This window comes from Jaculus jaculus, chromosome X, assembly GCF_020740685.1.
Source record: "Jaculus jaculus isolate mJacJac1 chromosome X, mJacJac1.mat.Y.cur, whole genome shotgun sequence".
Classification (NCBI taxonomy): domain Eukaryota; kingdom Metazoa; phylum Chordata; class Mammalia; order Rodentia; family Dipodidae; genus Jaculus; species Jaculus jaculus.
Genome location: NC_059125.1, coordinates 13,049,450 through 13,121,538, shown reverse-complemented (window position 1 = coordinate 13,121,538; position 72,089 = coordinate 13,049,450). Strand labels below are relative to the sequence as shown.

At 41.2% G+C, this 72,089-nt stretch overlaps 1 protein-coding gene and 1 non-coding gene across 3 annotated transcripts; both read left to right on the top strand.

Moving 5' to 3' along the window:
• Positions 1-33,019: 33,019 nt before the first annotated feature.
• Prps2 (phosphoribosyl pyrophosphate synthetase 2) lies at positions 33,020-70,657 on the top strand. 2 transcript variants are annotated; one of them, XM_004663706.3, is made up of 7 exons: positions 33,020-33,253; positions 42,703-42,895; positions 52,547-52,645; positions 53,457-53,581; positions 65,640-65,813; positions 66,776-66,935; positions 69,780-70,657. In XM_004663706.3, the coding sequence occupies exons 1-7, from the start codon at positions 33,132-33,134 to the stop codon at positions 69,870-69,872; spliced, it is 966 nt and encodes a 321-aa protein (XP_004663763.1). In that variant the 5' UTR covers positions 33,020-33,131; the 3' UTR covers positions 69,873-70,657. The 2 variants fall into 2 exon arrangements, with proteins under 2 accessions (XP_004663763.1, XP_004663764.1); XM_004663707.3 differs by having other exon boundaries at positions 33,021-33,253; positions 42,703-42,886.
• Positions 63,937-64,073, top strand: LOC123456960. The gene has a single exon (XR_006634817.1). It is a non-coding gene; the product is annotated as a small nucleolar RNA SNORA2/SNORA34 family (small nucleolar RNA).
• Positions 70,658-72,089: the final 1,432 nt, after the last annotated feature.

The following is a 72,089-nucleotide window of genomic DNA, read 5'->3' as shown; positions in this document are numbered from 1 at the left end:
TTGCAGTGGCAAGAGGCCCTTGTGTTCCCCTAGTGTCTTCCTCTCTCTCTTTGTCTCTCTCTCAAGTAAATAAATAAAATATCAAAACATAACAGGATCCTTTTGAAAATATATATAAGGATCTAAAGTCATTATCAGATATCACATGGTATTGTGATTATATGGATAAATTTTATTTGGGTTGAAAGATCATTTGAAATATCTATTTCCGGGCTGGAGAGATGGCTTAGCGGTTAAGCGCTTGCCTGTGAAGCCTAAGGACCCCAGTTCGAGGCTTGGTTCCCCAGGTCCCACGTTAGCCAGATGCACAAGGGGGCGCACGCGTCTGGAGTTCGTTTGCAGAGGCTGGAAGCCCTGGCGCGCCCATTCTCTCTCTCTCCCTCTATCTGTCTTTCTCTCTGTGTGTGTCGCTCTCAAATAAACAAATAAAAAAATTTTTAAAAAATAAAAAAAGAAATATCTATTTCCTTCTCATATATTAGCCTATAATAAACCCCCCAGTGTGTTTTCTAGGAATATGAACTTGTGAGAATTAAGTTGAAAATACACTGCTGAGGTTAAATGAATTTGTTACTTAAAAGAAGATTAAGGGCTAGAGAGATGGCTTAGTGGTTAAGGGACTTGCCTGCCAAGCCAAAGGACCCAGCTTCAATTCTCTAGGACCCACATAAGCCAGATGCAAAAGATCGCACATGTGCCTGAAGTTTGTTTGCAGCAGCAGAAGGTCCTGGTGTGCCCATTCTCTCTCTCTCTCAAAAAAAAAAAATATATATATATATATATATATATATATATATATATATATATATATATATATGTATATATATTTGGTTTTATGAGGTAGGGTCTCACTTTAGCTCAGGCTGACCTGGAATCCTCTATGTAGTCTCAGGGTGGCCTTGAACTCATGGTGATCCTCCTACCTCTGCCTCCTGAGTGCTGGGATTAAAGGCATGCGCCGCCACGCCTGGCTTTCAAAATATTTTTTTTAAAGGAGATTAAAATAGTCAAACATTTTATTGTTACACGTTCTTGGATAATTATCACCAATCCCTTCCAAGATTGGGTATTTGGATCTCAAGGAAAATCATACAAAAATGGAGATTTGGGCAAAACTTAAGAATAATTTGGATGTTTATTAAAATGTTTAAATAAAATGGAGAGCCAAGTGTGGTAGCACATATGTGTGCTCCAAGTACTGAGGAGATTGAGACAAAAGAAGTAATAAGAGTTTGAGGATAGCCTGGGCTACATAGTGAGTTTCAGGCCAGTCTAGGTGAAATAGCAAGAGACCCTGTCTTGAAAAAAATCTAACTCATTTGCTTCATATTCAAAAGATGCCAAATAAAATTTTAAACTAAATTTTCATTTTCTTTAGGCTTCTAGTCAGATACAGAAACATAAACTTAATAATCAGCACTTCCAGAAAGAAAAACATGTAATTAAAATTAACCAATCATTTTTGTTCCATTGTGCAGGCATACATGCATAAGCAGGACATAGGAGAAAAGAATATAATGACACAATGATAGAAGTAAGAAAAGAAGACAATGGGTACTGACTTGGTAGCTGAAGACAGCCAAATACTAAACTTGTGGAGTAGAAATCAAGAAGAAAATTCCAAAGAAGGTTCAGGAATGGGTGTATCCAGTTACTTGTATACCAAAAACCTAATGTTCAATCCTGGAGACTGTGACCATATCCAAGCCCTTGGAAAACTAGATAAGAGCTCTACAGATGAGCTATATCCCCAAGTTAGAGTCTTTTAAGAGATAATTAAGTTAAAATAAGTGTTTTAGATGAACCTTACTCTAGTACAGTTGCTGTCCTTACAGGAAAAGAAAATTTGGGTACATTGGTGGACAGCAGACAATTTGAAGAATTTTACCAAAAAAAGTCATCTAAAGTAAGGAGAATGACCTGTAGTGGAACTTTTTGTTATAGCACTCATCAGGAATATGTAGAGCAAGTGAGGAGCCACTACCTCAGTCTCTGGATTCCTCTCCCACCATTTGATAGATTCCATACATGCTCTTACCATTGTGTAATGCCATCCACTATGAAGTCCTAAGCAAAGCACAGCAGATACCACATGATGCCTTTGAACCTCTGGGACAATGAGCTAGATAACATTATTTTCTTTATAAAGTAACCAGGTTCAGATATTTTTCTTATATTCATACAGAACTAAGATGAGAGGAATCTTTTTTTCTTCTTCTTCAGTATATAGAGGATTTCCATGTTCCTTGGTTCAATGATCCACATCATTCCAACCTCTCTTTTCATCATTGCATCTTCTTTTACTCCTACTTTCCTGCTGCCACTTTCAAATCTAAGGACTCTTTGGGTTACACTGGGTTCATTTGAGAAATCCAGGAAGATCTCCCCATCTCAAAGTCCTTCATTTAACCACATGTGCAAAGTCCCCTTTGGGCATGTATGATAATTTTTTCATATATTTCAGGGATTATGGTGTGGGCACTCTTGAGTCATTATTTTGCCATTCACGGGGGGGGGTGCTGACTCTCCACAAGACCCCACAAATGACAAATTTCATTCACTGGCATCCTCTGGTGCTACATCCTAATCATGTGCAGACAGCTAATACACATGAGTTCAGTTTTCTCATCTGTAACAATTCCTACCACAAAGGATTACTGTTAAGATGAAATGGGTTACTATGCAGAAAGCACTTAAAATATTTTTACTTATTTGTAAGCAGATAGAGAGACAGACAGGCATACAAAGAATGGGCACACCAGGGCCTCCAGCCACTGCAAACAAACTCCAGATGCATCAGCTGCTTTGTGCATCTGGCTTTACATGCACAGGTACTAGGGAATCAAACCTGGGTCATTAGGCTTTGCCGGCAAGCACCTTAAATGCTGAGCCATCTCTTCAGAACAACAAAAAGTTCTTAAAAGAGTTTCAGGCAAATAGCAAGTGCTATGCAAATGTTTGCTGTTATTATCAGTTGAGGAAAATTTCTAATGTGAAATACAGAGAACAAAACAATTACACATGGAGATGGAAATGAGATGAAAGAATACAAGAAGATAAAAGTAGATGGAATCAAAATAGAACTTCAGAAAATAGATCATACTTTTAGAAATTAATAATATCAATCTGAAGTATATGAAATTGCCATTCTGGAGATGAAAATCTTTAAATACTGGCAATTTGATGGTCCCAACATAATATGAACCCAGAAATGTGAAGCTCAATAAAGGGCTGGAGAGATGGCTCATCAGCTAAAGGTACTTGCTTGCACAGCCTGCTGACCTGGGTTAGATTTCCTAGTACCCATGTAAAGACAGATGCAAAAAAGTGGTCCATACATTTGGAGTTTCTTTGCGGCAACAAGTGGCCCTGGCACATCCATACTCACTCTCCTCTCTTTCTCTCTCTCAAATAAATAAAAAATAAACAAAAATAAAATTCAATAGAGTTAAATTTGGAGAAAATTACTCAAATATAACAGATAAATAAAAATAGAAATAATATATGATATATTTCTCCAAGAGATACAACAACTATGTAGGAGAATTTCCAAAAAAAAGAAAGAAAGAAAGAAAAGAAAAAGAGGGATGAAAGGGTATAATCACAAATGTGATTTCAGAAACTACCCCAAAATTGAAGAGCGTAAGTAAAGCATTCCTGAGAGACTAATGTGGTGAGGAAAATAGGGCCAAGGCACATTCTATTATCAAAGAGAAGCTCACAGATGTTTCTAGAGAAGGCAATTGACAAAAAGAACAGTGTAAGATTTAAACCTCACAACAAAGACAACAGAAGATACAGTGTAAATTTTTGAAGAAAATTTCCAATCAAGAATTCTGCAATAAACCAAATTTTAAGTGAGCATATGACATTTTCAGCCTTGTTAGATCTCAAAATCAAATCTCCTGTGCACCATTTCTCCTAATGTTATTGGGTAACTAATTCCTTACAAATGAGGCAGTCCAAAACAAAGGGAAGGATGGTTTCAGAAAAAAAAAAAAATCTTTGAAGCTGGAAATAAATGTGGTACTAGTAACAGAAGTATTGGGCTCAAGTGAAAAGCAAATATTCTTCAAAATATTATTCTAAAGTATATTTTTAATAATAAATGAGAAAATATTCCGGAACATGATTCTCAAACTTTAATGAATCACCTGGAGTGCTTGTTAAACCAGAGCAAGATTTCTGGGCAGTAATTGTTCAGTGTACATATCATTAAGATACAAAGGTTAAATTGGAAAAAAAAATTAAAGAGTTGAAAGTAGTTGTAACCTGATAGGAAAATCTGGAAATACAAGGGATACATGTGGAGAGATGGAGTACAGAAAATTATTGATAGTAAACCTTAGTACAAAGGCATTTGACTTTTTACACCAAGGGTCAGTAAATTATGGCCAGTGAATCAGCTGCCTGTGTTTGTTAATCAACTTTTATTAGCATATAGCCATGCCCATTTGTTTATATCTTATCTATGCATCATAGAGAAAGCAGTGCTAGAGAATCCATGTGGCCTGAAAAATCCTTGATCCTCTCCAACTATATTGTTTTCCAAGCTAGAAGAGGTTCAGGAAGGTGAAATAGCTTCGCCATAACCAGAGATAGTGGGAACTCTAGCAGTATTACTCAGACTCTGATTATCACAGAATTTCTCATTGATCTCAATGCTGTTATTGATAACTGATCTATGACTGTATTTGAATGCCTTTCCATCCAGGAGTCATATAAAGTGATTTTAAAGTAGGATATTCCTGAATTGAAATTCACATGAACTAAGGGTCTCTGAATTCTAATCAAGAATTGGCCAATGAAACTCATGAACTAAATATATAATCAAATGAAATTCCAGAACACCGGAGTATGAAATCAAGGATACCTTTAATGTACATTTCTTCTCTCTCTCTCTCTCTCATTCTCTCTCTCTCTGTTATGTTTGTATATATGTGGATGTGTGTGCTTGCACATGTGTGTGGAGGCCAGAGATCAATGTCAGGCATCCACTTCAGTTGTTCACCTTATTTTTTGTGACCACCCAGGGCTCACCAGTTTGATTACTCTACCTCACAAGATTCCTTGAGGGACTGCCAGTCTCTGCATCCTGAGGGCTGGGGTTACAGGCATACCACCATGCTGGATGCTCACATAGGTGCTGAAGATCTGAACTCTGGTCTTCACACTTGTAAGGCAAACTCTTTCCTGAATGAGCCATCTCTCCAACCCTCTAATGTGATTTTCAATTGCTTTCAGCTATAAAATATCATGTTAATTTATTGTCAGCTATTTCATCAACCTAAGTATGTATTTAATGACCAGAAGCCTTTCATTTTCTCAAGACAGGATTCAAGGAACCAAAGACTGAGGGTTTGAATGAGTCATTCATTTCCTTTCTTATAACCTAAACTGCTGTAACAAGCCAAGCCAACAATGCAATGGCTCACATACAAAGAAGTTATTTTTGATTTGCAGGATATTTTTGAAGGAAAAGGAGAGGTGGGTGGTGCTCAAGGATGAAAGGAAAACATGGAAGGGCTGTGTTTCACTAGGTTATTCAGGAGCCTAGGCTGAAAGTGGCTCTACCATCTCCAACAGAAAGGCCATTCTACTCACTGTCATCCCGGCCAGCAGTAGGGACAAGAGTCTGTGAGGTGGAAAGCCACTTTTGCTCAAGTTTCAACAGCCACTACAAGAAAAAAAAAAAAAAAACAGCTGGTAAATATACAGGTTTCTGAAAAACAAATCAGGAAATGTAATGAACTTATTTGAAAGCAATATTTTATGTACATTTAGAGTAATATGTTCATCAGGTTTTCAGCCATTTGGAAACACTTTTTCATGGGTTTGGTCTTGTGCCTGAGGCAGGTACAGATGGATTCTGATAACCAATCACCATCCCTATGCCACCATGCCATAGAGGTTTGTAGCCCAAAATACTTTTCATCATTTTATTCCATTGTTGTCACTTCCATCTTTTCTCCACTGGCCAGAGGGAATGAGATGGATGTAGTTGCTTTTGATACTGACTTAGGTCTTGGCAAAGTGAAAATTGAAGGATGTGGATTTTAGATGAGACCTAAACACGGAGTAGTGTCCCTAAGAACTCTGGTTTATTGAGAACCTTCCTTATTCAACATATGGCTAGAAAATAATTTGAAAGGGAAACATAGAAAGCCATAGTCATCTCCAAGCACTGTCAGGTAATACTCCTTAAATGTAGGTGTTCTGAATGCTAGGTTCCCAGCTGATGGAGATTTGGGAACTAATGCCTCCAGGAGGCAGTGTATTGTTGGGGGCAGGCTTATGGGTGTTATAGCCCATTTCCCCTTGCCAGTGTCTTGCACACTCTCCTGTTGCTATTGTCCACCTGATGTTAGCCAGGCAATGATGTCCACCCTCTGCTCATGCCATCGTTTTCCCCTGACATCATGGAGCTTCCCCTCGAGTCTGTAAGCCAAAATAAACCTTTTCCCCACAATGTGCTCTTGGTCGGGTATTTTCTGGCAGCAATGTGAACCTGACTGCAACACCTTCCATCTCTGTAACGTTTCAAATTGGAGACAATTCCAGTCCCACCTGATGTGGTCTGGACACCTCATCAGTGCACCTGCTGCACTCTGGCCCTTCAGTCCTATGGCTTCCTCCGCTCACAGGTTACCTAGGCATGCATCCTTGCAGCAGCCTGCTCACCTTCCCTTCCTGGTTCCACTACTTACATTGGATTGAAGAAAAGATAAAAAATTAACTCTCCCAAGTCTTGCATAAATCAGCCTAGAATTGGCGTAATCTGTGTGCTCTTCTGTTTGATTTGCTCTCCCAGCCTTTCCTGGGCCGGGAGACAGCTGGAACTGCCAGGGAAAGATTGGAACAGGAGGGCATGCGTCATTGTGGCGTCATGTCGTCCAGATGCCAGTAGAACTACCCGACAGGGAAAAGGAAATTCTACAGGCATCAGACCAGAACTGAATTTCCCTTAAAATACTCATTTCGTCCTCACCTAGGAGCCATGTATTTAGTTCACAGTTCTAAGAATGTTTGGATTCCTTGTGGGCTTTGGGTTTATACGCATTTTAAATTTACAAAGACCTGCCATCTAGTGGCCAAATTAGTAATATCTTTTGAATGCAGAAGTGTTTTCCCAACTCAGATATCTTTTCCTTGAAATTTGAGCTTTATAATTAATTTATTTACTTATGATATAGAGCATATGGGTGCATGTGGGACTCTTGCCACTGCAAAAGAACTCCAGACACATGCGCTATTTTGTGTATGTGGCTTTATGTGGGTACTAGGGAATTGAACCCAGGACAGCAGGCTTTGCAAGCAAGCACCTTTAACCACTGAGCCATCACCTCAACACTAAAATGTGAGTTTTTGTAAATGACTAAAGCAAAGAAGCTGATCAGAAATGTTTGACGCAAAGTTGGCTTTGTTCAACCAGAAGTTTCATGATCTGGCATATGACATGTTCAAGGAAACACAAATAGAAATCTGACGGTATATATGGCTAACACCCTTTCTCAGGACAAGATGATCCGGTATGGATGTCTCCTAAGAGAAATCTTAGGAGGGTAAGTATCATGAAATTTCCTATATACATTTTCATCATCATCATTGAAGAAAAAGGGGATCAAAAACACAGGCTGTGCAAGCAAGAAGACCTGAGTTTGATCCCCAGCACCCTATAAATACCCAGGCATGGCTACACACACCTGTAACTGTAGAATGAGGGAGCAGAAAAACAGGGGTATCATTGAGCTCCCTGATCAGATGGTTGAACCGAAAAACGTAGAGTGAGTCTGTCTTAGAACGAAAGTGGACGAGTGATAGAGGAAGACACTCAAGGTCTTCTTTTGGCCTCCACATGTGTGCACACAAGGCATGTCTATGCAGACATACACATAAGCACACACGTCACACACACACACAGGCACTAGACCAGAAACAGATTTTGCTTGAGAAAAGAGGATAAATGGACTGAAGTCTAAGTTTCAAATTTTGCTGTATATTATAGTCTCCTGAGAGTCTTTGAAAGCTTCCAAAGCCCCTGCCAAATTTCACCCCAGTGCAATCACAATCTAGGGCAGTGACTGTGGCATCAGTATTTTGAAGCTTTCAGATCATTCTGATGCAGAGGAAAGAGTGTGGATCACTAGATTCTGGATATTTCACATTGCTCTCCTGCAGTGGGATCTGACAGCCGTAGGCATAGATTGCTTCAACTGATCTTGAGCAGGAAGTACAGTCCCTAGATGATAAGGGCACTTATCCCATTGCTGGCTCCTAAGTCTCTGTAGTGGTGGCAAGTTGGTGGTCAGGCAGCTTGGGTGAGTGGTCAGGCACAGGTCGGTGTGTGCATCAAGCCCTCCACTCTTCCATATGTTTTCTACTGCATTGAATTGACTGGGGTGGGGAGCTGGTGAACAATCTGGGCTGGAGAGATGGCTTAGCAGTTAAGCGCTTGCCTGTGAAGCATAAGGACCCTGGTTCGAGGCTCAATTCCCCAGGACCCACGTTAGCCAGATGCACAAGGGGCCTCACGCGTCTGGAGTTTGTTTGTAGTGGCTGGAAGCCCTGGCATGCCCATTCTCTCTCCCTCTCTCTCTTTCTCTCTCTCTCTCTCTTTCTCTCTTTGTCGCTCTCAAGAAAATAAATAAAAATAAAAAAAATAAAAGAAGATACCCCTTCTAGATTAAATAGTGCTACTTTCTAAAGGACATGGAGTGTCCTGTTTCCTTAAAGCTGCGTAGCAGCATTGCGACCTAGAATGTCCCAAGGACTCATGGCTAGTGCAAGGGAATGCACATGCATGTTCTCCTCTCAGAGTTGGAATCCACGCATTGTAACAGTGTGCATCTGAACCAAGTTGAATCAAGGAAAATTTGAGGTTTTTTCAACTTCTATTAAATGTTTACTTTGTGAAATGTGTTTTGTGTATCTGTGTGTGTATAGCATTCATTATTATACGTTTGCACATTTGTGTACATGTGTGTGTGCATTTGGAGGACAGAGGTTGACATTGGGTGTCTTCCTCAATCACTCTCCGCCTTATATTTGACATCGGGTGTCTCTCTTATTGTAGAGCTCATTAATTCAGTTAGAGTAGCAAGCCAGCAGGCCCCAGGGATCCTCCTGCCCTGCCTGCCCAGTGCTGGAATTACAGACATGCACCATCTTAGCTGACATTTTACATGGGTACAGGGGATCCCCTAAACACATTTCTTACTGAGCTATCTCCCCAGCCCTTCAAATGCATCCTTTCACATAAAAAGAAAAAAAATCACCACAATATGTCTGAGGAGTACTGATTCCTTGTCAGTTATTGTTAAGTATTCAATTCTATATTCATCGTTTTCAATAGTCATGTTGGGATTGAAGTGAAGCATGCCAAAGTATTTGTCCAAGTCTTTGGTTCTATTTTCATACTTGTCAGTAGAGCAGATAATAAATCAGGAAAGGAAATACTCCAAGATCCACAGGCGCCTCTGTTAAGACTGCTGGGTGTGTGGGCCCAGCTTGTGCAAAGCATGGGGAATGACACCCCTTCATTTGTGAAGTGAGGTGGGGCTGCTCCGAGGTTTAGTGATGTGGAAGAAACAGAGATGTCTGCCTCATCATTCTAGCTATCACTTTAAAGGTAATGTGGCTTCACACTGGTCTATCATAAATACACCCTCATATAAAGAACATTTTTCCAAGCCAGGCATGGTGGCACATGCCTTTAATCCCAGCACTCGGGAGGCAGAGGTAGGAGGATTGCCATGAGTTTGAGACCACCCTGAGACTCCATAGTGAATTCCAGGTCAGCCTAGGCTAGAGTGACACCCTGCCTCAAAAAAACAAACAAAAAAAGAACATTTTTCCTTTTCTTTATGCACATATAGATACACATAGCACTACACACATGTGAAGGTCAAAGGACAACTTCAAGCAACCTTTGCTCCACCTTCTTTGACACAGGATCTCATGCCTCTGTAAACTATCACATCACAAATGAAGAACATCAGGCTAGCTGGACCAGGAGCTATATATGGCTGCTCCTGGCTTTACCTCCCAATGTTGCAAGAATGTTGGATAACAGATGCAGAACAGCTTTTTAAGGTTTTATATGCATGCTGGGGAATGAAACCCAGGCCAGTAGACTTTGCTAGCAAATGTCTTTAACCAGAAAACCATGTTCCCAACCCAATATTTGTTTTCTTTTGAAAATACATTCCTGGGCTGGCTTAGTGATTCAAGGCACTTGCTTACAAAGCCAGCAGACCAGGGTTCAATTCCCCAGCCACTAACATAATTCAGACATGAAAAGTGACACAAGCATCTGATGTTTGCGTACAGTGGCAAGAGGTCCTGTGCACGTGTACATGTGCATACACATACACACACATGCACACACACACACATGCACATATAAATAAATAATAAATAAATGTATCCCTCTGAGAACATTTTTTTTAAATTTTTTTGTTCATTTTTATTTATTTATTTAAGAATGACAGAGAGAAAGAGGCAGATAAAGAGAGGAGATGGGCATACCAGGGCCTCCAGCCACTGAAAATGAACTCCAGACGCATGTGCCCCCTTGTGCACCTGGCTAATGTGGGTCCTGGGGAATCGAGCCTAGAACCAGGGTCTTTAGGCTTCACAGGCAAGTGCTTAACCGCTAAGCTATCTCTCCAGCCCTGAGAACATTTTCTTAAAGGATTTGTTTCCATATATTAAAAGAACCTCATGTCTTGCTTTACCCTAAACTTGAAATGTACCAGTAATAGAATGTGTTGCTTCTCACTTGAATGTGCACCATGCCCCTTAACTGACTTTCAGCACCATATGTGCCATTATTCTTAACAAAAGTTGGCTCCCAGCTGGGTGTGGTGGTGCACACCTTTAATTCCAGCACTTGGGAGGCAGAGGTAGGAGGATCACTGTGAGTTCAAGCACCCTGAGACTACATAATGAATTCCAGGTCAACCTAAGCTACAGTGAGACTCTACCTCAAAAAACCAAAAACCCCCCCAAAAAAGTTAGCTCGCTTTGTACTCAAATAAAAGCCTAACTCTTTCCTCAAATATCTGATCATCCCATGTTTTCCAGGGCTTTTACAGTGTTGGCTTGTGAGCATGAATGTTCCCTTGGGGTATGCAAAAGAAGGGGTCCAGAGGCTAGAGAGATGGCTTAGCTGTTGAGGCGCTTGCCAAAGGACCATGGTTTGATTCCCCAGTACCCATGTAAGCCAGATGCACACTGTGGAGCATGCATCTGGAGCTCGTTTGCAGTGGCTGGAAGCCCTGACACCCCATTTTCCTTCTCTCTCTCTCTCTCTCTCTCTCTCTCTCATAAATAAATAACAACATATTAAAAAAAAAAGAAGGGGCCCAATCTGGCCTCCCTGCTTGAATGGCTATTTCTACAATACAACAGAGAAGTCAGGGCTAAAGAGAGACTTAATCAGTAAGGTACTTGACTCTCAAGCATATGTTCCTGAATTCAAATCTCTAGATCCCATGTAAAAGTGTCAGGTGTCATGTCACACGCCTATAATCCCAGTGCTGGTGAGGACACAAGCAGTTTCCTGGACCTTACTGGCCAGCAAGTCTAGTCTACTTGTAAGGACAAGACAAGTGAGACAACTTGTATGAAAAAAAAAAAAAGTAGATGATGTCTGAGGAAAGACACCCAACATTGTCCTATGACTTCCACACACTCATACCTACCACATAAACAAGAACACACAAAAATCATAGAGAACTCATAAAAATGTTTATGAGAACCTGGGGCGATGGCTTAGTAGATAAAGCGCTTTCTTCATAAACATGAAGGCCTGAGTTTGGAGTCACAGAAACCACATAAATCTAACTGTGGTGAGCATTAGGAACCCCAGCAGAGCTAAAGTGAGATGGGAGGCAGAGACAGGAGAATGCCCTAGAAGTTTGCAGGCAGCTAGCTGCTTCAGTGAAACCATGAGCAATAAGAGATTGTATTCAAACAATGTGGAAGGCACCAGCCATGTTCTCTGACCTCCACAAACGCACCATGGCATGTGACACACACACCGAACAATTTTTAAATGGATATGATAAGAACACAGTAGTTGTCCTCATTAAAGCCTCCTCCTGCATGAAGGTTTGTCCTAAACCCCCTTTAGAAAGTACCAAGTCTATTAAACTACCATCATCAGGCATCATGGAAACTTCTATTTCCTTTTAGCTACCTGGGCGCTTAAAGCTGGTTGAAGTTTCAAATGTCCTCTTCTAGCACAGTTCTTCCAGATCTACTTGGTCACGTTTGAGCTTTTGTTAGTAGGTTTAGTTTGTCCATGTCTGTGCTTTTTTATCTTGCAGCTGTCCTAAATCTCTTTCGGAAGAGGAACAGAGTACACCACACACACACACACACACACACACACACACACACGAAGAGGAAATTCACAACTTCAACTTCAGGCCTTTGAGATCTGGTCAGGAAACAGGTGCTAGAAAAACTAGAGGCCAAGAGACCCCTGAGCACTGCTTCCTGCTCACGGAAATGGCAAGGGTGACTGCAAGCAGAAATATGTTGGTCTCTCCTTTTGCTTAACACAGATGAATCACAAGCTTCAAAGCCACTGGACTAAGCAGAGGCAGTGAATAATTGTGTTATGCTGATGGGCTTGGGAAATAGGAACTGTGATATTTCAAATCTCAGCTCTGTCACCTAGCTGCTGGCCACAAAGCGGCTGTCTTCTCTTTACCCTTCAGTTGATTCATCTATAAAATGGAAATGATAGCTCGTTGCTCTTTAGTCTTTATAAGAACCGCCTGAAATAATGAATAAAAATACTGTGATGCTTGGAGAATACATACTATAGACTCTTTATATTATAGCCAAATGGACTAAATATTATTAGTAATCCTTTTCCAGAAGAAAGTTGAGTGACAATATATGACTTAATATTTTATTGTGCACCATTCTAAATTAAATAATAGGCACTCCTCAAATCATTCTCTTTTATGAAAATGTTTTGGGATTATGGGAAGGAACACCTTTATTTCTCTTTTCAAAAGTTGCCCAACTTGGGATGGTGAGATGGCTTAGTGGCTAAGGCACTTGACTGCAAAGCTAAAGGACCCAGGCTCTATTCCCCAATACCCACGTAAGCCATATGAAAAAGATGGTACATGCATCTGGAATTCATTTTCAGTAGCTGAATGCCCTGGCATGCCTATTATCTCTGTCTCTCCCTCTCTCTCCCTTTCTCTCTCTCTCTACATATATATATATATAAAATAAATAAATAAAAATAAAAATTGACACAACTTAAAAAATTCATTCATATGTATATCTATTCATCTATCTATTTATTATTGATTTTTTTTGTCAAATTGACTACTCGAGAATGAACAGTTAAGTGAGGGCATTTCCAGGAAATAGTAACTGAGGGGAGAAATGCAACTCTTTCAGTGGCAGCCTATGTATATAAAGGTTCCAGGAAAGAAGGAGTGCCTGCACACCTTTGCACTTGTTGCCATCTTTCTCAGACTTTAGAAGTCAGCTTCGTCAGCCTTCCAAAGCCGATTGAAGGCCAGCAGGTTTTCAGGAATTTTCTAGGCCTAACATGTCATATTGGGATTGATGAGGTAGGCAACCTTGTGGACTGAGAAGCTACCAGGTTCTCCAAATCTCCAGGCTGGTAATAGCCATTGTTTCACATTCCAGACCATATCCTATAAGCCAATCTAATAAATCCCCTTTCTAACATAGATTCATTCTATTGGCTCTGTTCTTCTAGAGAACACTGACTAATTATCTATGATCTATCTATCTGTCTATCTATATATCTAAATTGATCTATCTTTCCTCTATATAAACACACAGCTTTGAAGAATAAATGCCCTGCAATGCTAGTTTATTAGGACAGTTGAATGTTTCATTTGCATACAGTCAATACTTAATTCAAGACTAAAACTCTTTTTGTTTGTTCCCAGAAATAAAAGTTAACAATGCATGAATTCAGCACAAATTTAATCAAATCACCAAGAGGTAATATACTCTTAAATTCCTTCACTTTTCCAAAAACAAATTCACTTGAAGTTTTATCTTGAAAGTTCATATAGTAAGTTCTAGCTCTTTCTTTTCTAAAGGCTTTAGCATAAATCCTATATACTTTCTATGCTTTAATTTTCCTAAATTTCAGAGAAAATTTTACAACAGAGATTAAAATTATACCTCATGTGATGATGATGATGGTGATGACATAGCACACTCCTTCTCTGGAAGAAAATGAAAATACAAATATGTTCTACAATAAACACTTCAATAGTTAAGGTACATCTGCAAATCCCCAGCTATATGTGGCTGTAATTCATACGAGAAGGAAAATTGCCAACCAGCAGCACTGAAATGATCAATCTAAATTTAGACAATTCCACTGTTACTTGTTTTCTTGGAGCTCTGTTATTCATTTTAAAACAGGAGTTTTCTTTGACTCTGAAAGAACAGGGCAGGCAGCAACAAATCCTTTGCCTTGAGGAGGAGCCAGTCCCGTGCCCATGTGGATCTCTTTACCCTACCTTCAACTGTACTGCCAGGCTCTGGTGAGGCTAGCTGAAATTCTGGAACTTTGACATAGCCTCAGACTTAAGGTGACAGCTACCCAGGCTTATGGTATGCTTGCACTTACTTGCTCTTTCTGTCTCTCTATCTCTCTCTTCTGTGTGTGTGTGTGCATGCGTGTATGTGTGTGTGTGTGTGTGTGTGTGTGTGTGTGTGTTTCCTTGCACAGTAAAAGTACCCTCTCCTCCAGGAGGATAATTACCTTTCTCCAGCCCCACACATGTCCCGAGCTGCACTGCAGGCCTGGGATAATTGGAGACAGGCATCTCTTTGCCCTCTAATTTAAACAGGTCCTAAGGCTTAGAGGTACACCAGCCAAAACAGAGCCTGTAAGAGCTGAGGTAGTGCCTGGTGGGATGGAAAGCACAGGCACAGTTGTGACAGAAAAGTACAAGGGACACTTGGCCTCCTTGGAGATAAAATAAAGATTTCCAAGGCACATGTCAGAGGGAAGAATGCTGTACTGGGTAAAAGTGGCTGTGTGGGAAAGTAGGATTAGGGTTGCTAGATGGTCGGGCTTTTCAATAGAAGGCACAGACCTGGCATTGCTTCCATGGTTTTAAAAGTTGTAAATGCATTCTGATTCAAGGCAACAGGGCAAATCCATCATTGCAGATGGAAGAAAAGAGAAGTGAAAAACATTTATTTCCTCTCTGGGGCTTATAGACTGGAGATTTCTTCAGGGTTGCATCGCTTCACGAAGCATACATTGAGACAAATGCTGTTCTTTCTAAAATCCTGTTTAAAAAGTCAAAGAAAAGACCTAGCCAGGTGTGGTGGTGGCACACTTTTATAATCCCAGTGATGGGAAGGTGAATGCAGGAAGTTCAAAGTCATACTTGCCTACATCGTGAGTTTGAATCCAGCCTGGGCCACATGAGACCCTGTCTCAAACAGCAATCAATCAATACATCAAGTTTACTGAACTCTAGTTGTGGTAGTGAATACCTATAACACTAGAATTTAGTCGATGGAGACAGGAAGATCAGTATTTCAAGATCATCCTCAGTTACATAGTCAGTTCAAAATCAACCTGGGCTGCATGAGACCTTGTCTCAAAAACAAAAACATCCAAACAAATGCAAACAAAAATAAACAAGCAATCTAACAGCTAAACCCCCAAATCCTAGTGTTTGGTGTCATGGCAGGATGAATTTGAGGCCATCCTGGGCTACAGAGAAAACTTGTCTCAATGACAAAACTTTCTACTAATTGCAATGTGGTATCTTGAGTTGGATTCTGGAAATGAAGAGAGCCTATAATGGTAAAATAAAAAAAAAAATCCAACTTAAGTCTGGATATGTCTAGACCCTCTCCAGTTCACTCAGATCAGCTTGTTCTCTCCAATATTGAATTGTGAACAATTATCAGGTGTTTCTATAGAAAACAGTCAAACTTAGAAGTATAAAACAGAGACGTGAGTGCAACTCCTTGCCTGCCTGTTTCTTGCTAGGTAACGTTGGATGTGTTTCTGTGTGGAGGTGTCAGTTTCCTTGCCTGTACCCCACAGTGTTGTGACTATAAGAAAGAACCTAGCACATAGTCGGAAGTCATCATTTCTTCTTAAGTTTCTAAGAGTGAATGAATGAAGGTGCAACATTTTTCTATAAGTTATTGGTAGAATTGATAGTTTTTGTATTTCATGCTGTAGTGGTATAGGTTACATGCATTTAATTAAGTTCATCCAAAGAATGTGGCATTCGGGATCCATTCAGGTATTTGATCTAAATCCCTGGTAGTGCCTGGCCAGTTCTATTCATACCTATGACAGGGTGACCTTGAAGGCATGCCAGAAAGTTAATCATTCACTAAGTATTGGCTTTTTCCCCAAAGACACTTGAGCTGAAACTTTTCAAGCTTGAATAAGGTCACATTATCCTTCTTTGAAAAGATATGAAAAAAATCACATCACGCTTTTCAGAATCAATATAGAGATAGTGGTTATCATACATTGACATTCATGGAAAAGAACATCTTTGCTATTTACAAAACTGGTTGCAAAGCTCATTCTTGCATATGATAAACCTTCAAAGAGAACATGATGAACTCCTTCACCTCCATTAAAGTTCCCTTTTGGAGGGAAAAATGTTTTTAAAAATCCACCTTCTGTTTTTAAATCAACACCAATAATTTGCACATGCAGTTACAAAAGCAAAAACACTGAGGAAGCCTTGATTTCAGTGTTTCCACACAGCATGGGCTAACTTTATTAATAGGATAAACAGTTCACATTTTTTGAGGTAGGGTCTCACAATGTAGCTTAGGCTGGCTATGAACTCCCACCTCAGCCTTCTGAGTGGTGGGATTACAAACCTGACTATAGTTGATCTCCATTCAGCTGACACCTCTGATTCCTGAGTTGCAAAATACATCAAACATGAGAGAATAAGGAGAAATAATGACAGAATCTCAGCCTTTTAAACATGTTGATGGTGGGAATAGAGAATCGTGGCCTAAACATCTAAGTCACGAATATAACATCAACAACAGGGGCTGGGATGTAGCTCACTTGATAGGGTTTCTACCTAGCATGAATAAAGCCTTGTGTTTGATCCCCAAAACCTCATAAACCAAGTATGATGTCACATGCCTTTAAGTCCATCACTAGGGAGGTGGAGGCAGGAGAAGCAGAAGTGCAAAGTCCTTCTCTGCTACATAATGAGTTTGAGGCCAGCCTGCGCTACATGAGACTATCTCAAAAAGTAAACAACGAAGAACTCACACACTGATAAATTGGGTGCTGCTCTCCAGCTCATCATTTCATCCAAAGAAATGTCCCTTAAAATTTGAGAGACGAGAAGACACTTCAATATATAAACACCTAAGGGAGAATTGGAAAGGTCGTTGCTATTATCTCACAATGGTCAGAAGGGCATGCTTTGCTGGAGTTGCTCCTCATGGCTCGTCACTCTAAGAGGCTTCTAGGGACTGTTTCTTACTAATGTGCATCCTAGAGTTACAGTACTTAATGAGACTGGTGATATCTGCACAGAATAAGGAAAGGTGGTTCTTGGGAAGATATGAAATGCTGACTTTTGAGTGCTGTCTACTTCACATCAGTTGCAAGATTTTCACTGAAACATGTGCTATGAGTTTTTCTGTAAACAGAATTAAGAGTGTCAGCTGGAGAACATTTCTAAATTTTAAGTTCTTGCCCTTTTCATTTTTTGTAATATTTACTTGCTTGCTTCCTTATTTAAAGATCAGGTCTTGCTGTGCAATTGAGGCTGCACCAAACTCATGATTCTGCTTGTCTCAGCTTCCCAAGTGCTGGGACTCTGAACATGTGCCACCATGCCCAGCTTTGCATGCCTTTGCTATTTAAAAAGAAATTACTTTATGCAAATCTGCCAAACAATGTGCTAGTTAAGAGACTGGCAAACTACTTCTGGCAGACAAATCCTGCCTGCCCCATTTCCATTCAGCCTTTAAACTCAGAATAATCATTCTCCTATCTATGTTTTTTGCATTCGCATAGTATATGTGGTGTATGCACAGTTATGTTCTGATTTGGTTCCCTGTACACATGTATGTAGAGGCCAGAGAGAATGTCAGGTATCCACCTCCACCACTCATGCACATGTTTGTATTTCCTTGAGATAATCTCTTACAGATCCTCTAGCTTGCTGAATTTCATGAACCCCAACAAGTCTCCAGTTTCTACTCCCACAGGACTGAGGTTACATGTGTGTGTGTAGGCATGGCCAGCTATTTATGTGGGTATTTGAAAATTGAACTCAGGCATCTCAGGTCCTTGCCTTAACTGGTGTTCTATCTATCAGGCCTAACAGACTGGCCTTTCCTTATGAGAGAGAGTGAGAGTAACAGCAAGAGACACAGATTGAGAGAGAGAGAAAGAGAGCGAGAGTTGGCTTGCCAGGGTCTCCAGCCACTGTACTCAAACTTCAGGCATATGTGCTACCTTGTGTGCAACCTTGAACATGCATCACCTTGTGTGTCTGGCTTATGTGGGATTTGGGGAGTTCAACATGGGTCCTTAGGTTTCACAGGCAAGTGCCTCAACCAGTAAGCTAACTCTCCAGCCCCGTTTTACATATTTTTAAGTGAATGGGTAAAAGTAACAAAAAGAATACCACTGAATAATAAAACAGGCAGAAGATTTCATGGCATATTAAAATGAAATGAAACTGAAATTTCAATAACCATAAGTAGTTTCATTTTGGAAAAACATCATATCTGTTCATTCACCTGTGCATGTGAAATAGTGGGGAGAGACTATAGCCTACAAAGTTGAGCATATCTGGCCAACCACTGTCAGAGACTCTGAAGGTAAAGCTGCGCTCTAGAGAAACTTAATCCTTTGTAGTGTTGCCTACACTCATCACAATGGGAAAGGTAGTGAGTATGTAACAAAGTCAACTAATCTTACAAGTAGATAAAAGCTTCAAAAGCAGTCAACAAAGAGAACAATAAAATAAAGAAAGGGGAATTGCATGTAGGGAGAGCAAAAGATATTTAAAAAGTAACATTCTAATATCCAAAGAACCAAGCCTGTGGTTAAAGATCCATTGAGAAGAAGGCACAGATGCCAAGGTCCCAGGACATAGAGATTTGACATGTAATTAGAAAGAGGACCAGAAAAAAAAAAAAGCTGAAGGCCAGTGGGGGGGAAGGTCACATGACATCAGAGAGTTAAACAGGACAATTTCCAAATGTAATGGGGAGCCACTGAAAGATTTGAAGTGAGAGAGTGACTCACTGGCTGTGACTTTCTGTACGTGTTTGTGGTATGTGTACATGTGTAGGCAGGTGTGTGTCCACATGTGTGAGTGTGCGTGGTGGCTACAGGCCAACAACCAGTGTCTTTCTCAACTGCTCTCAACATTAGTTTTGGAGACAGGGTATTGCAGTCAGGTTCGCATTGCTGGCAGAAATCACCCAACAAAGAGCAGCTTTTGAGGGGAAAAAAGGGGTTACTTTGGCTTAAAGACTTGATTGGAAGCTTAATGATGGCAGGGGAAAACGATGGCATGAGCAGAGGGTGGGCATCACCCCCTAGCCAACATCAGGTGGACCATAGCAACAGGAGAGTGTGCTAAACACTGTCAAGGAGACACTGGCTATAACACCCATAAGCCTGCCCCGAACAATACATGCCCTCCAGGATGCGTTAATTTTCAAATCTCCATCAGCTAGGAACCTAGCATTCAGAACACCTAAGTTTATGGGGGACACCTGAATCAAACCACCACACAGGATCTCCCAACTGAACCACGGGCTCACCAATTCAGCCAAAATAGCTGTTGCCTATCTCCATCTTCCCAACACTGAGATTACAGGTGGGCATCACTATACCTGGCACGTATATGAGTTGTGAGGATCCTAAGTTGGGTCCTCATGCTTGCAAAGCAGCACTTTCCCTGACCCATCAGTAGTTGTGATTTTGAAATCTCATCATTCTGGGATGGAGAGATGTCTCTGTGGTTAATAGTTCTTGCTTGCAAAGTCTGACAACTTGGGTTCAGTTCTCCAGTACTCACATAAAAGCCAGATGCACAAAGTGGTATATGTATCTTGAGTTCATTTTCAGTGACAGAAGACCCTGGTGTACCCATTTTTTCTCTCTCAAATAAATAAATAAATATTTAAGAATAAAATTATGGGCTACAGAGATACCTTAGTAGTTAAGGAACTTGCCTATGAGGCCTAAGGACCCATGTTTTACTCTCCAGGTACCAAGTAAGCCAGATGCACACAGTGATGCAACCCTGCAAGGCCACACATGCACTCGACGTGGCACACTCAGTTGAAGTTCGTTTGCAGTGGCTGGAAGGCCTGGTGTGTCAACTCTCTCTCTCCCTCTCTCTCTCTCGCCTCATAAAAAAATAAATAAAACTCATAATTCTTTTTTAAATGAATTTTAATTTATTTATTTGTGTGCTGTGTGGATGCACACACATATGCATGCACAAGCATGTGTGCATGTGTGTGTGGACACCCAAAAATGTCCAGCTTTATTTGGGTGGCTGGTAAATTCCAGCCTGTTTGGAAGGTTTTGCAAGCAAGCACTTTAACCACTTGATCCATCTTCCCAGCCCCCAAACTCATCATTCTGACTGTTGAATAAAAAATAGTAAAAGGATGCACTGATGTTGGGAAGGATGCCCTGAAGAAACCCATGGGGCAGATGATGGGTCAGTTGCCATGGAGATGAAGAGAGAAGGGAAGACTTAAGATCCGCACTTGTCAGACAGAATCAGCAGCCTTGGGATGGGCACAGGTAGAATCAGAGGAGGGTAAGTATCACAGTTTGGACTAACAGAATAGTTGTGACGTCATGTACTCAGGGAAAAGCAGAGTTTGGTGAGAAACATCAAGGCTTCTTACTGGAGAAACTGAGCTTCTGCTCTAAAGAGCTAAATAGTAAATATTTACATTTGGAAGGCCAAGATATCTCAAGTACAGTGTATCAGCTTTATCCTGGTGGCAAAAGTGCAGTCCCAGATGTTATATAAATGAACATGTATATAATTATGCAAAACTCAACTTACAAAATGTACTAGGGACAGGATATAGCTCTTGAGTCATAGTTTACCAACTCTTAGGGTAGAGTTGCCAGTTTAACGTTGACCCTCATGGGAGATGTCTGAGATGGATATATAAATGTTATCTGGGTTAATTCATATCCATTAGTAACATCACATAGAATATGGAGAAGAACAAAGTCAAGAGAGCAAAAGATAAGTGGCAGATAAAGTGTCTAGCACACAAAAGCACTGGGGAAAAAAGAAAGGAAGGAAGTGAGTACGGGAGAGAGAGGAAAGCAAAACACAGCAAAGCAGCATGGCATGTTTGGAGACATTCCAGCATTTCTTGGCTTGTGGGATAATCTTCATCAAAATTGCATTAACAGGATTATTTAGAACAGAATTCACTACCACAAGGAGACAGAAGAAGTCTTTATGTACCACAATACTCTAAAATTGAACTCCTTCTTCAGCTTCTTGCACTGGCATGGTGAGGTGAATTAGGAGGCAGGAGAGCCACAGCCAAGAGCTGTCTGACTCCACTACAGTTAGCTGACCTTGGGCAAGTTACCTAACTTCTTAGTTCTTCAGGTTCTCAATATCTGAGATGGGGAGGGAGGCGGGGGAGAGGCTATTAAGACTAATAACATAAGACATTTTCAAGGTCAGCCTTATAGAAAGTGCTATGTACATGTACAATCTAATTATCCCTCCTCTTCTAAAAGCATTTATTAATTTATTTTTATTTATTTATGAGACATAGAAAGAGGGAGATAGATAATGGGTACAGCAGGTCCTCTAGTCACGCAACTGAACTCCAGATGCATGTGCCACCATGTGCATCTAACATACGTGGGACCTGGAGAATGGAACCTGGGTCCTTAGGCTTTACAGGCAAGTGCTTTAACTGCTAAGTGATCTCTCCAGCCCACAATTATTCCTCCTCTTAAAAGCTACCTTATTCTGGAAATGATTGGAGGTAACTTGTTTATCTTGGTCCTTACATAACTTAAGTCCACCACTTCTCTATTCATTTGGTCCACACTAAGGTTAACCTCAGTCCAGTTTCAATGAATGTAGTTTGCACCTTTGTCATAGTCAGCTTCATGTTGCTGGGATGAACATCCAGACCAGACACAGTTATGGGAGGAAGGGAATTTATTTGAAGTTTACCAATCCAGGGGATGTTCTATAATGGCAGAAGAAGCTGGACCCCTTTCACAGGTCCATGCAGAGAGGAATACCTCCTGTAGCCCCATAGACAAGCACAACACAGAATCTCCTGAATATATTGAGGGACATCCATTCAAACTACTACAACCTCTTACTAGTACTAATTTCTAATTTCACACTCAAAATCTAATAATCTGCCCCCGTTTTCATTGCCATGCCGATATATCTAAGGACAGATAATCTTATAGGAAAAAGAGATTTATATAGATCACAATTTTCAGGCTAGAAGTCCAAACAACCTGACTCCAGCTTTGTCAAGGGCACTGTTAGCCAAATTAAGCTCATGGAAGATGGCCTAATAATGATGGGAACCCATGTAAGAAGGAGAAGTCACATTGAAAGAAGAGAAGCCAAAGAGCCTGAGGAGTGGCCAAGGTACTTTCAATTTTTTTTAAACAATTTTATCATTAGAACAAACTCAAGTTCTCAAAAGACCTATCTTACCTAACCCAAGGGCATCTCTATAATGACCTAAGGACTTCCTAATAGGTCCCACACCATCTCCCAACACTGCCACATTGAAGATCCAACTTTTAACATGTGAAATGTCAAGAACCTTTCATCTCCACTATTATAACTTCCTTATACTCCCATCTGTATCCTACTTTTGAGTCTCTTTCTCTTTTTGGTATGCATATATGTGTATGATCCCACTGTCACTAATAGCAGGATAATTGGACATGTTAGTTATTAGGTGTGATCATCGTGTTAGAGCCATAAAAATGCATGTATCTCTTCTTTTTAATAGCTTTAAGATATGGTTCACATATTATATAATTCAACCATTTAAAGTATAAAGTGCTGGCTAGGGAGATTCAGCAAGTAAAATGCATCAGTATGTGTAATTTCACACATGTGTATGTCATGTGACATATATGGAGGTAAGAGAACAGCTTTCAAGTCAGTCTTCACCTTCCACCCCATTTGAGGCAGGATCTCTCGTCCTTGTTTTTAGCCTTAGTCTCCTTTCTCATTTATGCATTCTCCAGGGGTGGTGATTTGAATGTAAAATGTCCCCCCATAGCCCCAAGTATTTGTGATTAAACTTTCTACTTATTCCTCAGCAGATAGAGCCTTTGGGCAGTGAAAGCTTTCCCAAGGGAGTATGTTTCTGGGGAAGTGTGTTTCTGGGGGGAAACCTTGGGGTTGATTAGTCCATCCTATTGGTTGTTCAGAGTGAGATAGCTCACTAAAACTGGTCTGAACTGTTGTGGATATATAAACATGTAGTCTGCTTGTCATGCTCTCTACAATGATAAGACTTTCCCTAGAAACTACAATCTTGAAATAAACACTTTCCTACAACAAGCTGCTTCTGATTGGGTGCTTTGTCCCAGAAACAAGAAGGTATCTGCTACACAAGGCTAGCTGGTCCCAGAGCTCCCAGGAAATTCTCCTGTCTCTACCTCTATTCTCACCTTTAGCATACTGGGATTACAGAAGCCCTCTATGGCTTTCACTGGATGCTGGGGATCAGAACATGGGTACTCTGCCTTGAGTGCTTTATCCACTGAACCATCAGTTCCTAATTATTTCCTAATTATTAATTACTCTACTACTTATCTTACCTGCACTTTTCTTCTTCTTGAATAATGTACATAAATATATCCAGTTATCTGAAGACACCAAAGTGCTTATATTTGGCCTAATTTTCAGAAGTGCCTGATATGACTCACATGAAATGACAGTCTCCTTAGCAACATTGAATTTTATGGAGGTACCAGAGAAATAGGTGTCACTACACCTTAACCTCACCTCTGAAGAATGGGCAATTTCATGAAAATGAATACTCATCTTCATTAGATTCAAGAAACTTTGTTCTGATATTTATTTGATTGAGTTTATTCGGATCTCATTGATTTCTATGTATTTGGTGCACTCCATTTAATTCCAAGTACATTATTTTTTTAATGTCCACATTGCCCTACCTTTTATCAATAGTAGCCAATTCAAAGAGGCACCTTTATCTTTTTGACCTATTCAGACCTATCTTTGATATACTGGAAGCAATATGTCTTGGCTCACATCCTGTCCATTCCTGCCCCAGATCTCAACTCTGCCCAACTTCCAAGGATCCATGGTTCCCTTCTGTGTTGATAGTACTTAGAGACCAGGGAATGGGGTACAATTCTTTGTCATTATCTTCTAATATAGAGTACTTTAGGGTATTTGACCATCACCAAAGGATAAATGGCTGATTATTATTTTTTTTTTAACTAAACAATTCCAGATAATACTTGTAGGTTGGGAGGACTGATAGAAAGTTTGTATTTTAGGAAGACAAAAAAAACAGTGTCATAATTGAAAAATCAGGTTGTCCCCACATAAAACCAGTGATGGGTTTTAGTATCACTAATAACAGGATAATGTGACATGTTAGCGCACTGGATATGGTTGTGGTATGGGAGTCATAAATATGTATATATCTGTCCTTGTTAATATTTTTCTCAAAATATTCACATACTATATAATTCATACATTTAAAGTATGAAATTCAGGCTGGAGAGGTTCAGTCAGTAAAGTGCTGACTTTATAAATATGAATACCCAGAACTTATGTAAAATATGTTATGTAAAATAAATCAGGTGCTTGTAAGGCATGTTGTAAAATGCATTTGTAATTCCAGTTGTAGAAAGGGGGAAACAGGCGGTTCTCTGGGGTTCACAGGCCAGTCATCTAGCCTAATTGTTGAGTTCCTGGCCAATAAGATATCCTGTCTCAAAAAACATGGACAGTGCCTCAAGAATAATACCTGAGGTAGTCCTCTGGCCTCCACATGCATCAGTACACACATAACTGTCCACACATTGACAAAGAAACACACACACACACACACACACAGTATAAAAGTAAATAAGTATTAGCATACTCACAGAATTGTTCATACATAGCCTTCACCACTACCAATATTCTGCACCAGTGTGGTGTATTTTCTAAAATCCACATATTTATCAGCCAAATGTTATAGTTGAAGTGAGAATGTTGTGCATTCTATGGATATAACAAGTGAATAATGTCAGATATCCACCATACAAAAGAATTTCATTATCACAGATTTTCTCTGCTCAGGGATGGGGAGATAACCCAGTTAGTAAAATGTTTACCCTGACAGCAAGAAGACATGAAGTCACTCGGCAGAATCCAGGTGAAAATGTCAGGCATAGTAACACATGCTTGTAATCCCAGCGTTGGGATGGCAGAGACAGGCGGATGCCTGGGGCTTGCTGGTCAGCTAGTGTAGCCTAATTGGTGAGTACTGGGACAATGAGAGATATCCTCAAAAAGAAGTGGGCAGGGTTCCTGATGAACTGTACGCAAGATTATCCTGTGACTTCCATACAAATGCCAAACACATGTGCATGCACCTGAACACACATGTTGCCCACACATATGAGATATTATAGTTTTAGCTCTTATAATAGTTAATTAACTTTAGGTGAAGTTTTTATGTGGCTATAACATTCTTATGTCTTTAGGATATAAACTAAAGAATCGGGGATTTAGGAATGTTTATCTCTCAGAGATAATGTGAATGTCTGAAATAGCAAATAGCTGAAAGAAAATGTGGCAAGACTTTTTACAGTTGCAAAATCTGAGTATATGGGTATTAATTATACTATTTTTTTTAATTTTTTGAGGTAGGGCCTCACACTAGTCATTCATAGTTAGCTATAACACTATTTGTCACATCCCCACTAAAAACATACAAGAGAATGGACTTGTGTGAGCCCCTTGGTTTTGACTGCTCTTAGAAACCAGTTGTAGCAGTTACCTTCTCATTGCTGGGACAAAACACCCAGCCAGAAGCAGCTTATGGGAGGAAAGGGTTTATTTCTGGATTAAAGTTTTGATGGGAGATTTCATCTTGGTGCAGAAAAACAGACGTCTGGCATCACTTCGCCACAGCAGTAGGAAGGAAATAGAATGATAGTCCTAGCACTTGGAAAGTCCCAGGCCCATACTCAGTGGCACACTTCCTTCAGCAAAGCTTTTGTTGCCAAGAGCCCCATCAGTCTAAGGCTTAATCATAAACAACATGAGGTTGTTGGAGACCTTCCACATTCAAACCACTGCCCCATTGTTCTAGAACTTCTTATTGCAATGCTAAAACCATCAGCTGTTGAGCACTGCAAGTGTGGCAAGTGAAAACTGCAACATGCACCTTATATGTATAAAACGTGCACATCAGTTTGCAAAGAATTGGCACCCAAATAAGAATGTGAACATATCACTAAGCTGTTGTGGTCGTTTAAATGGATGGCCCCCAATATGTGCAGGATTTCACTAAAGTTTGTAATTTAGATTTGCAGCCACCTGGCTGGAGAAGGTGTCATTAGGCAGATCTTAGGGTTCAACCCTAAGATGTAGGTGGATTTGGAACTCCAGTCTAAAGATATGCAAAGTGTCTAGAATTCCTGAAATATGCCTGCTGGTGATGGTGTTGGTTTTGGTCTCTCTCTCTCTCTCTCTCTCTCTCTCTCTCTCTCTCTCTCTCTCTCTCTCTCTCTCTATCTCTATCTCTATCTCTATCTCTCGTCCTGTGGAATTAGGCAAGCTTCTTCTACCAATAATGAATGTTCCCTGCTTCAATAAATCCCTTCTTCCCATTACTGAGCCTAGTCTGGAAGTTTATCTCAGTGACCTGAGGCTCTCTATATAAGAATTGGTAACAAAGAGTGGGGAAGAATGCTGAGATGAAGGAAAGACTGCAGAGGAGCAGAGGAGTTTGTTGGAACTCAGCTAATGGCATAAGGGCTGGCTGTGTTCTGCTGCCCAGGCCAAGAGAGGTTGATAAAGGTTAAATGTGTAATGGACTGATAGGCGGGCAAAGCCTTTGGAGGATGGACCGTGGTTTACATGGAGACCCAAAGATCTTTTGGATATACCAGGACTGTGAAAGAGTTACCATGGAGCACACTCTTAGCCTGGGATGGAAGTTTTCCCTGGCTATTCAGCTGGAGGGTCAGAATTGGAAAATCCAGAGACTGTTATTCACTAGTTATCACATTGGAATTGAACTGCAGAAGTTTGATGGTTGTTGAGTTTGCATTGTTCCAGTCTCTCCCTGTTATGACTTATAGCAGTTGGAAATGTTTACTCTCTGTGCCTTTATATGTTGCAAGTATATAACTTGTTCTGATTTTACAGGACTTAGATAGCTAAGAAATGATCTTAAATCTCAGATGAGACTTAGAACTTTGGAACTATATTATGTTGGTAAAGACTGTGGGGACCTTTGAATTTGACAATATACAATGTTAGATGGTTATGAATCTATTCGGGGTCAGGGGTAGAATGTGGTAGTTTAAATGGATGGCCCTCAATATATTCAGGATTTTATTTAAGTTTGTAATTTTGATGTGCAGCCAACTGGCTGGACAAGATGTTACTGGGTGGATGTTAGGTTCCAGCCCCATGGTGTGGTGGTACATTTGGAATTCCAGTCTAAAGATATGCAAAGTGTCTGAGTTCTGCGTGGAGTTACTGAAATGTGCTGGTGGTGATATTGGCTTCTCTCTCTCTCTCTCTCTCTCTCTTTCTCTCTCTGCCTGGTCCTGTGGAAATGAGCTAGCATCTTCTGCCATTATGGAATGTCTCTTGCTTCAATAAATCCCTTCCTCCCATAACTGTGTCTGGTCTGGAAGTTCATCTCAGTGACCTGAGACTGTCTATTATAGTTGTGTATGTTGATTCCTTGTTGGGGTGGTATTTTAGGTTAAGTTATATAAGTTATCTATGCCTATTTCTTCATGCTCTTTTCAAATATGGCTAGTAAAATTTTGAATTCTATCTGTGGCCTATATGATATGACTTTGTTTTGTTTGTTTGTTTTGGCTTTTCAATATTTTGAGGTAGGGTATTGCTCTAATCCAGGGTGACCTGGAATTCACTAGTAGTCTCAGGGTGGCTTTAAATGCTGGGATATAAGGTATGCACCACCACACCTGGCTTATATGCCTTTTTGATAACACTATTGCAAAGAGAAAAGGGCTGTGCTAGATCACCCACATTATAATTCATTTTTTCTCCTTTTGCATAGTCATGCAGCATTGAGCCATCTCTTCAATAATAGAAATGAATAAATGAGAGGATATGTAGAACACTTACTATATGCAAAGAACTCAGTTTATTGCAATAGGAGATATAACATGTGACCTTATCCATGAATTCAAATGATAATTTCCCCATTTCATTCTTAATTACTTGTCAGTGAAAATAGGCATCATCAGAGGAAATTTCATTATTTTAATTTTCTCCCACAATCATTTGATCTGAAAACAGTGACTATTTTACAAGATTGTCTTCTTTTGGAAAGTACATCTGCACAGAAGATATGATCTTGGCCTCCTCTGAGTCTCAAGTCACTGAGCACAGGCTGCATTTTCCTGGAGCCTCCCCAGCTCCACATCTAGTTCAGGAAGTAAGTTTCCGGCAACAGATTTTTGGTGGACCTACTGTTCATGCTCTTTTGTTGACCCATGCCACAATGACTCTGATCTTGGCATTGTTATTTGCATTGGCCAATTGGATATTAACAAGCAAGATACACTCAGAAGATAAGCACTTGCCCAAGAAGTTTATCTTCTTTTGAACATTTTTTTGATTAGTGTACAAAATAATGGGCTTCATTTTCATTTTCATAATTGTATATCATTGAGGTTTGTCTTTTTGGAAGAGTCCTTAGAACTCTATAACTATGCTGAAAAGAAGCCTGAAAGGCTACTATGAAACTTCCTTAGGAAGGAAGAAATAGCCAGGGGTTCACTCAGACATGGATCCTCAACCCGGGGTGATTTTGACAATGTATGGAGACACTTTGGGTTGTCACAACTGGTGGACAGGTGCCACAGGCATCTAATGGATAGAGTCCTGGGACAGTAGAACTTTGTACAGTACATGGAATAGTTGCACAGCAAAGAATTACCCAGCCCCGCTGTCAGCTGTGTTGATGATGTTCAGAGACATTTGTAGATCAAGATCGTACCACATTCTGCCTCTCATGGGTTATGGAAAAAAGGATTGGCAGAGAAAGCACTCCCACAAATAAAATATGTAACATTTCACAGTGATGGTTTTGTGTACCAACTGTTACTTATGATATTTTTTTTAAAAAAATGTATTGATTTTTGTGTGCACATGTGTGTGCTTGTGTGGGGGAGACTCCAGAGACTTTTGCCATGGTGCCAAGTGGGTACTAGGGAATTGAACCAGGCCCAGTAGGTCTTGCAAGCAAGCACTTTCAACCACATAAGCATCTTCCCCAGCCCCTATGATGATTTTGATGCCTCCCATTATATCTATCTCAATGGCACTTTTCCCCATGCTTACATTCAGCACTTAAACATAATTTCTCACCAAACTGTTGAATCAATAAGCATTTTTTCCTAGTTAACTCATCCCAGATAATGCTTCTCAAGATACTATCAAGGTCATGGTGTCATGAAATTCTGTCCTACATTCTACATCCCCATCCTTTAGCCAACCCTCACATCCGAGGATTGAATTTATACTGCTTTATACTCCACCAGCCTTTTCTTAAAGTATCATGGCTCCTCTACACTAGTAGAAATCCCTTTTCACTGTGAGAAGAACACGAATATATTCAGAGGAATCCATTATGAATCAATTTTATTTATGACACAAATTTTAAGGACATAAAATTACAGCAATATTGATGGTAATACATTTTATTAGGGAAGTTTAAATATAATTACATTAGCAGATTCATTCAATAAAATGTTTAGACATATGGTTCAGCATGAATATAAATCTCATTGCTATGGTAATTTAGTATGTAAATTTAATTTGTTATGGAATATAGTCATATGCCACTTGATGGCAGGGATATATTTTGAGAAATACATCATGATGAGATGATTTCATCCTTGCATGACCATCATAGAGTAGACTTAAATGAACAAAGGCATCTATAGCTTCACTAAGCAACATGATCACCACCTTTCTGCATGTTATCTGTCATATGCAGCCTATGACTGTAAGAAAATTCAAAACCATTGCAGGTAAGTTGTTGCTGTTGTTGAAACATTGTGTAGCTAGTCCAGGCTGGCCTGATATTCTCAATTCTCATACCTGAGACTACCAATTGCTGGCATTACAATCATATACCACGAACAGAAGCAGGAATGCTAGAAGGCTGAACTGGAAAACTTTTTTTCTGATAAGCAAACAGTTGGAGGAGTGTAAAAGAAACTCTTTTGCATACTCAATTTTAGAGTACAAAGGTCCAGATGAAAAATCCTAAGGATGTGAATAAACCTGATAATGTTCCCAATTCCAATGATAGGAAGTGGGTTAGATTAGCTTTATTTAACTGAAAGAGGATTTTGTTGGGAGCAAAAATATCATTTTTCTCACAGGCTAAATCTAGCTCTAGAGTGTAAGACTGTGACTAACATCACCAGTGCCCAGTCCTCCATGGTCACAGAGCACATCCTTTTCTCTTTACACATGGTTTGAGCCCAGAGGTTGGCTCTGAAACTGCGTTGGCTTTTTTCTTTAAAAAAAATTATTTATTTATTTGAGAGCAACAGACACAGAGAGAAAGACAGATGGAGGGAGAGAGAGAGAATGGGTGCGCCAGGGCTTCCAGCCTCTGCAAACAAACTCCAGACACGTGCGCCCCCTTGTGCATCTGGCTAACGTGGGACCTGGGGAACCGAACCTTGAACCGGGGTCCTTAGGCTTCACAGGCAAGCGCTTAACCGCTAAGCCATCTCTCCAGCCCTGCGTTGGCTTTTTTTTTAATATTTTATTTTTATTTATTTATTTGCGTTGGCTTTTTGAGAAAAGGTTTCATTTGGTTTTTCCTTGGGATGAGTTGAGGGAGGCCTCCAAAACATGAATCTAGGAAACTGAGGCTGTGGTCCTGTCTGTAGCTGTGGGATCCAGGGATTATTGAGATTATTAAGAATGTAAGGGATAGGGATGGAGAGATGGCTTAGTGGTTAAGGCAGTTACCTGCAAAGCCAAAGGACTTCGGTTCAATTCCCCAGTACCCACTTAAGACAGATGCACAGGTGGCACAAGCATCTGTAGTTTGTTTGCAGTGGCTGGAATCCCTGGTGTGCCCATTATCTCTCTGTCTTTCATTCTGCCTCTTTTCCTCTGTCAAATAAATATATAAAAATAAAATAATTTTTAAAAAACAATGTAAGGGATAGTAGGTTGTGCAGCTGGCCAAAAGATCAGGGTATCTTTCTAAAAGTGAGGGATCTAAGCAGATTGGCTAGATTCAGCGAGCCACCCAGAGCAACCCTTCACCAGTGCCTAGGAACAGGGCTTAAATGTTGGTTGATATCACATCACTTCCTTGTCTGACGACTGTTGTTTAAGGAACATCATTTGGTTTAAGTCTTTTTTTTTCTTTTTTCTTTTTATTAGTTATGTACATACTCAGTGTGTAAACAGCCATGTTGGTACCATCATTAGCCTCCTCCCTGTCCCCCCCCCAAAAGGACCCTCCTCCTTGGGGAATATGGGTCTTGAATTTTGGGGATAGCCATCAGTTACGGGTAGCAGGCAATGTCTCTGTGCATAATGTCCCAACATGTGGCTCTAAAAATCTTTCTGCCCCCTCTTCCGCAAATTTCCCTGAGCCACATTAGGTTCATTTTACATCTACTTCAGTTATGAGGTCTTGGGAGCCTCTGTGTCTCTGGATAGCTGGTTTGGTGGGAGTTGAGTGTTCTCTGTGTCTATTACCATCTTGTGCTGGTACCAAGTTCACCAAAAAAGTAGACTCCTGCTCATTTCCCCAATTACTCTATGGTTTCAGCTGGGGCCCTGGTGAGGTGTGATGGGCTGACTCTCTCCTCAGGTTCTGCATTCATCTTTCCTTCCCCAGGAGGTGAGGTGTGGTTAGGCAGATGCCATCTTGACAGGAAGTCTCTTCTCGTTTAATTCTTAAAGACCTTATGTCATTTCAGATTTTGTGGACCAAGAAGCAAATAGGGGGTATGGTGTAGGTATTTACATACCAAAAAAAGAAACCGAATTTTCACTGCAAACAAATTTCAGACCAATCAGCCACATTTTGTGGTGTGGCTTTTGTGTGGATACCAAGGCATTAAACCTGGGAAGGCAGCCTTTGCAGGAAAGCACATTGCTTTAACTGAGCCATCTTCCCAGCCTCGGATTTTCAGTTTCTGTAGGCATAATCCCAAACGAAATAATACTTGGGCAAGATTTTTTTTTTTTTCGGTGATATACATGAAATGGGAGGGAAGAAACTCTCTTTGAGGAGAAATCATTTCTTAGTCCGGGTTCAATGGTGGTGTGTGTCAACGTGCTTCGCTTTCAGGCTCAAACTGGATGTCTGGAAGGTCTCTCTCATGTAAACCAGGCTGAGGAACTCCAAGGCATCTGCGCTGGCTTCAGAGCTTCCGGGTTGGAGAGCGCCTCTGGCTGCTAGGCATCTAGATGGCCTCATCCTGCAGTCATTCTCAATACCCAGTTCATTTGGTTCATTGACCACCCCTACCTACCTACCCCCTGCGAAGCAGATCAGAGAGATCAAGTGTGGAGCCAGGAGCTCTCCCACGGAGCAAAGGCACCTGGATGGTTCGGGACCACCCAGAATTTCACAACCTGTCTCCAGGGTGGGCAGAAGTGGCTTCTCAGCGCACTTCAGCTCCCCCTCCACTCAGGCTCCTCCTCTTGCTCCTCCCCGGGTTCCTCCTCTTTCGCTCCTCCCCCTCTCCTAGGTCCCGCCGCCGCGTTTTCCCGCTCCAGCAGCAGCAGCAGCTGTACGCGTCGCTGTCGCCTTCTCCTTCTTCCCTGCGCACCCCTTGGACCCCGCGCCTCACCATGCCCAACATAGTGCTCTTCAGCGGCAGTTCACACCAGGACCTGTCTCAGCGAGTGGCTGATCGTCTGGGCCTGGAGCTGGGCAAGGTGGTTACCAAGAAGTTCAGCAACCAGGAGACCAGGTGGGAGCCGCACTGGCGTTGGCGCGCGGCTGCAGGGTCGAGTCCCGGGCCCACGCGTGTACTGGTCCCCTCCGCGGACCGCCGCGCTCCCCCTTCCGGGGCGGGACGGCGGCAACGCGGCCTCGGAGCCACCGCGGCTGCGCCGGGGCACTAGTCTAGGAGGGGCGCCTGCTCGCCACCCCGGTGTTCCCTGTGCGGCCGTCCTTCCTTCCGCTAGCCCAGCCTCCAGCTCAGGGACTTTAGCGACCTGTCGACCCTCAGGAGTCCCCAAAGCCTCCCCTATAGCGCGGCCGGGCCTTGCTTCCCTAGTCCGGAAGGGCAACATGGGGGCAGTCACAGATCGTTAGATTATGGAGGTAGCCAGTGGGAACCGCATCCATGCCCGGACCGGTGGGGAACATCTGTGGGGCCGCCTGTCCCAGTTCCGCGCCTCTGAAAGGCTGAACTTCAGACCCGTGCATGATACGAAAGGTTCCCTATACGACTGGTGCACTGGGCTTATCAGTGGACCTTTCAAACATTACTTCCCCTTGTCTGCCCCGGAGTCTCATATTCCAAGCGCGAGATCGGTGTTCTACCTGCTGCCAGGTGACTCCCTGGAGCCGCTGTGCCGGGCGCTGGCTTATCCAGAGTGGTGGGATTGTGCCAAAGTTGGAAAAAGCGAGAGACAGCAGGACGCACGTGCTGAGCGCCCCTAGACTTCCTCTAACTGCTGCTGCGAAGATCTTGGACTTGTAGTTTCTTTGTGTTTGTGTAGTTAAATGGTGTGGGTGTAAATTTCCACCCATTTCTCCTATGCGCACGAGGTTGTCGCCAATGCTCTGTGAGGTTAGGCAGTGACTCTCCTTGGAAGCTGGGCTGGGGTCTTATTTTTTCCACCTGACCATGTCTACAAAGTCCTTTGAGCAGTTTCAAGTATTCTTCCTCCTCCCTCTTCTATATCTAGTACAGTTAACTGTACACAGTGACAGAAAACCATTCTATCCTTGGCAAAGTTCCAATTCAATCAACGATTTTAAGAAACGGTGTTGGAACAGTTGGATAGCTACATGCAAGAAAATAACCTCCGCCCATTCTTCCCAGTGTTTACAAAAATTAATATGAAATGGATTTCAGAATGAAATGTAAAATCTAAAACTTCATACTTTCCAGAACAATGTGCAAGCTTTGGGTTAAGCAAAAAATGTCTTCGTGAAGAGCTATGGGTTTTGTTGTAGGATTCTTTTTCTTCCGTTTCTTTCTTTATGAGACAAGGTTTCACTATGTATCCTAGGCTGGTCTTGAGCTCAACTATGTAGTCCACATTGGCCTGGAATTTGCCACAATTCTTCTGCCTCCACATCCCAAGTGCTGGGATAACAAGTGGGCATTACCAAACCAAGCTAGGTTAGTTAGATTAGTTCGGATGGCAAATATGCATTTTCTTAAACAATCAGCATTTATGCTATATGAATCCTATGTGATCCCCCCCAGATCGTAAATTCAATTTACACAGCTCAGATGACAATAACCGTAATGAAATATTACAGATGTAAAATGGCATTACTCTGTGTGAGTGGGTGGGTGTGTATGTGTGTGTAAGTAGAACTCAAGCTAAAGAATGCCACTTTGAGGCCGGGGGTGTAGCTCAGTTGGTAGAACGCTAAATGGTTAGCATGCAGGAAGCACTGAGTTCGATCCCCAGCACCCAATTAAAGTGCATGCCTGTCATCCCAGCAGTTGGGAGGTGAAGGCAGGAGGAACAGGAGTGCTAGATCTTCCTCATCCAAATAATGAGTTCAGGGTGAGCCTGGGCTACATGAGACCCAGTCTAAAAAAAAAGGCTACCTTATAGATTTTTTATTTTGTTTTGTTTTTAGCAGTGAGGAAACCTAAATCCGTGTACATGATAGGCAAGCAGGCTCAACTGCTGATGTATACCTCCAGCCCCCATTTTTGTAGCATCTAATGCAGGGAGGATGGGTATCCAAAGACTTTGGAGAAAGACTGAGCTAGGTTTGGGTATTGCAAAATTTTGCCAGACTTATCCAAGTTTCAGTATCTTTAAGAACACCAAAAGAGTAAGAAGAGTCTTTCTTCAGAAGTTATTGTTCAAAAAAATGTGTCATCATATACATAAAGGAGACATTTCTGGGTAGTGTAGTTTTAAAGCAATTAGTGTTGACCTTCCATTTTACCTCAAAGTACTGCCATCCTTAGCTGTAGAGCATGGATAATCTAGACCAGTTCAGGTTTAGAATGCTGCTAAAAATACTGTATGGGCTACTTGCTGAAATTCGCTCAGCCATTCAAGTTTGATTGCATATACATTTGTTTTATTTAGAAAGCAACTCATTTTATTTGATTTTGAGTATTTTTAATGTCTGCTTGGTAACTAAAAATCATAAGGTGTGGTAAATTTCTTCAAATTGCTGATTATCATGCTTCTGTCTCACTAGTGTTAGCATTAGAGTACATTTCATGTTTTAACTTATATAACTATATTTTATGTTTCTAGCTTATATAGTTATGTTATAAAGTTTCAACTTTATATAGCTACATTTTATGATGTTTTTAATTTCTGTAGCTACATTTTACACTTTTAGTTTATATGCCTATATTTTAGGATTCTAGGTGGAATGTAAAAGGTCAGCCTCCTGATTTTTCCCCATGAGCTGGTCAGGAGCAGAGGTTGAGTTTTACAAACAGTCCTCTGTTCCAAGTATTGTGTTACTAATCAGTTTTTACTGTGTGGCTCTAGAGATGAGAAACAAAAGGGCAAAAGGAAAAGAAAACTGGTTCAAACTATATAAATGGCTTCTTCTCAACTGTCTCTCTCTTAGTAAGGACCAGAAATCTGGACACTGTGTTCTGGTTATCATTCCCGTTCTCTCAACTCCCTGCATTCTTAAATGCTACTTAACTGGGCCTGACGTCTCCTGCTTTTAGTTTCTCATCTCTAAATGTGTACTAGGAAGAGAGCATTCCAGCTTCAGTGTAGACCCTGACGCTCCCCCGCTGACTTCCTACAGAAGCATCTGTGATGGTGTGATAGCATCTGCAGGTCTCTCTTGTAATATTTTACTCTGATCAGTTAACTGCAGCCAGCATTCTCAGCTCTATCATGGGACCCAAAGTTCTGGTTATTGCCATGTAACAAGTCACCCACATTCAATGCTTAAACATTCACCTTTTTATTTGGCTTGTTTCTGTCTCTGGTGGAGGCAGCTGAGTTTGGTACTTGGGCTGCAGAGTTTATTTGCAAAGATGGTTCACTCACTTTGCTGGTAAGTTCAGTTAGGTTTTGTGTGGAAGCTTGGTACAATTCTAACCCTTGTAGCATGGAAGCTGGACTCCAGGAGAGAAGATTTTAAAAATGGTGACAATAGGAACTAACAGCTACCAGACTTGGGATTAGAAGTTGGCATAATATCTTTTCTTGAATATTACATTTGTTAAACACAGTGCCCTCCCAGATTCCAGGGAAGGTACTCAGGTCTCAGAAAGGGATATGGGCTGTAGTTCGTGATGGCATGAGTGGTAATCTGTGGCCATGTTGCAGTTACCATAGCCACTGAGCCTTTTTTTTGGGGGGAGGGGTAAGGAAAGATCCTCTGGCTGACCTTGTCTCCACAACCTGCTATAGGCTTACAATACATATCAGTAGGGACTAGAAGCAGGACTGGCTTTAGAAGAAGCATTGCCGTGGTGTGTTCTGTACACTGCTGGACTGCAGTCACAGAAAGATTGCAGTTCTTAAGTGAGGAAAGGCAGGCCAAAGAATGTGATCTTGTGGGGTAAACAGTCATAAGATCAGGAGTTGGGAAACTTTCTGTAAAGGGCCAGATAGTAAATATTTTAGGCATTGCTAGCCGCATGGAGGCTCTGCTGCCGCTGTATCTTGCAGTTCTGTAAGCTAGGTATCCTGCTTGGGTCAGCAGAACAATCTTCCCTCCTGAGGCCCTATGGGAAAGTTCATTCCCTTGTGTGCCCCAGCTTTCTAGGCAGCCCATAGCCCTGGGCTCTTGTTACCTTAAGCAGCAGGTCATCTGTCCAACCCTGCTTCAGGCATCCCATCTCTTTTTGACTCCGCTCTCTCCTGTCTCTTCCATTTTGAAGGACCCTGGTGATCACATTGGGGCCATTTAGATAATCAAATCTAACCTTCTGTTTTATGGTCTGCTGATTAGCATCTTTAATTCTATCTGAAGATATCCCCGCCCCTTTACATGCGCTCTGACATATCCAAAAGATCAGGGCGTAGATGTCTTTGGAGGGGCACTATTCTGCCTACCATACCAAGTAAGGTAGTGCTCCTTATTTTATCAATTTTACCAACCTGTGAGCCATGGAATGTTTGATTTCCAAATTTAGTCTATCCTATACTTGGTGTAATGTTTACAAAGAAGTTATGTGAATTATTTAACACTCAAGTCAGACTCACATTAGGAGGAAGTGTGCTTAGCATCATATTTTTCGGCTAGCTTTTTAGTTTTCAAAAAATATAATCACTTGGGCTGGAGAGATGGCTGAGCGGTTAAGCGCTTGCCTGTGAAGCCTAAGGACCCCGGTTCGAGGCTTGGTTCCCCAGGTCCCACGTTAGCCAGATGCACAAGGGGGCGCACGCGTCTGGAGTTCGTTTGCAGAGGCTGGAAGCCCTGGCGCGCCCATTCTCTCTCTCTCCCTCTATCTGTCTTTCTCTCTGTGCCTGTCGCTCTCAAATAAATAAATAAAAAATATATATATAATCACTTGTTCTTTATAACTACGCATGCTAAGCTTTGGTTATGTATCCCAGTCCTCTAGTTCCTTGCCCCTTGGCCGTGCTTTTACCCTCCTGCCTCCTGCATTTCTCCTTGAACTTCATATCTGCTTAAGATCTGCTGCCTTCCCTACACTTCTCCCTTGAAGCCATTTTTCCTCTTCATCTCAAAGACCCGTTTTCTAGACTCCTGACATCTATAGCCACAATAACACATGCATATAAATGTTCTAATCTAAGCTCCACATATGAGAAAAAAACATGCAATGTTTGTCTTTTTGTGCCTGGATTATCTCACTCAATTTTTCCCTTCCAGATATTTGCCAGCAAATTTCATTTCTTTATGGTTTCATTATCCAATCATCTGTTGATGGACATCTAGGCTGGTCAATTTCCTAGCTATTGTGAATAGAGCAGTAAAAAAAAAATCATGGATGTGCTAGCATTGCTGTCATAAAGAAGGACAGAAATGGAGAGAGTCTTTTGAGTATATGCCCAAGAGTGGTATAGCTGGATCATATGGTAGTTCGATATTTAGCTTTTTATGAAACACCCACACCAATGTCCATAGTAGCAACATAAGTTTATACTCTCACCAAGAGTGAATAACGATTCTTTTCCCACACCCTCACCAGCATTTGGTTTCTTTTATTATTTTATTTATTTATTTATTTGAGAGTGATAGAGAGAGGAAGGAGGGGGAGAGAGAGAGAATGGGTGCGCCAGGGCCTCCAGCCACTACTAATGAACTCCAGACACGTGTGCCCCCTTGTGCATCTGGCTTAGGTGGGTCCTGGGGAATCGAGCCTTGAACTGGGGTCCTTAGGCTTCATAGGCAAGCGCTTAACTGCTAAGCCATCTCTCCAGCCCAACATTTGGTTTCTTGATGATAGCTTTTCTGACCAGAGTGAGATGGAATCTCAAGTTGTCTTGATTTTCATTTCCACGGTGGAGAAGAATGTTGAAAATGTTTAAAAATATTGATCGGCCATTTGTATTTCTTCTTTTGAGAACTCTATTCACTCCTTGAGACTCTCTTTTAATTGGGCTTTTTTAGAGTTCCTTTTATCCTTGTCGTCCTGAGGACTGTACTATTAGCATTTATAGCAGAGAACATGCCTAGCAAGTGCTTTGTCAAGGCTGACTTCTCTCCACAACCCAAGGCACAAAGCAACTTCCTTCCTCCCTCCCTTTCTTCCTTCCTTTCCTTCCTTCCTTCTTTTCTTCCTTTCATCCCCCTTTATTTCTCTTTTCTCTCTCCTTCCCTCTTTACCTTTCTTTTCCTTCCCTCCCCTCCCTTGATTTCTTCTTTCCTTCTTCTACACTCCTCTCACCTCCTCTTTCCTCTCTCCCTCCGTTTTCCTTCCTTCTTCCCTTTCTCCCTTCTCTCTCTCTTTCTTTCTGTCTCCCTCTGTCCCTTCCTTCCTTCCTTCCTTCCTTTCTTCCTTCCTTCCTTCCTTCCTTCCTTCCTTCCTTCCTTCCTCCCTCCCTCCCTCCCTCCCTCCCTCCCTCTCTCTCTCTTTCTTTCTTTCTTTCTTTCTTTCTTTCTTTCTTTCTTTTTTTTACTGAGGATAGAACCCTAGCCATCTCTCCAGCCCCTTTACAGCCTCTTACCTTGAGAATTCAGAAAACTAGGGTTTTAGATGTACCTTAGTGGTTAAGGCACTTGCCTCCAAAGCCTAAGGAACACAGTTCAATTCCCCAGGACCCACAAAAGCCAGATGCACTAGGTGGTGCATGTGTCTGCAGTTCGTTTTCAGTGGCTGGAGGCCCTGAACTGCCATTCTCTCTCCCTCCCTCCCCCCCCCCTCTCTCTCTCTCTCTCTCTCTCTCCTCTCTCAAATAACTAAACATATCAATTATGTTTTTAAAGTAGTACATGAGAAAATAAAGACGTTGTACAGAAGCAAAAGTGTCACTTACATGATGTTCAGATTGTTCCAAAAGTTTTCTAAATATCAGAACAGGTCTGCCTTTTCAAAGCAAGTGTTTGAGCAGGTCTGACCATGTCTTTGGTTCTGTGGTACCTTGTAAGGGGTATGCCTGAGCACATGGTGGTATTTTGATTCTCTTCACATACTGGTCACATGTTAGGGCTGGGATAACTCTCAACTTCAATATCCAGAATATTATATCTGCAAGCACATCAGTTTTCAGACATACATTTTTCAGATACCAGCACCCACTAACTCTTTCTCAAGAAGCTACAGGATGGCAGCCAGTGCAACAAGGAAGCACACCATAAAAAAGAGGATATGCAGAACATGGTAAATCCAGTGCAGGAGGGAGATGAAGGGAATCCCCAGACAGCAGCTGGCCACAAGCAGTTCATCCAGCTCTGCGAGGGACATCTGCAGGATGGTGCCATTGCGATGGCACTGGGAAATTGAAATTGTGTATGTGTGCGTGTGTGTGGAGTATGTGTGCAGTTGTGTACACACTTTGCATACATGTGTAGAGGCTGGAGGAGAACATAGGATATCTTCTGATACTATTCTTTCACCGTATCTCCCTCAGACAGAGCCACTCACTGAACCAGAAGCTCCCCAGATTTTAGTTAGGCTGGTTGACCAGGTACTCTCTTATCATCTTATCTCCCCTAGCACTAGCATTATAGTCATGTGTGCACTGTCCAGCTTTTCATATAGGTGCTGGGTATTGGCCTCGGGTCTTCATCCATGCACAGCAAGCCTGTTACTTGCTAAGACATCTTCCCAATCCCCCAGAGACCAAAATTGTTAATGAAGCATTTGGGGTGGAATCTAAATGTTGTACTTGGGAAATTTAGCAGAGACCAAGGTAAGATGATTGCATCCAGGGAAAACACACACACATGTGCCCGCGTGCACATGCACGAAAGGAAAATGTGAACATTCATTTATGTTTACTTCTTGGCTCAGCTCTGAACATCATTTATGGAGGTAAAATGTAGCAGTCGATCTTCAGTATGAATACTGCTCTATTTTGGCATGATGGAGAGACATGAAAACGAGATGTGTAATGGGACAGAGAGGAAGTATTGCTAAATGCTCACCTTCCATAGTGAGAAGTCAATCCATGGTGCGTCATAAATTCATGACCTAGCCTGTCTCACATTAGCTAGAGACATAGAAGTCAACCCATTTAGAACAACCTTGCCAGAGGCTGAAGAGATAGCTCAGTAGTAAAAGGTGCTTGCCTACAAAGCCTTATGGCCCAGTTTAATTCCCTGGTACCCATGTAAAACCTGATGCTACGCAAAGTGGCACATGTGTCTGGAGTTGGTTTGTGGTAGCAAGAGGCCTTTGTGTGTCCACATTAAAATTTCCTCTTCTCTCTGCTTCTCTCTTTTTCTTTCTGCTTGCACATAAAAATATTTTTAAAAATCATACCAAAAGTTGAAATTGATTGCTACTGGGCTGTTTCTGTTATAAGCCTTTTTGATTGTATGTGTGTGTGTGAAAGAGAGAGGGAGAGAGAGAAAGGAAGGAAGGTAGGTAGGAAGGGTCTCACTGCAGCCCATGCTAGCTCAGAACTCACTCTGTAACCCAGACTGGCCAGGAACTCACATTACTCATCTTGTCTCAGCCTCCTAAGTGCTGGGATTACTGGTATGAACCATCATGCCTGGCTGATGATTTGAAAATTTAAAGTATTATTGATGTATAACTCTAATAAAAATTAAATTACTACACAGAGAGTATTTTACTGAAAGGAGTTATCATAGTAGACCTGGGACTTAGAAAGACCTCCTTGTGAAGTCAGCCCTTGTGGGAACATAGCTCTTACAAGGATTCCCACACTATTCCTTGGTGAGAATGGTTCTCTGTGTGTAAGCCTTTAGCTGCTGGGAAACAATGTGGCTTACACTGAACCTCTGCTTGCAAGTCTAGTATTTGGGTACACATTCCAGGCATGTCCAGCCTGCAGGCCACATGCTTGATAGTCCAGCTATGAATTTTGTCCAGCACATTTGTAGAGGATAACGTCCCAGCACCATGTCAAAAGGTTGGGCAGATATGTGGATGCACATGTAGCCAGCCCCCAGGAAAAACCCTGCGGCCTGAAGGAGTCTCTAAGACACTTTCTTGGTGGGCAACACTCCACACTTGTCACAGCTCACTACTGGAACCTTTGAACTGGAATTCTGGATGTCCCATAGGAGTGGACACTTAAAGCTCATGCATAGTTTTCCCCAACTGTCATGCATTTTCCTTTGCTGATTTTTTTGTGTGTTTCTGTGTGATTTTGTGTGTATATGTCTCCATGTCCATATGTGTGAGTGCAGGTGCATGCATGCCACATGTATGGAGGCCAAGGGACAACATGGTGGTGTTGGTCCTTGCAATCCTCTTTGTGTGAAGCAAGGTCCCTTATTCACCACTGCACTTGACAGACTAGCTGGCCTATGAGCTTTGAGGTGATTTTTCTGTCTCTCCCTCCATTTTTGCTGTAGGCATTCTGGCATTACAGGTGCTAGTACTACAGCTTCTGTCTTCACAGGAGTTCTGCAGGTCCAAACTTAAGTTCTGGAGCTTGTGAGACAGCACCCTCCTCCTACCCCTCTGCTGATTTTGCTCTGTGTCCTTTCCCTCTCCTAAGTCATATTCTTAATTGGCTATAGGCCCGCTTCCATGATTGCACCTACCTGATGGATCACCAAACTTGTGACCTCAAGGAATCCAAAGACATAGGTACAATAGATATTAATAACCTTCTTCTTTTGTAGTGTTGAGATCGGTGAAAGTGTGAGAGGGGAAGATGTGTATATCATCCAGAGTGGCTGTGGGGAAATTAATGACAACCTGATGGAGCTGCTCATCATGATCAACGCATGCAAGATTGCCTCCTCCTCCAGGGTGACCGCGGTGATCCCCTGCTTCCCTTACGCCCGGCAAGACAAAAAGGACAAGGTAGGAGAGGTGTGTCCCGCCTTAGAAACCTGCTGTGGGTCACCTACCATCTTGATTAGAAGATCTGGAAAGGTTGGCCTTCTAGTTAGTAATCACATAAATATATGTACTCACCTTGGCTATTACACATTTGGCATTGAACCCACTAGAGCATTCGTATAGATAGATATCCAAACAAGTGACATATTTTTACAGGTATTAAGAGTCCACTACTGGGGCTGGAGAAGTGGCTCAGTGTTTGCCCTTCAAGTATAAACACCAGAGTTCAGATCCCCAACACCCATGCCAATGATGAGTGAGCCTGGTGGCCCATTACTTGGGAGGTAGAGACAGTGGTTCCCTGGCTGAATGAGTGAGCTCTAAGTTCAAGTGACAGACTCTTTATCGGTAAGTAAAGTGGAGAACAATTGAGGAAGGCATTCAATGTCAAATTTGACCTCCATCATACATACACGTATATGCACCCATAGATGTGCACGTGTTGATTTTTCCTGGTAATCTTGGTGGAATCATTGTGTATCTCTGGGATGGTGGAAAGAGGTAAACACCCACATCACACATACACATGTCTGTTCAATGAATATAATCCATGCTGGAGACCATGTACATCATCGCTGGAGTGAGGCAAGGTGAAGGTCCCGTTTACAATACTGTGTCATAGTTTGGCAAACTGTTTCCAAGGGGAGATTCTTGGTCAAGAGTCCCTAGTGTGTCTGTCTGCACTGAGTCTTAAAATGCAAGTGAATCTACAGTTCTCCTAAAAGCAATACTGTATCTCTTTAGCTTTTTAAATTTTTCAAGATTTTATTTTTTATTTATTTATTAGAGAGAGAGAGAGAGAATGGGTGCACCAGGGCCTCTAGCCACTGCAAATGAACTCCAGATGCATGCACCACCATGTGCATCTGGCTTATGTGGGATCTGGAGAATCGAACCTAGGTCTGTAAGCTTTGCAGACAAGCATCTTAACCGCTAAGCCATCTCTCCAGCCCCTCTTTAGCTTTTTAAAGACAACAGTATCAGTGTTGGTTAATGGTCCTGTTAACAATGTTTCCGTTAGCAGAAGCTGTGTTAGATTTCAGGAGAAGTTGAAGAGCAGTTGCTCAGCCATTGAGATATATCAAAGAAGGTAGAGTTGAGGGGAGCTGTAAAGGAGCTTGTGCCAGTTGGTTAGGGGTGCCATCACAAAGAATGTTAGATGAAAGATCAGGAGATTGCTCTGTCTCTGTCTCCATTTGGCTTCTCTTCTATGGCTGCGTCTCCTCTGCCATCTGTCTCTTGATTTTTCATTGTTAAGGTCTGATCCCAATATCTCCCTGAATTTCAATCCCAGCCTCTTCAAGAGTGCTTTACAGACAATGCTGGACACAGCTTGTCACTGATTTTCTCATTAATCATGGGATCTTCAGAAGTCTACTCAGCACGTGAGAGAGGATTTTCCTTACATTACATTACAAGGGTCAGCCTATTGTTTGTATAAGTGACTACTTTTTAAACTTTTGATTGACAACCTCCATTCATATACACAGTGAACGCTGCTAAAATCCTCTCCACTGAATCCCGTCTTCTTTCCAACTAGTCCTTCTTCTGTTCTGATGCAAGTTTTTGGCTCTCATGTTGTGCAGGTCCTTTGTAGATAGCATCAGCCACTGTAAAGTCATGAATTCAACAGCCACTTAATGCCTGGAAGACAGTATTTCAAAGCACTCCTCCCTTATTTTGGATCTCACATCCTTTCCACAATTGTAGCTACCTCTGTGCCACAGTAATAACAGTGGACAATACATGTGACTAGTGGCTGGCCAGATTTTGTTCATGAGCCATAGTACTCAGGAGCGTGCTGGATAGATTTTATGGTGAGATTGGTGTTCACTAGAACAAAGGATCTGAGGCTGTGACTTAAAACAAAGGAGTTTTTTTGGCTGGAGGATGTTCACATGTTGGAGAAAGGATCTGTCCACATGCAGAAAGGACATGCATGAGCGAGGATCAAGAGGGTGGGAAAGGTCTAAGCACGTTCTTTTCTAACAACTCATTCATTCATGTACGAACTAACCCACCTGAGAGACCAGCATGGATGCTAAGGGTTGTCCCCCATGACCCATCCTTCTTCTATGAGGACTCACGTTTTTGGCATGTGTGTGGTGTGTGTGGGCGTGTGTGTACAAATGGCTGCTCAAGCACATGTGCACTTGCATGCATGCCTTCAGTCACTCATCACCTTTGTGAGTGGGTAGAGTGTGTGCATGGTGTATGCACGTGCGTATGTACGCGTGTGCACCTCATGTGCGTGTGTAGGAGGCCAGAGGAGAATGTCAGGTGTTTTGACTACTCATCTGTGTCTTTCCTTAACATGGCGTTTCTCCCTCAGCCTGGAACTACTGTCAATCAGTGAGTCTCTGTGATTCTCAAGTCTCCACCCCCCGCAGACTGGGATTACAGATACACATGCCCACATCCAGCTTTTTATGTGGGTTCTGGGGAATCAAACTTGTAATCTCTACCCTGAGAAACCCTTATGCTTAAGCACAAGTGCTCTTAACTGCTGAGCCAACTCCGCAGCCCCACTCCTTTCTAACATAAGTTCTTTTAGTGGACCCAGAAATGATTGTGGACAGCCCAGACTGTAAGTGTGAACCCATGGCCTCCCACATGTGATTTATACAGCTTCTTTTATTTTAGCCTAGATTTAGAAGTTTTATGTGGTATTCTTAGCTGCTAAACTTCAGTTTTTAAGTTTAGTGCCACCAGCGTGGTCTTTTCTAGTTCTTGCTCCCATCTGTGTTTCTCCAGGATTGTTCTGTATTTCACCCTATCCACGTCACAAAAGAGCTAGCTGCCACTTTTTGGTGTGACAAGAGGTTTAGTAATTCTCACTGTTTGCTTTTCTGTGTACATATATGTGTGTGTGGTACATAAGCATGTGTGTTTATATGTTCATATGTGTGAGTGTGTGTGTGCATGGAACCCGACATTGACATTGGCTGGCATTCCCCAGTCACTCTTCACCCTGTTTGTTTGTTCCAAACGTGAAGCTCACGAATTTGACTATGCTCCTAGCCAGCAAGTCCTAGGCATCCTCATATTTCCAACTTCCCAGAACTGGGATTGTAGATGCACCCTGCTGTGTTCACTTTTTTTTTTTTTAACTTTTGGTGCTCAGCATCTGAACTCAGGTCCTCACGCTTACATAGTAAGCACTCTACCCACTGATCCATCCCCTAGCCCTTCACTGTGTCTGTCTTCAATCAAATTGTTTCTTTTCCAATAGGCTTCACATTTTGTTTGACCCTGGTATGTATACACATACATACATACATACATACATACATACATACATACATACAGTATCTTCTTATGTCTATATCTCATATCTTCTTCAGTACATTATTCCTTGTATCATCACAGAGCACCTTGAGTGACTTGTAGCCCCAAATTCCGCTTGAGGCACATACATTTTTATTGGCCTGTTCATCCAGAAGTAACTATTTTCTAAGGTTGTATTTTCTATTATTTTTTTTCTTTTCAAGGAAGCATTTTCAACTTTTCTTATTCTCAGGGAAGCATACACGCGGAAGTCCCTAGTACTATGTGGCTCAAACATTTCTGGGTTCTGACGTCACATCCCCTTGCTGCAGGTGCTTTAGGATTCTAAACGTGTACCACTGTGTGAACAGCTTTACATGGTTTCTGGGCATCTGAGCTTCAGTCAGCAGGCTTGCAGAGCATGCACATATAAACACTTAACCATCTACCCAGACCCCTAAAATGACATGAGACATTTATTTCTGAGCCCTGTGCCATCATTTCCCACTGTGTGTGGCGGGGGTGGGGGGCGAGTGAGGACACCACTCATGATGCCTTTTTGCTATTCTTAGGCAGGCAGAAAGCCATGAGCTATACCTAATCTCTGAGCCCAGACAGAAAATTCTCACTGGCTACTGAAGGAACTCTGAGCATACCTCCCAGGGCTTTCTATTGCCCCTTTATCTTCACTTGGGGTTCTATTGGCTGTGACCTCTAACGACACAATTCAATTCTTAGAAGTACCTGTAAAGATGGCCAGGGAAATCTCAAGACCTTAACAATCTTCAAAACTTGTTTCATTTCTTTCTGACCTGACTCTCCTTTTTAAGCCTGTATATCTGGCACAGGAGTTTATTTTGGATTTTTCATATATATATCAGAATCCAGGAGTAGATTCTTACAGGGAAGAAATATTTTTACAAATTATGGCACCAATACAATGTAATATTCACTTGAAAAAAGTGACAATAGTATGCTAGGTGACGGCTTAGCAGTCAAGAGCATTTGCTTGCAAAGCAGTGCATGCATCTGTGAACCCACCACATCTACAACAAAGGGAGGTAGAGCAAGGAGAATCTGATGTTCATGGGCCAGCAAGACTGGTGCTAGTTTGCAGTGGCAAGAGGTCCTGTCTCAAAGAAGATGGAAGAGATGGGCTGGAGAGATGGCTTAGTGGTTAAGCACTTGCCTGTGAAGCCTGAGGACCCTGGTTCGAGGCTCGATTCACATTAGCCAAATGCACACGGGGGCGCACGCATCTGGAGTTCATTTGCAGTTGCACACCCATTCTCCCTCTCTCTCTGTGCCTCTTTGCTGTCGCTCTCAAATAAATAAATAAAAAATTTTAAAAATGCAAAAAGAAGATGGAAGAGGATACTCACCCCCAACCCCTCAACACACAAAAAATCACACATAAGTAAATTTTAAAAGGTAACCATAATGTCATAGTTATTACAAAAGATATGGTGGCCTGAGCTCTAGAGTTGCAACTTTTCAGTGAAGTGAACTCAGATTTGGATTCCAACACCATTATTTAGTTAGCTTGTCCTTTGTGAGATATTTAAATTCTGCATTCTCAGTTTCCTATTTTGCATGTGATGACAGACAATATTAGCTACTCTTTAGGCAGTATCTAGCATATAATGCCTGAGTGTACAAACTTTCTGAAAAGAACTGAATATGAAGTGTTTGGGGCTTTGTGGAACATTGGGTTGTTGTTCTATTAGCTCAACTGCTTCTATTTTAGTGTAAATGCTGCCATAGCCAATATGTAAATAAATGATGTGATTGTGTTTCAATCAAACTTCATTTGTGGGCTGGGGAAATGGCCCAGTGTGTAAAATGCTTGCTATGCAAGCATGAGGACCCGATTTCAGATCCCCAGCACCTCTGTGAAAGTCAGGCATAGTAGTATGTGACTGACATCCCAGCATTTGAGAAGCAGAAACAAGAGACTTGCTGGCTAGCTTGTCTAGCCCAATTGGTGAACCCTAGGTTTCATTGAGAGTCTCTGTCTGAAGAAGTAACAGGGACAGTGATGGAGTAAGATACTTGACCTCCACCTCTGGCCTCCGCACACACACATGTACATGCGTACCTCCCCACACACATATAAACATGTGCACACACATTCATACATATACACAAAACTCTAAATCTGAAAAATAAATATTAATATTCTAATAGCACAAAATATCATTTCGCTTTTGTTTTCTAACACATTATAAGTGTAGAGACCTTCCTTAGCTCAAAAACAAGCCACAAGCAAGTTTGGTCACTGAGCTGTATCTTGCAGGCTCCTGCTGTAATTGACACTCAGTAATTGCTAGTTCTCTTCCCTGGTGAGAAGAGTAGGTTGTGGGCGAGGCAGGGAGTAATTACTTTTGACAGAGGGAAGGATTGTCAGCCTTTTTTTTTGCTTTTTTACAAAGTCACTTGTAAGGTTACATTTTCATTTTGATGATAAACTATTGAAACACACACACACACACACACACACACACACGCACACACACATATATGTGTATATATATATATATATATATATATATATATATAGAGAGAGAGAGAGAGAGAGAGAGAGAGACATCTATAATCTCATTCTTTTTAACTTGTCAGATTTACAGTTCTAGCAGGAAAGTAATGCATCGAACACAGTTTGAAATACCCAGGAATCTTTGTCATGACTGAGCTGACTTGGAAAACATTTGGTGTTTATACGTTTTTCCATAGAAGATTCAAAGTTTTAGATTTGGCTACTGGATATTGACACTTTCTTTTATAACTTTTCCTGTTTATTTATTTATTTTTTTTAAATTTTTTATTTATTTATTTGAGAGCGACAGACACAGAGAGAAAGACAGATAGAGGGAGAGAGAGAATGGGCGCGCCAGGGCTTCCAGCCTCTGCAAACGAACTCCAGACGCGTGCACCCCCTTGTACATCTGGCTAACTTGGGACCTGGGGAACCGAGCCTCGAACCGGGGTCCTTAGGCTTCACAGGCAAGCGCTTAACCGCTAAGCCATCTCTCCAGCCCTATTTTTTATTTATTTAAGAATGACAGACACAAGAGAGAGAGAGAAAGAGAGAGAGAATGGGCGCGCCAGGGCCTCCAGCCACTGCAAACTGAACTGCAGACGCGTGCGCCCCCTTGTGCATCTGGCGAACATGGGTCCTGGGGAATCGAGCCTCGAACCAGGGTCCTTAAGCTTCATAGGCAAGCCCTTAACCACTAAGTCTAGGTTACTAGAACAAAATGCCACAGACTGGGAAACTTAGAAACCTCTCAGCAGTTCTGGAAGCCAAAGAGCAAGGCACTTGGTGTATTGGCGACTGCATTCTCCACAGGGATGAGTGCTGTCCTTGCATGGCAGAAGGCAGAAGGGCACGCTCAGATATCAGTCTGAAGCCTCTTTTTATCTAGGCTTTAATCCCACTAACAAGAGAAGCGTGCCTACGACCTGACCACTACTCAGATGCTATCATAGTGCTACCACCTGAATTTTGGAACCACATTCAAAATCATAGCAAATTTACAGGATAAATCTAAAATCTATTACCACTATGAATGAAATTTTCTTACAAAGAAGTCACAGTGGCCACGTTGCACCTTTTTGTTATTCTGCAACTCTCGGCTGTCCTGGAAATCAACAGTGATCCTCCTCCCTCTGCCTCCTGAGTGCTGAGATTAAAGGTGTGCACCACCACACCTGTGCCCTCCCTACAACTTTATTAGACTAAATGATTCTAGCAATCAGTAAAGCTAATGATGAAGCTTTGGGATTTTGGTATTACAGATATGCTGCTATTAAATATGTGCTGAAGAGCCACCATGCACATGGTATAGAGCTACAGATGGTGTGAAAATCTCTGGACATGAGAGAGAGAGAGAGAGGCAGATATAGAGAGAGCATGGGTACGCTAAGGCCTAAAACCACTGCAAACGAACTCCAGACTCATGTGCCTCCTTGTACATCTGGCTTATGTGGGTCCTGGCGAAGCAAATCTGGGTCCTTAGGCTTCACAGGCCCGCCTTAACTGTTAAGCCATCTCTCCAGCTCCCTACTATGTCTTCTTTTCCAGCGCTGGGATTACAGGCCCACACCACCATTCCTGGAATATTTTACGTGAGTTTGGGGGATCTGAACTCAGGTCCTCATGCTTGCCCAGCCAGCACTTTACTACTCGCTGAGCCATCTTCTCAGCCCTAGAGTATCTTTCAGCATCTGTCTTTTAGCAGGAATCACAATGTGGTCCAAGTTGGAAAGGACCAAATACTTAGCCAATGGTGCATTACCAGGGAAGAAAAGGTTAACTTATGGCATTCTTTGAGTGTCTTAAAATTGCAAGAGTTGAACTAGATCCAAAAGGAACTAACATGGAGATGTAGCAGAGATGGGAGACTAGCCTGTGGCATTCACTAGACCGTGGCGGGCAGGTCCAGTTCCACAGTGTAGGGCGGGGCCCTGGGGCACAGGAAGGGTAGGACTCTGGAGTAGTCTGGAACCAGACAAGCCAGAGAGGTTTGGATAGGGGAGCTGACAATTTCAGTTTTCTACCAAAGGCAACATGAAACACAGAAGAGGGGAGTTAATCAGTGAAAATGTGAGGTGTGATACATATTCGGTATAGAGATGACTGGAAAACTTGATACAAAGACAACGAATTCTCCCAAGTTTCTCATTCTTTTCTTGTGTTATGTCTTCATGATGAAAATGGTAAGTTTTTGCTTGTGTGTATGATTGTGCGTGTGTGTGGACACACATGGGTGCAAGTATATGCATGTGCACATGCATATGGAGTCCAGAGGACAACCTCGGATGTTACCTTCAGGAATACTGTACATATTTTTTTTGAGACAGCGTCTCCCATTGGCCTGGGGCCCACCAATCAGACTAGACTAGCTAGCAAGCAAGCTCTTGGGGATTATCCTAGTTCCAACTCCCAGCAGTGGGATTACAGGCATGTGCTGCCATTCTCGAAACTTTTTTCATGCTTGCAAGGCACGCACTGTACTGACTGAGACATATCCCCAGCCAAAACTAATATGTAATTCTTAAAGCAACAGAATGGTGTGTTAAAGAAAATAATGTATATGGCATGCAAGTAGAAATAAAACTGTCTAGATATACAAAGGGACTAATGAGGAGCAGGGGACAAAAAGGGGCATACGGCAGTGTGGGGGGGAATATGCTCAACGTATAAGCTTGTATGAAATCTTAAAAATTATAAAAGTGAAATTTATTTATTAACATTTTGACATAATTCTTTGTGTGTGTGTGTTTTAACGCGAATGCACTACTTTTATGTATGTTTAATAAAATCATTTATTCATTAGTACTTTGAGATCATATAAGAACAGTATTGTTTATAGCAAACTGCTGAGCTCTCCCCAGATCATGTCTGAATAGTCTCATTCTATCTGTATAGTCTCTTGGATGCTTTTAATGTGAACAGTTTCATTTCCTATGATTTATGATGTGGAAACTAAAACTATAGTGTAGCTGGGTAACTTTTCTTCTGTGGCAATGCATTTTTCTCTAAATATTGAATTATCGATTGCCTTAAAGTGTTCTTTCTTTTGTCTGTTTTTTTTTTTTTTATTGTTGAATTTGAAATGATGGTAGCTTCTATCTGTCAGAACATGATGCTTCTTTCATAGCTGGACTTCTCTCAGGCCCCCGCTATAGTATGTGATGATGTCTTGGCTTTGGCCACCTTGTATGTGTCACTCTGACCTTCTAGAATATGTTTTTCCTGTGCTGGCTAGTCTTGCCTTAATAATGATAAAGTGATTTTTTTTTCAACCACCCTGTTTAAACCTTTATATATGCCACAATTTGAATTGTACCAATTGTGACATTAAATGTATGATACATCTTTTCAACTGTTTGCTTTACTGATATTTGTGTCAAGAGCATGGTCTCACAATGAGACACATAAATAAAGCTTAGCTGATAGAATACATAAGGCCCTGGGTTCCATCCCCAGCACCACATAAACCAGATGTGGTGGTGCACACCTGTAATCCCAGCACTGGGGGTTAGAGAGAAGAGGGTCAGCAGTTTAAGTGATCTTCAATTATAAAGTGAGTTCAAAGCCAACCTAGTGTATGTCAGATCCTATCTAAACAAAACAAAAACGGATAAAATAGTATCTGTCGATCGTGAATATTTGGTGACCCAATGGAATGAACATATCTTTTTATTTTTGTTTTTGTCCTGCTGAGTAATTGCGTTCATTATACTTCCCTATGTCTTTCTATGGTTTGGTTTTCTTGTGTATGGCTCTGCAGGAGAAATCTAGCAGTATCCTTCTTTTCCTGATACCGAATCCTCATCTCTAATTTTTAGAGTCGTGCTCCGATTTCTGCAAAACTTGTGGCCAACATGCTGTCGGTTGCTGGGGCTGATCATATCATCACCATGGACCTGCATGCCTCTCAGATACAGGTATCACATTTCTTTCTGCCACTGGGTATGTCTTAACATTCTGTTAAGGTAAATGATTTAATTTAATATATTTTCATTTATTTATTTGTATGTGTGGAGTGAATGAGTGTGTGTGTATGTGTGTGTGTGCGCGCATGCGTGCGCACAAGGCGCTCTTTCTGCTACAAACAGATTCCAATACTGGATGCTTTCCACTCTTTTGCTTCTGTCTTAGTTAAAATAATTTTTAAAAAGGAGGTAGCATTACTCTGGCTTGACTCTGTGTATGGGATGTCTCTAGATATTTTTCCGTCCTGAACTTGGAAATATAATTTCATGTTCATTCCTCCTGTCTCTTTCACACCATGTCTGCAATCAGCTTCAGAGGAGTAGCAATGGCTTCTTGATAATGTATGCTGTGTACTTCCACCTCAACTTCTGGAAAATGGCAGCCTTGTAATATACACTTTAACTTCTTTCCTTTGTTATTAAAATTGCCCAAATTTTATAGTGCCTACTTTTGATATATGAGTATGAATCATCTCATATACAATTAGTACCAAATAAAAAAGAATATTTTTCCACCATCCAGCAAAAGTATTCTCTTTCTCAGAGAATAGATCATCCTAAATTACAAAACATTTCTTGAAGATGAATTAGTCTGAAAGATGCACAATGTATCGATCTTGTTATTTCTGTTACAGTTATCAAAAAGGAGTTTGTTTTCTAAAGAGTTCTTTTGAGTAAAAAAAAAAAATTATTTAGTGCAGGCAATTATCTTTTCAAAGAAATGGAAACAATCCTGCAATGTGACCATCCTTTATCTGCTTAGGGATTTTTTGATATTCCCGTGGATAATTTATATGCGGAGCCTGCAGTTCTCCAGTGGATTCGGGAGAACATCACCGAGTGGAAGAACTGTATTATTGTTTCCCCAGACGCTGGAGGAGCCAAAAGGTATCATGCATGCTATGCCATGCACATTTCTCTGCCTATTGCTTTTGCCTTTCTTTATTTCTTTGTGCATTAGATAAGAAAGCATTTGTGTGTGCCATGAGGGGTACCTGGGATGGAAGTTACGGCCTGATACATGTTGAGCAAGTGATGTACTGAGCTGCACCTCTGCTCCCAGGAAGCATCCTTTAAATTAATTAACATTTTACTTTGCAAATGAGCAAGTAAGTAGACCACAGGCTTTGCTTCTCGAGAAGAAGCATATCATTTCATAATTTGTGTACATAAAACAAATATATGCGCACCAGTGTGTGCATATGTATGTGTGTATAAGTTTTTGTTTTGTGTAAATATTTTACTTAATGGCCCTGTATGTTTATTTTAGCAAAGAATAGATTTTACTTATTTTCTGATTGTAAAATTAACAGGCTTTATTGGGAAATACATAGTTTTAAAAATATTTTATTTACTTATTTATTTGAGAGAGAGAAAGAAGCAGGGAGAGAGAGAGAGAAGGTGGGGGGGAGAGAATGGGCATACCAGGGCCTCTAGCCACTACAAACAAACTTCAGACGCATGCACCCCTTGTGCATCTGGCTTATGTGGGTCCTGGAGAATCAAACCGGGATGTTTTGGCTTTGCAGGCAAACGCCTTAACCGCTAAGCCATCTCTCCAGACTGGGCAATTCAGATTTTAATAAGCAACATAACTTACTGAAGTAGTCCTTCCAACTACCAATGCTTGGAAGAGGTAGAGAAAACTGTGTGGAATTTTACAAAAGAAATGTGTGTATGTGGAAGAGAAATACCAAAGACTGATGCATAAGGAAGGAGCTGAAAGCTGTGCTCTGGGGATGTTGGGTAGGGAAGGGCTTGGCCACTCCACCCATGCAGGAGCCTCCATAAAGAAGCATGTGGAAAGCCAGATATTTAGCCAGTAGACAGCAGTGCCTTTTTCTGAGGGAGAAACTAGTCACCCATGAGAAATCATCCACAAGCTTGCAACATGAGCAAATGGTGAATTGGTGAATGTACACTCTCCCTGGTGCACAAGACTCCATGAACTAAGAAAATGAGCACAGAATCTGATCCTAGGCTGCAGTGCTCCTGTAAAAAAAGACTTTGCCAGTCTAAGTGGGCTGGAGAGCCATTCCTTAACTTGACCTGATAGATGTCTGATGAATCAAAGCCAACCATCTAAAGTGGCCCAGTCTGCCTGGATCCAGGGTGTATAGGTAGCCAGTATCTTGGGGTGCTAAAACAATTCCTAGACTGTCAATGAAGAAGTTTAAAGACAACAACAAAGTAAAAAGACAAAAAACTGACTAGCACAGCCTGGAGATATGGCTTAGTGGTTAAGGTGTTTGCCTGTGAAGTGTAAGGATCCAGGTTCCATTCCCCAGTACCCATGTAAATCAGATGCACAGGGTGGCACGTGCATCTGGAGTTCTTTTGCAGCAGCTGGTGACACTGGCATTCCTCCTCCCCATCTCTCTGCCTCCTTCTCTATCCCTCGAATAAATAAAATAAAATTTTAAAAAGAAACAGTAGTGCTAGCATACAGAGTGGCCTCAGAGAATGGTTCTGAGGAGCGGATCCAACCAGCTTTACAGAGAGCCTGAGGGATTGCATGAGCAACAAGATCCGACACACAGAGCCTACTCCAAACTGAGGTTTATGACCTTGAGCTTTGTACTACTTGACATTTGCTGTGTGGAAAGAGAAAAATATATTTCTATATAAAATATAGAATGGAGTTTTATTGCTCAGATAGGGGTCATCAGAAGAAAGAGAGAAGCAAGACAGACCTATACCCACCAGTCTAGTGCTAAAGCAGTGTGCAGTGTCAAGAATGACCACCAAAGTCTCACAAGGACTTTCAAATGCAGAGGTTGGGAATGAAGAGATCGCTCAGTGTCTAAAGTGCTTGTCATGCAAGCATAAGAACCTAAGTTCAATTCTGTATGGTGGTGTGTACCTGTAATTCAAGGGCTAGGTGGGCAGAGATAGGATACCTGAGGCCCACTCATGAGCTCCAGGCCAATGACAGACTTTTTTAAAGAGAAGATATGGGTAGACAGATGGTATAGTGGTTAAGGTGCTTGCCTGCAAAGCCTAAGGGCACACGTTCTACTCTCCAGGTTCCACGTGAGCCAAACACTCAAAAGGTCAGGTTAGTGCAAGGCTGCACATACCCACTAGGTGGCGTAAGCATCTGGAGTTCGATTGCAGTGGCTGAGGCCCCGGTGAGACAATTCTCTCTGCCACACCCACCCCAAAATAAGAAAAAATACAAAATAAGAGAAGACAGAAAAGGTGATGGTGTTCCTGAGAGATTACACTCAAGATTGTACTTTGGCTTTATGTGTGCATGCATACAAAATGAAATTAAATTGAAACATAAACTTTAGGTGCTGGAGGTATTGCTCAATAGCAGAGCATCTGCCAGGCATGGTCATGGCCCTGGGTTCCATCCCCAGCACTAACGCGCGTGCACACACACACACACACACACACACACAGAGTCACACACACATGCACTCAAAAATGCATACAAAATGAAATGAAATGAAATGAAAAGGTAAAGTGCAGGTGTTGGGGGTTTTGCTCGGTGGCACAGCACCTGCCAGGCATGCTCATGGCCTTCGGTTACATAACCACCTCTAACACACACATGCACACACACACACACACAGAGAGAGAGAGAGAGAGAGAGAGAGAGCGGGAGAGGGAGAGAGAGAGAGAGAGAGAGAGAGAGAGAGAGAGAAATTTAAGAGGCTGTTCCTCATATGGACTTCTCATCCCCCACCCCCACCCCGCCAGCCCTGCTGAAGTCTAGAATCACATCCAAACCCTTTGAAGTGGTGAGAAAGCAATCGCATAGAGGTCACTGTAGGTCCTGTTTCTCCGAAGTTCTCATCTTTTGCTCTCAGCTGCCATCCAACGGCTACTTACGTTCCCAGCACTGAAGAGGAAGAAGCAAGGGGCCCGACAGCTGGAGATGGCAGCTGCCGGAAGTGGCTGTGCACAGGAAGGAGACACAATCTATAAAACAGGAGACAGCTTGCCAAGCCCTCAGCTGAGCAGTGGTGGAATAGGGAGCAGCACCATATCACAGGGCCCATGCTAAAGCGTGACGGGCACACATGAATCCTTGGGCAGCACATTGAGGTCAAGCCATGTCAATTTGTCATCGCTTAAGAATGCGAGCAAAAGTTCAGAGTCATGTCTATAGGAGATGCTTGCCATTGACTAGAAGCTTGCTGTAGACATGTGGTGGCATGTGCATTCAAATATATCAAATCCGCTACAAGCCATCTGCTATAGATGTGAGATACCCTATGTTTGTAATATCAGCTATGTTAAGTTGCAGTTCAAATACCTACACTTCACCCATTTAAAGTGTAGAACTCAGTGGTTTTTAGTATATTCACAAATTGGTGCACCTATCACCATTATCTACTCCCAGAACATTTTCATCATATCTACAGGAAAGAAATCCCATTAGCATTTGCTTTTGTGTCCCCTGACCCAGCCTCTGGCTACACTGATGAATCTTCTGTCTGTATGGAACAGAATTAAGAGAATATTTCATGTCAATTGATCATATAGTACATATCCTTTGTAACATTTTGTTATTGTTTTTTTAGAGGTAGGGTCTCACTCTAGCCCAGGCTGACCTGGAACTCACTATGTACTCTCAGGGTGGCCTCAAACTCACAGTGATCCTCCTACTTCTGCCTCCCACATGCTGGAATAAAAGTCATGTACCACCACTCCCAGCTTGTAACATGTTTTTAATGAAAAAATAAAACTTGGGCTGGAGAGATGGCTTAGCGGTTAAGTGCTTGCCTGTGAAGCCTAAGGACCCAGGTTCGAGGCTCGGTTCCCCAGGTCCCACGTTAGCCAGATGCACAAGGGGGCGCACACGTCTGGAGTTCGTTTGCAGAGGCTGGAAGCCCTGGCGCGCCTATTCTCTCTCTCCCCCTCTATCTGACTTTCTCTCTGTGTCTGTCGCTCTCAAATAAATAAATAAATAATTAAAAATAAATAAATAAATAAAACTTTGGCAGCTAGTAAGATCAAAAACAGAAGAGATTCCAAAGAATTTGTAGTCTTTCTTTTTCCCTCTTCCAATTCTGTTTGTTTCTGCTATATGTTACATATTATACCTTAGCCTATTGCATCTTATATATTGTCAAAAATATAATGCATGCTTTTAGCAAAAAAAAAAAAAAAATCAGAGTACCAAAGATGTCTCCCCTGTTTGCCTCTTGACATGCCACTGTTCTTTCCTATGTCGAGATGGTATTGCTCAGGTACCCCATTTGTTCTTACTCAGAAGATGGGTTTTTTATGGTTTCAGTGTGAAATAATGCCCATATAATCATGGGTTTGAACCCTAGATTCCCAGCACAGTGGAGCCTTTGACAGGTGAGGCCTAACTAGAGTAAGTGGGTCACTGAGAGGTGAGCCTTGAGGTCTATAGCACCACACTGTCTCTAGTCCTTAGTTGTGTGGCAGATCTGCCTGATTGTTGTTTTTATAGCCGTGTAATATTCCCTTATATGTACGTATCATAATCACTATGATCAGTTCCCTCTATAATTTAAAATCTGGAAGTAGCTGTCTTCCATTTTCCTTTTTGTGCATGTGTATAAGAGTGTGGTGTGTATATATGTGTTCATATGCAAGTGTGTGCAGGTGTCTGTATGAGTACACAGGCAAATGTGTGTGGGTGTGTGTACAGGTACACATGCAAGTGTGTGTATGTATGTGGAGCCCAGAGGTCTATGTAGAGTGTTTTCCTCAATCACTCTCCACTTTATTTCTTGGGATAGGGTATCTCACTGGACATAGAGTTCACTGATTCAGATACACTTGTTGACCATCAAGCCCATGAGCCTCCTGTCTCCACCTCCCTAACACAGGAAATACAAGCATGCTCAGCCGCACCTAACAATTTATGTAGGTACTGGGGATTGAACTCAGGCCCTCATGTGTCCACAGCACATGCTTTACCCACTAAGCCATCTCCCAAGTTCTCTGAAGTAGCACTTACACTTTGACACATGTGTACATTCCTACATGTGTACAAGTAAGAAACATTCCTGCAAGTGGAATCGCAAAGCAAGAATGTGAATTTGGATTGTTGTAGGGGAAGGAAGGCACCTTTTTCTGGCATGGAGATTTTCCGTGTACAGTCTGGTCTTTTGCCTGTTGCTCTCACAGCTGGTAGATTGGTATAGATGGAAAATTATAGCCAGGCTCCTCATGAGTGTTCCAAATGTTTCTCGTTTCTTCCCCCTTTTATATTGTTATTTGCTGCAGGACTATTAAAGAATTCATATATAATCATATTTGTCTTTTCTTCACATTTATGGCTTCTGGGTTTATGGAGCACTTGTTGTAGCCCTTAAATTTGTTCTTCTATGATTTTGTATCTTTTTGAGCTCGATCTTTTTCAAGCATTCAAGTTTTTCTTGCATTTGACATTTATTTGGGAATAAAACATGAAATAAGAATCAAATTCCTTTCTCCTCTGTCAGCCATCTAGCCATTCCCAATGATTAAATTACCCACCATTTCCCAGTGACTTGAACCAACATCTTTTATTATAGATTAAGTTATTTTATCTACTTTCTAACTCTCATCTTTGAAGCATGAAGAATGGGAATTAGGGAAATGGCTTGGTCACAGAAGGTTGGAAAACCATGTCACTTTGTGAATGTAAGGTGTTGCTTTATTTCAGGAATCATTTGTTTACAAAAACAACCTAAAAAATAAAGTTGTGCACCCTTCAGGTGTTAACACCTGCATCTTGTTATACAACTGACTGTTTTCATTTGATTTTGAAATATCAGACACTAATTTGAAATAAGATAAGGTTCTGTTGAAGCACTTAAGGACCCTTAAAACTAACAGATCTGAGACCATTTTCATACCATTTAGCAGTAGAAGCATGTACCTCTTAGTTATTTTGAGGTATTGACTATTAACTCAACTTAGAAAGATTTTAAGTTCAGATTGTGGTGAGGGTTGACAGCTTTGGCTGCAGTGGGTTTTCTGTAGGTTTTACTTGAGAGAAGGTATGAAGCAATTTGCAGTCATTATTTTAGTGTGAGATCCAAGAGTCCGTCTTTGAAATTACAAAGCCTTTGGTAAAACAATTGCTGAGTTTTGTTGTATTTTTTTTTTTCTGTTGCCAATAGCAAACTGCTTTTCCAGTAATGGAGAATTGGTGCCTTTCAGATATTTTAAATGACAATATTTATAAACATGTGTTTTGGAGGAATTGTTTCAATTCTTTTTCCTAAATTGCTTTCTCTTCAGGATAGATTATTTCAAGTAACTTGTATTAATGACTGTGTTGCTGTCAATTCTGGACTGTAGTGGCTATGTTCAAGGTTAACTATGGGTCTGATTGAAGCCAGTATAGAACTTGCTGCTATGTGTTATTTTTTCTTCAGTGATGCAAATAAAATACTTACATTAAAACAAACATCTATGCAAACATCTGTGACCCTAATACACCTATGGCAATGGTAGGCAGAGTTAGGAAAATCCAAAAGCTAGTCTGACATTCCAAGCAAAACACATACCTCCCCCCCCCCCCACGGTGGAAAAATATAGCAAAGTAAAGAACCCTTCAAATCAGTCCTACAAAGCCACCACTGCGAAAGGCCAGCTTTTTAGGGGTAACCATGTAGGAATTTATGTCACCTCCTTTCTCTTTTCCTAAAGCATCTGCTCCACCAAATTGTCACCCTTATATTCTACCCAACAGTCCCCTCAAAACAGTCTTAACTGTCATAATGTGATATATACAGTTGAAAAGTTCTATGATTTCTTTGCTTAATGCATGAAGTCATATTTCACTAGACAAAATATTTTCTATCTTAGAAATCAGAAGTTATTTCTTTGAGGCCAGATTCATTCCAGGTAACCACAGGAGGTCAGTCTTGAGTAATTTTTGAAACTTAATAGGGTTGCTACAAAAAGTAGACCCAGTAAGAAAAGAACATACCAACCATTATTGAGATAGCAAATACAACTGAAAGCAGCATTGAAGGTGGGTGAAACTAAGTGGTTCACATTTACTTTTTTATGATTATGTGAATTTTGATCATACATTATAAAAAATTGGAAAGTTAGACATTGAGGAGATTGCTCAGTGGTTAAAGCCATTTGCTCCATAAAACTCTTAACTGGAATTTGTATCTCCAGCACCCACGTAAAGCTAGATGAAAAAGAACACATTAATCCCAGCATGTCTATGGCAATGGGAGGCCCAGCCAGGTTGTAGGGCCAGCTAGTGGACCTTTCCACCAGCAGACCAGAAGCAACTCCCAATCTCAAAGAAGGTGGAAGGAGAGGACCAACCTCCAAGGTTTATCTCTGACCTCCACATATGAGCCTTTGCACATGAACACACACACACACACACACACACACACACACACACAAACACACACACACACACTTAAAAACCAATGGAAAGACACAAAGAAGACTGTTTAACTGCCATATTTGCTTACTAGTGGTATCACTAGGAATGATATGGTGTATGATGTGTCTTTCCTGGATATGCCCTACAGAAACACAAACAGAGAGGGAGAATAATGAATAAATATAAATTAGTGGCCAGAATAAATCAAAATCAAGCTTAGATATTTTTGTTCTAATTCTACCTACCATTACAGTATATATACTATTGATGTTTACCAGAAGTATTTCGTAAGTCTTCATCATATAGATGGAGGAAAAACAGTGACCCACAGCTTTTTAAAGGGAATGATAATGTTCTAGCAGCCCTGGGGACTTTCAGCTAGGATCTTTTCCTATTGTTCTAAAATACTCAGAGAGTAAATGAAGCATCTGGAGCTCCTCACCAAGATCAGCTATCCCATGTGTCCCAGTGCCAAGAGGCACATAGCTTATTTTGTTTCCCAGGCAGACTTCTGTGTCTGTCTTCCTGTCTTTAACAGGCTTGTCAAACAGAGGAGAGAGCGGCTCGGCCTGAACTTCTTGGCCTTGATCTTCAGTTTTGTATGACGGTGCTTTCCAGTGCTGGCTATGGACCAGGACCCTTCTGTTGCTTGCTAGATAAACAAATCAACAACAACAACAAAAATACTCTATATATACATTCTATAGAAAGTGACATGTCTTTTCTTGGATAAAAGCTGTCTCCTGTTCTGAGAAACAAGCTTTCTTTAATTGGAGTTTTAATAGCTTGTCAAGCAATTGGTATGTGCACAGTGGAAATTTGAAGGTGATTATGGGGTGATTTTTTTTTAACTTTCTTCAAAATACTTCTTTTAATTAAATCCTTACGTAAGGGTACTGTAGGTAGAAGGTCAGCGTGAGAAAAGGAGGGTGCTGCTAAGGTGACTATGGCTTTTGTTCCTACTGTGGTTTTCCTCAGGGGAAACAACACATGGGCTTCATCAATGTGAACACTTCTTTTGGTTTCCTAGGACATTTGAAAAGCTAAATTGGTGTCTTCTCATAATTGGTAGTCTTTCTCTTTCGCTGGAAAGTGTGTTCCTTTTCCTTTTTAAAATATTTTATTTATTTATTTATTTGAGAAAGAGAGAGAGAACAAACTCCAGACATATGAGCCACTTTGTGCATCTGGGTTACGTGGGTACTAGGGAAACAAACCTGGGTCCTTTGGCTTTGCTGGCAAGTGCCTTAGCGAATAATCCATCTCTCCAGCTGTGTGTTGCATTTTCTATTCCATAATCACTGACATCTTGTGATGTCCTTTAAAATCAGTTTTGTTTCTTCTGATTTTAGAATGGTATTATTGTATCTTTATACAATCAACATCTATTAAGTTGCCCATATGTCGATTAATATTTTGGCTCTAGTTTCAATGTATCTTACCATCTTCCTTTTGCACAAGTTACATTCTTTCTTAAAAAAAAAAAAAAAAGTTCCTGTGTGAGCATGGGCACTAATGTGCTCTCACATGTGTTTGATGGTCAGAAAACAACCTCAAATGTCAGTCCTTGTCTTCCACCTTGCAAGGTCTCTTGTTATTACTGCTGGTTACTGCAGGCTAGCTGGCCTGCAAACATCCAGGATGCTCCTATTTACACTTCCCGTCCTCTCCCCTTAGGATTGCTGATATTGATTATAGCTTCCACCTTTAGTAGCAAGCCCACTTCACCACTTAGCCATCTCCCAAGCCCATAAGTTGCCTTCCTTAAGTTGCATCTTAGAATCGCATTGTCTGATTGCATAGTGGGTCTCAAGATCTCTTTTTTAACCCTTGTTCTGCAAATGCATGCTATTGGATATAGAATCATACCTGACTGTATAGTGGGTGCTGAGCATGGGCTATCAGTCCAATTGCTATTCTTTTCTAGGTGATTTGTCTTTATCTTTCAAGATTTCTGCTCTTCAGAAGTCTTTTTACAGGAGCATAGGGATTCATTTGTTGGGTTTATTGTATCAGAAAATTACTGTCTCTTGGTAGTATTGAAAAATTCTCAGACATTGTCTCTCCCCCTCCCCTGCATTCCAGGTACTCTTAGCATTTTGTCATTTTGCTGTTCATGTCTCCTAGTTTTTGGTCCCCCCCATTCAGTTCTTATGTTGTTTTCTGGACAATGAATTCCTCTCCATCTTTAATGGAGCTGCTCTCCCTTTGGATCTTTTCAAGCTATTATCTACTGTGCTTTGAATTTCAATAATGTCTTAATATATATATTTTTTATTTCTCAACAATCTTTTTCTCATTTTCCCAAGTCTTGATTGGGCATTTTTATCGCCCTTCTAAGAATACACAAGATTCTTCTCTAGTTTTAAAACATAAAACAATCACTTTATGTCCCCCTTTGCTAATTCCCTTGTCTCATTCTTTGCTTTTATAATTTGGTGACAGGTATTTCTGCTGACTCTCAATTTGTTTGTCTTGTTTCCCTGGGTATTTTGTGTTTCTTTTCTGTGACTCCTTCATTTTCCTTAGATTTTTTTTCATTATAATCCTAAAAGGATTTGCATACCAGATACCTTGCAGAACTACTGCACAAATTCACTTTGAAGTATATTCTCAACACGAGAGTTTTCATTTTATATATAATAGACATTTGGAAAAGCAACCTTCAGGGTTGGAGAGATGGCTTAGTGGTTAAGTGCTTGCCTGTGAAGCCTAAGGACCCTGGTTCAAGGCTCGATTCCCCAGAACCCATGTTAGCCAGATACACAAGGGGGCACACGCATCTGGAGTTTGTTTGCAGTGGCTGGAAGTCCTGGTGCGCCCATTCTCTCTCTCTTTCCATCTGCTCCTTCTCTCTCTGTCACTCTCAAATAAATAAATAAAAATGAATAAAAAATTTAAAAAAATTTTGGCCCTGAATCAAGGCCGGCAGTTGGCTGAAGCTGTTGGTTTCAAGCAGGAGCCTAAAGAAATGTCTTTCTATGGTCTGTTGGCCATTTCAGAAATTTGGAAATGCAATGGTCACTTCATTAGAAAGAAACATCTGGCTGGGAAAAAAAAATTTAAAAAAATTTTAAAGACTGTAATTAAAAAAAAAGCAACCTTCAGGAAAGCCATAATGTAACACATAGTGCAGCATGGGTGAAACTTGTAGATGTTACACTGAGAAAGGAGCCATTCAGGGAAATGGCCACATGTAGGGTGATTCCATTGATATGAAAAATCGAGACTAAGTAAAAAAGAAAGACACAGAGGCAAGTACATGGAGATGGCTCTGTGGGTAAAATGTTTGCCACACAAGAAGAAGAAACTGGGTTGAGTTCCCCAGCACGGACATAAAAGCCAAGCCTGGTACCATGTACTTGTAATGCCAGCACTGGGGAGATGGAGATAAGAGGATCCCTAGGGCTCACTGGCAAACCAGTGAGCTCTGGGTTCAAATGGAACACCTTGTTTCAAAGAATATGGTGAAACAACTAGGGAAGTCACCTGACATCTTCCTCTGGCTTCCACGCATATGTGCACATGAACTTGTACATTCATGTGTGCCCACAAATATGCACATGCATACACACCACATGCACATACACACATGCCAAAAAAATAGATGTAGAATCATTGGTGCATGGCTAGGCCTATGGCACCAGGGGGATAGAATGAGTCCTTAATGGGTGTGGAGTTTCCTTTTGGTCCCATGGCATGTTCTGAAACTAAATAGAGGTAAGGGTTGTGGATCACTGGGAATGTACTTAATGCCATTAATGATATACTTAAAATGGTGTAAAATATTAAGTTTATGGGCTGGGAAGATGGCATAGCAGTTAAGATGCTTGCTTGCAAAACCAAAGGATCCCAGTTTGATTCCCCAGTACCCAGATGCACAAGGTGGCACATGTGTCTGGAGTTCATTTGCAGTGGCCGAAGGCCTTGGCAAACCGGATTCTCTCTCTCTTCCCCTCTTTCTATCTCTCTTAAATACATAAAATATTTAACAATGATTAAGTCTACATTGTGTATGTTACAGAACAATTTTCAAAATGACTGGCTATGTTGAAAGTCCACAGAAACAAGGAAGGATAGCCTGGAGTATTCTGTCCTTTCATGCTGCCTTCCCAGTCCCCAAAGAGGTCCTCTCATAGAGTTGTCTACTCTGTTTTGACCCAAGATCATGAAATGAATCAGGGGTCTTGAGTGCAGTTGCTTTTTACGTTCCCAAAATCCATTTTATACACTTTTATTTTTATTTGTTTATTTTGAGAGAGAGAAAGAGAAAGAGGGAGAGAGAATGTGTAAGTCAGGGCCTTCAGCCATGGCAAATGAACTCCAGATGTGTGTGCCACCTTGTGCATTTGACACACATGAGTCCTGCTGAATCAAACCTGGGTCCTTTGACTTTGCAGGCAAGCACCTTAAACACTAAGCCATCACTCCAGCAACCAAAATCCATTTTTAATGAACAGATTTTTGTTGTTATTTTGCAGTACTGGGGATGAAACCCAGAGCCTTATACATGGTAGCCAATCACCCTACCACTGATATACACACCCAGTCCCCTAAAGAATAGATTCTTAAATGGACTCTATTAGCATGCTTGTTTTTATCTTTCCACAGGGTTACCTCAATTGCAGATAGGTTGAATGTGGAGTTTGCTTTAATTCACAAAGAGAGAAAGAAAGCAAATGAAGTGGACCGGATGGTTCTTGTGGGTGACGTGAAGGACCGTGTGGCCATCCTGGTGGATGACATGGCTGACACGTGTGGTACCATCTGCCACGCTGCAGATAAGTACGTGGGATGGACCAGCAAAACATGAAGACCTTTTCTTAAGAAAGAAAAAGCAAACATTGGCTTTTCAAACTTTGGTCTGCTTTTGTCTAAAAATTGCTGATGGCTTGGCAGATTCTATGCTTGCCCCCCCACCCCAATAATGCCATAGGAAAGAAACCATAGCCCTTTTCTTTTTCTTGCTTGGACCTTAGTTTATTTTTGAAACAGGCGCATCCCTGGAAATGAAATCCAGACAAACAGGGCTTTTTAGGCTTCTCTGGGCTTTCAGCTCAACCTTTGTCCCAGCCCTCTGAGTCACTTGACTCTCTGCTGCTATAGAGCAGCACTTGGTCAGGAAAGGAGCTGCCCCCAGCCAATGCATAGCTGTGAAACATTTAAGAGGAGGCTACTCCGACTTGAGATACTCACTGTCTATCTAGTGGTATTCTGAATTGATTACACATTGAATGATTATTTTACCTCTATTGGTTGAAATCAGTGGTTCTTGGCCAGGGGCAGTTTTACTCTCTGGATGATATTTCACATGACTTGGGACATCTTTGGTTGTCAAAACTAAAGGAAAGGGAGTGTGGTTAGTGTGTCAAGGCCAGGGATGCCACTGAATTTTCCCATGATGCACAGAACAGCTCTCGTGACAAAGAATTATATAGGCCCAAATCCCAGGGTTAATAATCACTGATATAAAGGGATAAAAAATGTTTGGTTAACTTGTGTGTTTCAAAGTTTTTAGTTTTGGCTAATAAATGCAAATGAAATTTTTCTCATGTTTTCATTTATAAGACATATACTTATAACTTTTAATATTGATAGTAGGATGAAGTAATTAAAGAACATTTTGAGACAGGGTCTTTCCTTATAGTCTAGATTAGCCTTGAGTTTATCATCTTACCTCAGCCTGTTCAGTGCTCGTGTTACCATGGGTAATACCACAACCAATATTTTTATTTTTTGTTTCACAGGCTACTCTCAGCTGGAGCCACGAAAGTTTATGCGATCCTGACCCATGGCATCTTTTCTGGACCAGCTATTAGCAGAATAAATAATGCTGCCTTTGAGGCTGTGGTTGTCACCAACACAATCCCACAAGAGGATAAAATGAAACACTGCTCCAAGATTCAGGTATTTTCTATACCCCAGGGAGAGCTTCAGGTTCTGAAAACAGTATCCAACCTTCGTGTCAGCTTTCTCAGGCAGATGTTGGTAGAGAATGTATGTTTGTGTCACAGTGGTGTACCAATCACATTAGATCCCTGAGAAACGCCTGGATTAACAGAGGTCAATGGTCATTTTTTTTAAATATTTGATTTTTTTTTTAATTTGAGAGAGAGTGTGAGACAGAAAGAGAGAGAAAGAGAGGGAGTGGGCCTGTTACCACTGCAAACGAATTCCAGATGTATGAGCCACCTTGTGCATCTGGCTTATGTGGATACTGGAGAATTGAACCTGGTTCCTTAGGCTTCGCAGGCAAGTACATTAACTGTTAAGCCATCTCTCCAGACCCAGTGGTCACTTTTTAAAAGAACAAATGAGTAAAACAGAAGAGGAAAGGAAAGGAGGGCTGGGATGTAGCTTGGTTTGTAGAGTGCTTATCTAGAATACATGAAATCATGTTTGGTCCCCAACATTGCATAAGCTTCACATGGTTGTACAAATATGTAATCCAAATATTTGAAAGATGGAGACGGGAATCATGAGTGCATGGTTAGCCTGTGGCACATACAATCTTGTCTCACAAACAAACACAAAGAAATAACAAATGAATAAAGCCATCATAGAAAACATTGAGAACTGGAGATGTATCTCAGGACAGCACTTGCCTCACATGCACAAAGCCCTTGATTCCATCCCTACCACCACTAACCAAAAAAGAGATCAATTAAAAGGAAACTGTACCAAAGTTAAATATAGAATTATCATAACCCAACATTTCCATCCTGTATCAGTACTCTTATCATTCCTATGAAAAAAATACCTGACCAGAAACGACTTCAGGAATGAACGGGTTTAATATGGCACATAGTTCCAAGAGAGTACTTTCCATCATGGCAGAGAAGACATGGTGACAGGTACAGGAAAACAGTTGTTTACATTGCAGCACAATCAGAAAGCAGAAAATAGATAGGAGCTGAGGCCAGGCTATAAAACTAAAAGACCCATAAAGTTCCACCTCCTAATGGTTCCACAACCTTCCCAAACAGTGCCACCAGCTGGGGACCAAGTGTTCAAGTGCATGAGTCTGTAGGGGGCATTTTATATTCAGACCACAACACACCACTAGGATTATGCCTCCCACCCCCATAAAAATGAGAGGGAGGTGGAAAATAGCAAACTGTACCTAGCTTTTGTCCCTCTTGACCAGATGCCAGCAGGACACCTCACTTGACATTAGGTAGCCTGAAATAAGTCAAAAGGGTGGGAGTCCTAATTTTGCATTGATGTTTCTGTAACATCTGGCCAGTCATTTCTTTCCTGCAAGCCCTAGTTCCCTGAGTAGAGCATGCAGGTGGATCACAGAGAACTCCATGACTTCTGAGCCTTTGGACAGACAAAGAGTTCACTTTGGCACAAGAAAGTAAGTTTGAAAATAGTCAGAATAGTGTTCCCCATGTTTTCGTGCATGATTAGCAATAGTTTTGTAATTGCCATCCACAGGACAAATCTAGTCAACTATATGTATTGTAAATAAAGTTTTATTGACACAGCCACGACCTTCATTCATATGTTGCTTATAACTGCTTTTACATTACAGTGGCAGAGTTGGGTGGTAGTTTTCAGAGATCATCTGGTTATAAAGCCAAAAAATTGACCTGCTGGTGTTTTGCAGAAAAATAATAATTCTGTGATCCCAAGATTAGATGATCATGGTTATGCTTTTAAGGTGAAAATCACTTGGTGATTTAAAAATTCTTTATTGGTTATAGTTCCATACTGAAATGTGGAGCAGTAGAAAGTTAGGTCATGTACGATTTGCTTTATAATATTTTATGGGGAAAAAATGCCAGGGAAATTGGGTAGACAAAAGAGAAATGGCATTTTCTTCGTATTTTTGAAGTCTCATGTTTTATAAAGGGATGCTTACATTTTTATCTGAGGGAATGATTAAAAATTTAATAACAAATGTTTTGAGACCGAGGACAATTACTACCTTTTTTTTTTTTTTTTTGACCTAGGGTCTTAATGTGGCCCAGGCTGACCTGGAATTCACTATGTAGTCTCAGGGTGGCCTTGAACTCACAACAATCCTCCTACCTCTGCCTCCCAAGTGCTGGGATTAAAGGCATGCACCACCATGCCTGGCCAACAATTACTATCTCCTAAATAGAGAAAACCTTCTAATGCCTTAGCAAAACTGAGTTAAAAGCAAACATCATCCCCTCAAAGGGACATTTTTGTCCAGTAGCAACCCAAGTATCTGAAAAACTTCCTTGTGGAACCGATAGGAGTTTGGTTCAAGTGGTTGTAACATCTTCAAAGCTGGACAACAAAGTTGTCTGTCCTCCTCAAAGAAACAGGTGTGAGAGGCATTGGATTGTAACATGCCGTATATGTGTTGGAGAACTCATTTCCAGGTTTCTGGATTTTCAAGATTTGTGTGTGTGTGTGTGTGTGTATGCATGCATATTTGCATGTAGAGGCCACTGCACAACTTCAAATGTCATCCTCAGGAACCCAGTCCACTTCCTTTTAGACAGGTTCTCTCATTGACTTGGACCTCACTGATTAGGTTACACTAGCTGACCACCAAGCCTCAGAGATCTTTCTGTCTCTATCTCTCCAGAAGTGGGATTATAGGTACATACCACCATGCTCAACATTTTAATATGTGTTCTAGAGTTAAAACTCTAGTTCTTGTGCTTGTGAGGCAAGTATTTTACCAACTGGGGTGGCTCTCCAGCCACTAGCTCTTTGGATTTTAGTGAACTAGAACTAACTCCCCCTTTCTGTTCTCTTATTGATAATCAGGTGATTGACATTTCAATGATCCTGGCCGAAGCCATCCGAAGAACACACAATGGCGAATCTGTGTCCTACTTATTCAGCCATGTTCCACTGTAAATCTCAACTGGGAGTGAGGAGGAAGTTGCCTCCAACTTGTCACTGTCCTTGTCTGTCTGCTGTTTTAGTGTTAGGACTCAGCAATGCTAGGATGATCACTGGTGAAAGCGTGATATCTCTATGCTCTGAGATTCCTGGTCTACACTTTTAAAGTCAAGACTGCTTCTGGATTTGGGGTGAGGGAAGGTGATGGTTATCTAGTCTTTGAGAAATGTTTTTTTATCACGTTGACTTGTTTTGATGGATGATCTTTTCTTTCCTTTTTTAGTACTTTGAGGCTATAACTTTCAAGTATAAAATGGCATTGTGCAAGTTCATAGTTTATATGCTTTGAGGTTGTCCAAGGTAACTTCAGATGAAAGCTTTCTATGTAAATATATAATGATAATGCCTATGGACATTTGGGTGAAATCCTGTATAGCCCTTGAGTTCAGAGTGAACTTTGAAAATTGATAATACCATGAAGTTTAAGTATTTTTCCCTTGCTTTTTTTAAGTGATAATTGAGTTTCTTTGGTTATTGTGCTTAATTTGGACTGAATTTTATTGAGCCTGAGACAGCTGTTGATAAATTTTTATTTTGGTAGACATTAGGCTGACATATCAAAGGCAAGTCATTCTGTACCATTTTTAATTGCTTTTCAATATGTATCATAACTACCACCTTAAATTCCAAAACTTGTTCAGTGATGGCTGTGATATAGAAATCATGTCTAGATATACTCAGCAAGCTCACTGTCATACTAATGCTTGCCTCTGTCCATTACAGCAAATGATTCTTTGGGATGTCACCTCATGGTCTGTCATTTTGTTCCTTGACCTTATATGTTAAAGCATACACTCTCTATTATGCTTTTTAGATTTTTTTAATAATTTCATATCATTGATTTCCACCAAAAGAAAACCTCCCTGAAATCCCCTTTGATTCATTGATCATTATTTCATTTTTTCCCCCGGAGATAGGGTCTTGATCTATCCCAGGCTGACCTGGAATTCACTATGTAGCCTCAGGCTGGCCTCTAATTTGTAGTGATTCTCCTACCTCTGCCTCCCAATTGCTGTGATTAAAGGCCTGTGCCAGCCACCACACCTGGCAAAATAACCATTTGTGGTCTATTTTTTGTTGTTTTGAATTTTCTTGAGGTAGCATTTCACTCTAGCCCAGGTAGTTTGTAGTCCTACACTGACCTTGAACTCATAGCAATCCTCCCATCTCTGCCTCCAAAGTGCTTTGATTAAAGGCATATGGCACCATACTTGACTAATTTTTGATATAAATAAAAGGGGGACTTTTATGAGTACCACCAAATACCTTCTTAAGCACTATTTCGTGAGCTTTGATGAACTGTTTTTTTTTCTGATTTTTGCTTTTGGAAATAGGAAATAGTGAGTCTCTGCCAACAACTGTTTATCTTCATTAATGCTGTCACATTAAAATTATGGATAGGAATAACCTATGCAAAAAAAGGGGGGGATAGTAAGATATGCTCACTGCTCCATGAGAAGAGTTTGCAAAAAGTGACTCAAAAGTGATTATAAAGGGGATATTCTTCAAGGACTGCATACTTTTATAAGATGGCCCTTTAACCAGGAATTATGCCTTTCTTGCTTATGCCTTTCTTGCCAGCACTCAGGAAACTGAGGCAGGAGGATCTCCACATGTTTGAGGCCAGCCTGAGCTACAAAGTGAGACTGTTGGTCAAAAATAATCCAAAAAGAGAATCCTTTAGTATGTCCTTTAAAGTGGCAAAAGCCAAGCATTGCCTGAATTTTGGTATCTGTATGTGGGTGCACAACTGACTGAACATTCCTTCCCACGAAGAAAGTGGTAGAGGATTACTTCTCAAGCCTAACATCCGCAAGTAAAAAATCAAATCTATTTACGTCATTAATCAACTTGAACAGCACTTTAGAGTTTCAAGGTTCAGGACAGAAGAAATTGAATTGAAGTGGAAAGTAGCATTGCATTTTTTCCAGAAAGTAGCATTTGGGAATACCTTTGCACAGTCAGTGAGTGGCAGGGAGAAAATGGTCCTGTCTCCTAGGACAGTCAGCTCTATTGAACAGACTGTCTATAAAGTATTGGCTTGACACATGTAACATGTCTTTGATACTATACAATTTCTATTTTAGATAAATGTGTGACATGAGTTTTTTTTTAATTGTGTGCTTCTGTAGAATGAAGGTAGATATCACTGTAAATGCACACATGTAAATA

Coding starts and splice junctions, on each gene's coding strand:
- Prps2 (XM_004663706.3), top strand. CDS start 33,132: ATGCCCAACATAGTGCTCTTCAGCGGCAGTTCACACCAGGACCTGTCT. Junction 42,896..52,546: donor AAAAGGACAAGGTAGGAGAG/GTGTGTCCCGCC, acceptor TCTAATTTTTAG/AGTCGTGCTCCGATTTCTGC. Junction 66,936..69,779: donor AACACTGCTCCAAGATTCAG/GTATTTTCTATA, acceptor ATTGATAATCAG/GTGATTGACATTTCAATGAT.